Here is a 72,089-nt window from a genome sequence, read left to right as displayed (position 1 = left end):
AAGAAATCACTTGTGGGAGTGGCGTACAGACCGCCAAACATTAACCACACAGTAGGACAGGATATAAAGGAGGAAATAGTGGAAGCTTTTCAGAAAGATACAACCATAATCATGGGGGTTTTAACCCACATATAGACTGGAAAAATCAGATGGGCAGAGGTAGCCCAGATGAGGAGCACATAGAATATTTTCCGGATAATTTCTTGGAACAGTCCATTCCAGAACCAACCAGAGAGCAAACTATACTGGACTTTGTAGTTTGCAACAAGATAGGATGAATTCATGACCTCATAGTTAAGGCGCCCCTAGGTATCAGCAATTATGATATGATTGAATTTTATTCAGTTTGAGGGAGAGAAGAGCTGGTCCAAGACTAGTATTTTAAACTTCAATAAGGACAATGTGATTGCATGAAAGCAGACCTAGCAAAAGTGAATGGCAAATTAGGTTAAGGGATAGGTCAATAGAGATGAAGTGGCAGACGTTTCAGTGAAAATACCAGAATAGACATGATAGATACATTCCAACGAGAACGAAAATATCCAAGAGGAGGGCCCGCCATCCGTGGTTCACATAAAAAGGTAAAGATAGTATAAAACTTAAGAGGAAAAAGAGCATATATTTATGCAAAGATGGGTGGTCGGTCAACAGGATGGACAGAACATGAAAAAGCAAACAATGACTAAAAGATTGATAAGGAAGGACAAAAAATCGAGTACATTGAGAAAGCTAGCTAGAAATATAACGACAGATATCAAGAGTTTCTATAGATACTTCCGAAAAAAGAAAATGTAAAGGTTAACCAAGTGAACGTTGGTTCTCTAGAAAGTGGGTCTGGGGAATTCATAATAGATAATAAGCAGATGGCAAATGAATTAAACAAGCATTTTGCATCCTTCTTAACTCTAGATGATACAAGTACCATTCCCGAATTAGCTGTCAGTCAGAAAATGGAAAGGAGGGAGGGAGGAAAACACCAAATCATCAAATTACAATCACCAGGGAAGTGGTACTGAACAAATTGTTGGAGCTGCGGGCTGACACGCTCCGTGTTCTGCTAGACTTCATCCTCGGGTCTTAAAATAAGTGGCCAGTGAGATGGTTGATGTAATGTTATTAATTTTTCAAAATTCCCTGAATTCGGGGAAGTTTCCATTAGATTGGAAAATAGCGATTGTAACTCCTTTAGTCAAAAAGGGAGGGAGACAGAAAGCAGGAAAGTCCTGGCCAGTTAGCTTAACATCTGTGTTGGGGACAATGGTGGAAGCTATTATTAAAGACGTTCTCGCAGGGCGCCTGGAATAAATTAAGGAAATCAGGCACAGTCAACATTGTTTTGTGAAAGGGAACCTAAATCCAGCGCCTTAGACCACTCGGCCATGCTACCACGAAGAAATGCGTTTTACGAGGTGGCTGACAGTTTAAAATAATGGGACCGCGTATCTATTGACCTCGGCACGCATTGTTTTGAATTACACCCTCATCGTTACTGTATTGCAGGATCGCTGCGTTTTACATTTTTCCAACACGTGAAAGAATCTTGCATCCGAGTCCTATTATTCTGCAAACCAGAATGGGAGCGGGGTGGTGGGCTGTACTTGGGTATTGGTTACATTGCTGTCTTACTCTGTTTGCTCAAAGCAGCAAAGTCCTCATAATTGGATGTGCCACAGTTTTGTAGCCCCTCACTCCAAGGCTCATCCGGAACTTGGCCTCAGAGCACAGTTTAACAGTGGAGCTGAGCCACTGCGGCCTGTTGTGCCTCCACAGGCAGATCGCAGATCGCTTGCGCTCTAGGATCAGATACAGGTCCTTTGATGGAAATTGCAAGGAAAGGGAAAGGGCACCAGTGAGGTTCAGCTGGGAGAGGAGCAATTTCCTTCACTGCTTCAGTGGACCCTTTAAAGACCCAGTGTTCATAAATAGAATGAAAAAGTCTGGGTTCACACAGTGCAATCTCCCAGTTTCTCAGACATTTGCCGAAGGGTCACTGAAACTGAACAAGAAACTTGCGGACACCCTCCAGCCCCAGATATTGTGTGACATATTCGGGGCCTATACATTGGCGCCGATCCTCGAGCTGAGGCACTGCTTCACAATCTCGTGACCCATAAATCTTCATCACATCCTCGGAGCCAAGGCGCAGTGCCACATCATCGGTGACCGACATTAGTTTACATTCCTGTCTTCCAGAAACCAGTTCACCCATCAGGGTCCAGACGCTACTTCACATCCCCGGTGCTCATAAATTGCTTCATATCCTCGGGACAGGGGCACCCTGATAGATTCAGCCCGCTTTATGAGGGTTAAAACAAGGATAACCTTCCAAGCAACCCTGATGCTGTTGTACAAATCACTTCTGCTGATTATCAACGCTCACAAAGAACCAGGAACTGGGATCAGAGCTATCCTTTCAAATATGATTGTCTTCTCCAAAACATCCGCTTGCCATCCCTCTTGTTGGAGAGAAAGGCTCCGTCTGCACCATATCGTTCGACCCCCGGACTCCTCTGACACTGCTATACCAGGTGCGGAATATTCACCCCACCACAGCTCACAACCCGCGCCCCCCAATCCCCCCCGCCACCACTCGCAGGCAGTGAAAGGAGCCCCGGCTCGTATAATTCCTCCAATAACACCCCTCTCAGCTCCTCTCTCTGCCCCACGACCTGCTCCAGCATTCGAAAGAAAGAGCAATAACGTTTCAGAATTCTTTAATTGAGAACCGTAGGATGCCACTCCATTCAAATAGCTTCGTTATTGGCACAGAACTAACTGGGTGGTAGTGTGGGGGAGGGGGTTGGAGGTGGGGGTGCGGCTTGTTGCAGCAGAGGTGCTGTTCAGATATTAAAAAGAACTTGAACAAGGTGTGTTGCATGGAGAGCGAGCCAGTTTTATGCATAGGAAGCTCCCATGAGCTCATCGTTCAGCTTTCTTTTTTGCTGACGGTGTTTTTTTTTCCTGACAGTGGAATGGGGATTTTCTTTTTGAATCATCTGTTCTGCGGTTGTGTCGACATCGCTAGCAAGGCGTAGCAATTATTGTTCTTCTCTAATTGCCAATGAGAAAATGTTGGTGAGCCGCCTTCCTGAACCGTTGCAGTCCACGCATGTTAGGTCCACCCACAGTGCTGTTAGGGAGGGAGTTCCAGTATTTTCACCCAGTGTACTAGTTATTCCATTCACCAGGTTACTGGTCCGAGCTCAGTTTAAGTGGAGCCCGTCCCAGTGGAACAGCTTCCTCTTTCCTCAGTACTGGTGCAATTGGCCCAGGAAGTAAAACCCCTGCCTCGCACGCCATTGTTTCACAGCCACATTTAACCTTGTAGTCTGCTTCTTCCTGTGCAATTTGGCGGACTGGTGAGGCTGGGGCTGAGCTAAAAATGTCCAAACTGCCCGAGTTTGATAGATTTTTATTCAACATAGGGATTAAGAGGGATCAATAATCAGGAATCTTAGATAAACAACTGAAATCAGGTTCCAGTCACATGTGAATTTTTGACCTCTGCTGTCTAAGTCCAGTGATCTAACCTGCAAGCTATGAAACCACCTGCCCTGCAAAATCCTATTTTAATGTTTAATGTTTTTAAGAAGAAGCTGCGGTCCAAACACACCTTCACAATCCTTCATCACCAAGCAATCCAAGAATAATACATTACAAAAGGAGGCCATTCAGTCCATCAACTCTGCCCTGGCTCTGTGGAAGACCTATCAAATTTCTCCCAGTAGCCCCTTTGCTCTTTCCCCACAGACTTGCAAATGTTTCCTTTTCACGATTTATCCACTTCCCTTGAGAAATTTGCTGTTCTTTTGGGCCTCCTTATCTCGAGAGACAATGGATACGCGCCTGGAGGTGGTCAGTGGTTTGTGAAGCAGCGCCTGGAGTGGCTATAAAGGCCAATTCTGGAGTGACAGGCTCTTCCACAGGTGCTGCAGAGAAATTTGTTTGTTGGGGCTGTTGCACAGTTGGCTCTCCCCTTGCGCCTCTGTCTTTTTTCCTGCCAGCTACTAAGTCTCTTCGACTCGCCACAATTTAGCCCTGTCTTTATGGCTGCCCGCCAGCTCTGGCGAATGCTGGCAACTGACTCCCACGACTTGTGATCAATGTCACACGATTTCATGTCGCGTTTGCAGACGTCTTTATAACGGAGACATGGACGGCCGGTGGGTCTGATACCAGTGGCGAGCTCGCTGTACAATGTGTCTTTGGGGATCCTGCCATCTTCCATGCGGCTCACATGGCCAAGCCATCTCAAGCGCCGCTGACTCAGTAGTGTGTATAAGCTGGGGGTGTTGGCCGCTTCAAGGACTTCTGTGTTGGAGATATAGTCCTGCCACCTGATGCCAAGTATTCTCCGAAGGCAGCGAAGATGGAATGAATCAGCAATTCAGGAGAAGGTGCTTTCCCAAGAGATTGCTGAGAATGTGTAACTCACTAACACAGGGAGTGGTTGAGGTGAATAGTACCGATACTGGATAAACAAAAGAGGGGTAAGGGAATAGACGAATATGTTGATGGGGTGAGATGGAGAGTCGCTCGTTTGGGGCATTAACACCAGCACGGACCAGCTAGGCCGAATGGCCTGTTTTTGCATAATTCCATTGAACCTGCTTCCACCAGCTATTCAGGCAGCACCTTCCAGATCAGAACAACTCGCACTGTTTATTCATTTGTTTAGAGATACAGCACTGAAGCAGTCCATTCGGCCCACCGAGTCTGTGCCGACCATCAATCACCCATTTATACTAATCCTACATTAATTCCACATCCCCCAAATTCCCCTACCACCGACCGATACTAGGAGCAGCTTATATTGACGAAAACCCACGCTGTCCGGGTCCCTGGAGCTGTGACGCTGCGGTGCGAAGTGGGCGGGTCTGCTCTTAAAGTACCTCCATAATGAGGGTCACTGAGTGGGTCTGTTATTATAGTATCTCCACGGTGAGACTGACTGTATGGGCCTGTTCTCAGAGCATCTCCACGGTGAGATTCACCAACGGGGTCAGTTTTTATAGCATATTCACAGAGAGAGTCACCGAGTGGGTCTGTTATGATAGTATATTCACAGGGCCAGTGACTGAGTGAGTCTGTTATTACTGGGTCTCCGCAGAGAGAGTCACTGCGTGGTTCGTTTATTATATTATCTCCAGAAGGAGAGTCACTGAGTCAGTCTGTTACTTTAGTATCTGCACTGCGAGGGTGACTGAGTGGGTGTATTATTACAGTAACCCCTCGGGGAGAGTCACTGGGTGGGTCTGTTATTATATTATCTCCACAGGAATATGGACTGAGAGGGTCTCTTATCATGGGATCTCCACGGGGAGACTCACCGGGTGCATCTTATTATAGTATCTCCACAGTGAGACTTAATGTGTGGTTCTGTTATTACAGGTTCTTCACAGGGAGCTTGACTGAATGGCTCTGTTAGTAGCTCGACAATGAGAGCGAGTGAGTGGATCTGTTATTATAATATCTCGACTAGGAAAGCCACTGAGTGAGTCTGTAATTATAATATCTGCACGTGAAGAGTCACCGATTGGGTATGTTATAATAATACCAGTACAGTGAGAGTCGCTGACTGTGTCTGTTATCAGAGCATCTCCACAGGGCGAGTCACTGAGGGAGTCTGTAATTACATTATTTCCCATGGGAGTGTGACTATGTGGCTCTGTTATTATAGCATTTTCACGGTGAGAGTGACTGAGAGGGGCTGTTATTATAGTAGCCCTGCGGTGAAAGTTATGAGTGGGTCTGTTTTTATCGTATCTCAATAGGGAGAGTCACTGAGTGTCCCTGTTATTATAGTACCTGCACAGGGAGAATGACTGAGTGGGTCTGTTATTATTGTTTCTCCTTCGGGAAATTCTCTCAATGGGTCTGTTATTTTAGTATCTACACAGGGAGAATGACTGAGTGGGTCTGTTATTATTGTTTCTCCTTCGGGAAATTCTCTGAATGGGTCTGTTATTTTAGTATCTACACAGGAAGAGTGACTGGGTGGGTCTGTTATTCTTGTATTTCCACAATGCCCTGCCTTAGAGTGTGGTGGAGGCAGGTTCGATTGAGGCAATGAAGAGGTAATTTGATTGTTTTGTGAAATGGAAGAAGGTGCAGTGTTATGGGGAGACGTTGGGGCACTGGCACTAATTTCATTTGCCGTTTGGAGTGCCAGCAAAGACACGATGGGTAGAATGGCCTCATTCAGTGCAGCAAAAATTCCTGATTCTGTGGTAAACTTTGCTTAACTGACATGCACCTGATTTTTCAAACATGCAGCACTAACTGGGGAATGTCCAGTACTCGGGCGCAGGTGGCTCCATAACTCAGGGTTTAGAGCTGGCCTTGTAAATCAGTGGCTGTGAGTTCAAATCACAACTTGGACTTGAAAGCATTTTGTTCAGGTTTTAAGTTCACCTTCAAAAAGCAAATCATTCCCTTTTCTTTTCTAAATAGCTCCAAGGCGAACCCGGGAGAAAGAGGCCCTCTGCCTCTCATTTTCTCTATCCGTCACTATCTGCTCTCTGTCTCACCTTCCCCCTCTCTCTGTAACTAGAGGACGAAGATTGAATATAGAAATGTACAAACATTTTTGCATAGTAGGGGGCCATTCAGCCCATCATGTCCGTACTGGATGAAACATTTTATTTCTTCTCAATTTACAGCTCTTGGCAATAATTGGCCAAAGAGACAGTGAGAAAGGAGCTGAGGGTTTTTTTTTTAACTGGGGCGGCGCAGTGACGCAGTGGTTAGTACCTCAGCTTCATAGTTTCAGAAACCTGAGTTCGATTCTGGGTACTTCCTGTGTGGAGTTTGGAAGTTCTCCCTGTGACCGCGTGGGTTTTCGTCGGATGCTCCGGTTTACTCCAACAGCTAGAGACTTGCACGTTGTCAGGTAATCTAGCCATTGTAAATTGCCCCTAGTGTGGGTATGTGGTCGAGAAAATGGGATTACTGCAGGGTTAGTATAAATGGGTGGTTGTTGGTCGGCACAGGCTCGGTGGGCCGAAGGGCCTGATTCAGTGCTGTGTCTCTAAATAAATAAAAATAATAAATAAATAAATAGATACTAAAATAATAGACCCAAACAGTGGCTCTCCCTTTGGAGCTACGACAATATCAGACACACTCTACCGGTGGAGGTATTATCATAACAGACTCACTCAGTCACTCTCCCTGTGGAGATACTAAAATAACAGTCCCATTCAGTGACACTCAGTGTGGAGATAGTATATTAATGACGCAACCAATCACTCGCCCTTTCGGGATAATACAATAACAGACCCACTCACTCCCACCTCCTGTGGAGAACCAATAATAACAGAACCACAAAGTCAGTCTCCCTGTGGAAAAACTATAACACCAGACCCACTCAGTGACACGCTCTGTGGAGGTACTATCATAACATACCCGCTCAGTCCGTCTCCTTGTGGAAATATTACAATAACAGACCCAGTAAGTCACGATCCCTGTGGAGTTGCTGTAATAATTGGCCCAGTCTAACTATCCCTTTGGAGATACTATAATAAGAGACCCACTCTGTCCATAGCCAATTGGAGATTTTACAATAGCAGACACATGCAGTCGCTACCCCTGTGGAGATACTATAACAATAGATCTACTCAGCGACTCTCCCTGTGGAGATACTATAATAACAGACCCTCTCAATCTTCCTCCATTTAGAAATACTGCAAAAAACGGACACACTCAGTCACTATCGTTGTGGAGATACAATAATAACAGACCCACTCAGTGATTATCCCTGTGGAGATACGATAATAATAGAGCCGCTCAGTCACTCCCAGTGACGATATTGTAATAATAGACGTAATCCGTCACTCTCAAGTGGATTTCCTATAACAACAGAGCCACTCCGTCACTCTCCCTGTGGAGCTGCTCCAATAAAAGAACCACTCAGTCAGTCTCCCCATGCAAATGCTTCAATAACAGAGCCACTCAGTCGGTTTACCTGCAGAGATACTGGCAAAACTGTCCCACTTAGTGACACTACTGGTGGAGATACTATAATAACAAACCCAATCAGTGACTCTCCCTATGGGGAAACTATGAAAGCAGACCCACGCAGTCACTTTCCCTGTGCAGATACGATAATAGCAGAGTCATTCAGTTACTCTACCTGGGGAGCTCCGACAATAACAGACCCACTCAGTGATTCTCCCGGTGGAGACACAATAATAACGAACCCAGTCAGTGTGTCTACCACTAGAAATAATGTAATAACAGACCCAATCAGGCACTATCACTGTGGAGATAATACAATAACAGATCCATTTAGTCATTCTCTCCGCGGAATCTTATCAAAACAGACCCACTAAGTGACTCTCTCTGTGGAGATACTATAATAACAGACCCACTAGGTGACTCTCCCTTTGGAGACATAATAACAGACCCACTCAGTGACTCTCCCTGTGGAGATAATGCAAGAACAGTCCCAGTCAGTGTGTCTTCCAGTGGAGATAATATAATAACATACCCACTCCGTCACTATCTCTGTGGAGAGCTATTATAATAACAGACTCACTCAGTCACTCTTCCTGTAGAGATACTGTAGTAACAGACCCACTCAGTGATTCTCTCGGTGGAGATATCATAACAATAGACCCGGTCAGTATGTCTTCCAGTAGAGACAATATAATAACAGGCCCACTCAGGCACGATCTCTGAGGATATAATGTAATAATAGACCCACTCTGTCTCTATCGCTGTGGAGATAATGTAATAACAGAGCCACTCTGTCCACATCCCTGTGGAGATACTATAATAACAGACCCACAGTCAGTCTCTCCCGATGGAGAGACGATAATAACAGTCCCACTCAGTTATTCTCCCTGTGGAGATGCTATCATAACAGATTCACTCAGCCACTCTCCCTGTGGAGATACTATAACAACAGACCCACTCTGTTATTATACAAGAATATTGGCCCCAGTCAGAGCCACTCAGTCACTCTCCCTGTCAGAGACTAAAATAACAGAGCCACACGGGGACTCTCCCTCTGGAGATACTATAAAACATAGACCCACTCAGTCAGTCTACTTGTGGACATACTATCATAACAGAACCACTCACTTCCACTCCCTGTGGAGATACTATAATCACCTCCCCAATCTGTCATTATTGCTGTGGAGGTACTATAATAACAGACATTCGCTGTCACTCTCCGTGTGGAGATAATGTACTAACAGACCCAATTAGTCACTCTCTCTGTGGAGATACTATAATAAAATGCCCACTCAGTCTGTCTCTCTGTGGATATACTATAATAAATGGTTCACTCAGTGACTCTCCCTGTGGAGATACCATAATAACAGACCCACTCAGTGATTGTTCCTGTGAACATCATAATAACAGACACACTCAGTTAGTTTCCCTGTGGTGATTCCACAACAACCGTCCAACTCAGTGCCTCGCCATATGTTGGTACTATAACAACAGACCCACTCAAGCACTCTCAATGTAGCGGTACTGCAATAACAGACCCATGAAGTGACTCTCCCTGTGGAGATACTATCATAACAGGCCCACTAAGTGACTCTCACTGCGAGATACTATAATACATGGACCCACCCACTCAGTCCGACTTCCTGTGGACATACTGTAATTAAAGACCCACTCACTGGCATTCCCGCTGGAGATATTGCAATGCCAGAACGACTCAGTGTCTCTGCCTGCGGAGATGCTATACGAACAGACCCTCTCGCTTAATTGAAGTATTTTACATACCGACATTGATACCGCTCTCCTTGGTTTGTACCAGTAATCTGAAATGTTCCAACGTTATCCTTTGTGATGATTTGATTGGTGGACAGCTGTTGATAACCTCTGTAAAAGTAGAAGGATTTATCGTGACTATCCCCATTCACGGTGCAGGTAATTGTGACTGTCTCTCCAACAGCATACACCCCAGGCAGTTGATCAAGGGATATCACTGGTGTTGTTAGTGGATCTGTAGTAAAACAAATGGAGAGCACAATGAGAAACTGACTAGCGGAATTTCATGTGCAGTGGCAGATTGATAACTCAATACTGATTGCTCTGTGTTGAAGGGAAGTGTTACCCTCTGGGACACAGATCACAGAAAAAAGATATTTCGGAACTTGATTAAAAAAATTAAACTAAAATTTACATTTCCATACCGCCTTTCAGTAACTCAGGATATGCCAAAACGTATCACAACTAATGACATAGATCTGCTGCAATTTAGGAAATAAAGATGCTTTGCAGATTGTAAGAGCAAAGACATTGATAGACCTGCCGGAAGAAATAATTTTAAAATGCAGTGCAAATATCCACACTAAATGAAAAGGGAGAATGTAATATTGCATTGAAATTTAATGAGGCTGGCATAGAAAGGTGTTGAAGTTATGCTCTCGTTTTATGTGGCTGTATTCAGACCACAGTCAATGCTGGGCACAACAGCTCAGGAATGATATATTGTCCATTTATCAGGTGCAGCACAGATTCACCAGAATGATACACTGGCTAAATTAGGAGAACATACAGAAGAGCCATGCATGATCTAATTGAGATGTTGCGAGAAATGAAATATTTTATTTGCATTCTTTCAGGGTGTGGCGTGGCTGGCAAGGCCAGCATTTGTTGCTCATCCCTAAATGCACTTGAATTGAATGACTTGCTAAGCCATTGCAGAGGGCAGATAATGGTCAACCACATTGAGTCATCTGGAGGCCTTCCGGGTAAGGGTGGCAGATATCATTTGCGAGAGGGCACTAGAAACCAGATAGGCTTTTACAGCAATCGAAGACAGTTTCCTAGCATTATTACAGACACTAGATTCTAATTCTCGATTTATTTTAATTAATTCGTTTTAAATTCCACCAACTGTCTTGGTGGAGTGTGAACGCGTCACCCCAGGGCATTAGCATTGATCTCTGGATTACTAGCTCCGGGGATTAACACTATGCCTAACTCTCCCCTCCCATCTCGGTAGACAGAAACTGTCTCGTCTGGTGTCAGACTCCAAAAGAAAGGGGCGGTAATCTCAATATTCGAGCTTGGCCGTTCAGGAGTGATAGAACATAGAACAGTACAGCACAGTACAGGCCCTTCAGCCCACGATGTTGTGCCGAACCTTTAACCTACTCTAAGTCTTCACAGGGGAATTAGTTTAAATCTTGCACACCGTCCTTCAAAACACTTTCCAGACTACGTAAATTGAAATTCTAAGTTTTGAGATTGATACCTTGTTGTTAGGCTAGGCGACTAAAGCAAAGGAAGCAACACAAGTAAATAGAGAGAGGTAAACATCAGTCATGTTGAACATGAATGGGTGAACCAGGATGAGGTGTTGGATGATCTCCTCTTAAATTCCGATGCCACATTTTAGGAATTGGGTGGCGAACTGAGATAAATCGAGAAGTAATGATAATATTCAACAGATTATTGTCCTGGGACCACCTGGAGTCATGTGTTCTGTACTGTAAACTTCAAGAGAGAAAGGCAATGGATGAAATGTCAGAAAGTAATCACATTTCCTCTCGTGCCTACCCAATGGCAGCTGCTGAGATGCAAACCTGTATCACCGCTAGCAATGTCATAACACAATTAGACACAGATACAGAAATTAAATGTTATAAAAAGAAACTAAATAATTTAATTGTTTAGGACCTTAGCAACTCCTTGTCAATATTTTAGCGAGACATAGTGACCCTAACCTTGAGAAGCACTCCACCGAATGCACCACCAAAAAAAACTAAAAAGGGAAATGCTGAGGTTATTGAAGAAACATTACTTTTCATCGGATCATAAAATGATATATCACAGAATAAAGGTTGTTCGGCCCATCGTGCTGGCGCTGCCTCTTCGGTAGAGCTGTGTAATCAACCTCATTCCACTGATCTTTCTCCATAGCCCTGTATTTACCCATTCACATTCTTATCTAATTATATATTTGTTGGAGAAATCCAGATTATGCCAAATTGTTGAAAAAATTCTCCGGACTCAGACGTTGAGAAGAAACACTTTATTGCATGATATCATGGGGTGTACACCTTACCTAAAGGCGGTCCAGTGCTACTCCAAAGAGCTACAGATCGCAGTGGACTTATATAGTATAACAGAGGCAGAGCAGACAGTTTCTCAATCAGACATAAAACCACAAGATAACCACAGGACTGCCTACGTGACTATACACCATGCACAGTCCGAGGTCAGCTTCGCATAAGGCTGCAAGTCAATGCACACTCCAGGTACCACGTCCGCCCGTCGCTAACGTCTGTCTGGGTTGCACAAGCAATTTGCAAAGCAGAAGGTTCAGCTGAATATTCTTTGCCCACATCCCCACATCCGCCATGATCTCTGTCTCTACCTTGTAACTGTTGATTGTGGTTAGCTGCTCTGTCTACCTTTTATGACCATTGGTTAAATTAGCTACAAGCTGTGTCCTGTTTTTCTGCTTCTACAAAGTTGCATGACAATTAGCAAAGTTCAGCAAAACCTCTCCCACAATCCCTCCTTTTATCATACCATGATAACAAAACATTATCTTCTGTAGAGGGGAGAGGTCGGGGCTTAAAGTAATCATTGAAGCATAATATGTTTTTCTGCCATCGCGCTGTACCAGTCGCAAGGCCAAGCTAGCAATACATGATTGATTAATCTCAGCTTAAAATGTCCCCATAAAATTCTGTTCTTAAAATTCTAAAATTCCGTTCTCACAGTCCCCCCTTTGATTCTTCAAAACCCTTTTAAGAATCCTTCCCTTGATCCCACCTAGGTGCCTTTAATGGTCACTATTTGTGTAGAAACAGCCTTCAACATCCGGAGGGGTCGCACTCAATACGTTGCTTGCTTATTTCACAACGGGGCAGCGGGAACTCTGTAAAGGCATAAGTTTTGCAGGGGCTTCAAAGACTTGCTTACAAAATAAAAGGTGGTACACTTGTACATTTACCATCTCATTTAAGTATCACTGTTACATAATCGATGGTACAAACATAATACAATTTCATAAAGTACATTGATCATTCATTTGCTCACTTTAAGTATATATGAAAATGTTATACAATTACCCTTTTATGGCATAACTAATTGTCCCTCCTTTTACAGAGCAAGTTCGAACACTAATTGCTTTTCGGGTAGCTGTCCAACCTGTGTTCATACATCCTCTTGCATTGCCTAATTAATTTCTTAAATTGCCAAATTAAGTATGTCAGATCTAACACCAGGATACCCAAAACCACTATCAGGACATGGGAGACAATTCTAAACCAGGGGTGTATCTGCATGTCTGACCCCCAGTTCCATAAGTTCTCCTGCCAGGAAGAATCATTTATCTCGTCAATCTCATCTTGTAGCATCTTCGACTGTTATTCCAAATTGCAATAGCTTCTAGCTGCTATCTCTTTTTACCCAAGCGTGTGGGCAATGGCTGAATAGTATATTCATAGTCCCGAAGGTAATTTGTCAAATCCTCCTTAATACTTTGTCACAGTTATCGTTTCTGTCTTTTGTTCATGTATCTCTAACAACTCCGTCTTCTCTACTCGGGTTGGTATTTGTGGGTTGAACCAAAATATACTGTTGCTCACCAGACAAGTCTGTTTACGTCCATACTGGTATTCCTTCGTTGTGGTGGTTAAGCAATACTTCCCCTTTCCCATATAGGCCACATGGGTTAGTCCTGACAATGCCTTCCTAGTTTCCATGGTGCAATTTACAGTGGTATTAAATCCACATTATGATTCTGCCAATTTATCTATAGGATGAGGACATATGATCACCTGGTTTTCCAGACTACACTCAGACAATGGACAATGTTGTTCCAATTACCTCTTTTCCAATTTCCACAACATAGGGTAAAATATCATTGTATTTTATGTAATCTTTTCCCCTTATCATTTTCTCATTACCAAATTCCTGTCTCAACAATTGTTACAGTAATACCTTGTACAACTCTCGGGTCTTCTCAGGGCACCAGTCAGGTATCTAGATATCTGAGATATTCAATATTACCGGTACCAACTCAAGCTTTATATTATCATATACAATTTTATTAGGTTTTATTATTGCAAGTCTATTTTCTAGTCCTGTAGTCAAGACCGGGCAAGGGAGACCAGTCACTTGCGGCTGTTGGGTCGTAACCGTACTCGTCGGTAATTAGAACGTGGGGTTAACTGTGGTGATTGGAGCTTGTTGTCCGTTTAATAACTTTTGAGTGCTGGTTTGATTGCTGACTCCTTCTCTTGTACAACCCCCAATTATTTTGACACAAAAGGTCCCTGGAGGGCTTTTGCTGTCAAAATCTGACACAGCTGGTAGATTAAATTGTCCACTTATATCTGTCAATTTAGAAATGTAAAATTTAACAATGACCAATATGAATAAATTTGTTTCTCAGCAATGCAAAAAGCTGCAGCGGGTGAAGTTCTTTGTTTGTCTCCAAGGGGGCGGAGCAGAACATTCTCAGCTGCGTCACTTGACGAAATCTTTCTTTTCTGACCAAAAAGAACTATCCATTTTAAAATTTTTTCAATCCTTTTGGTATCCTTAGGGTTTAAAAACAACAAAATCATGTGTAACATTTTCAAACTTCAAAGGAAAGCATCTCCATCAGGAAAGACAGCATTTTAGATTAAACTCCAATTGTTTCCAAATTCCAATTCACTGCAATAAATATTTAAATCAAAACTGCCGATGTTATATGAGTGAGTCCTCTGTCCGGAACTTAAGACTCCTCCATAACTTGACATCATAAACTTGAAAGTTCATTGTGGCAACAAATGAAATTTCCAGTTCTTCAACTTAAACAGGTCAATTAACCTTAACAGTATTAATTCAATTCAGACTTATTAACTTATAATACTTATTAACTACACACAACATAATGGCACGTGCTTATTTTAAAAGGTAGGTAAATTACGTCATTTTTCTTGCTCTTTCTTCAGGCACCCTTTTCAAACGACTGTAATAAAACCAAAACTAAAGAAAAAGTTATTTAACATTCTTACAACAGAAGACTTAACACCAGGTCCTGACACAAACTTTAATCTTTCCCATTATCTCCTTTTGTATCCTTTCTTTTCCTTAAAACAATATAACTGTCAGTAAAACATGTCTTCAAATTTAGACTGTAAAATAAAACAAAGCAGAGTTTCCAATTAAAACAATGTTCCAAACCCCAAATTAGATTTCTGCCAGACATCTTCAGACCTTTAAGGCTGAAGCTTATCTCTTAGAAATTTGTTCATTGCCTTTTCACAGTTGCAAAACCAACTAAAATTAAAACTTTAACTTAAAATATAATTCAATTTTATATCCCATACCTGGGTGCACAACACTAAATAGAAATGAACACACTCAACAATCACTTTTCACACTCCTTCAATTCCAAACAACTTTTCAACATTAAAGACAGACAACAAAGAGTTACCGACAGTCAGTTCTACAGAACACAATCGGTACAGAACACAAGTTGTGCATCCCAGACATTCAATTCATTTGTGGAAGCTTCCGACAATCACACATTCGAATCAAAGACACAGTAACTTGTTTTACTCTGAAACACAATTATCTTTAAAACACGTGGCGCTTCTGCGACGCCTTCGAGGGGGCAAACGGATGTGGGTCGCCTTTCTCCAGGGGACATGGGTTACCTGTCCCTGGGGGCAACCCTTCCTTCTTAGAAGCCGTTGAGCCCATTCTTACTTCTACTTTCTCAAACCTCTTGACACTCGACAAGTGTTCTCTTCTATGAAGTGAACGAAATTAACACAAACAAAACCGAACCGCACACAAAGTGACGAACAGGCGCTGCTAAAGTTAAATTCTCAAGATAACCTGGCCGGCTGTGTCTGGCTCACCCCTGTCTCTCAGGCCAACGGTCTTTCGTCCTCCTTCCGTCCCACAGGGTCTCTTTCTCTAGGGCCTGATCAACCCATGAACTCGGGAGCAACGATCACGTGCCTGTCGGGTCAATTTTATATTAAATGCAGTTACAGCCCCAGTCGTTCCTGTCCTAACCCTTTTGTCTCACGGCCTCCCTACTCCGCCCGGCGGAGGAAGAACTCGTGCAGACTCAAGTCCAGACCACTACTACGCCAAATTGTTTCTAAAATTTTCTGCATTTTCTACTTTTGGTTCCTAATCCCCGTTAGGTTCATTCAGGATCCCGTACAAAAGGGATCCTGCTGACTACACCAAATTGTTGGAGAAATCCAGATTATGCCAAATTGTTGAACAAATTCTCCGGGCTCAGACGTTGAGAAGAAACACTTTATTGCATGATATCATGGGGTGTACACCTTACCTAAAGGCGGTCCAGTGCTACTCCAAAGAGCTACAGTTTCAGTGCTGTATCTCTAAACTAAGATCGCCGTGGACTTATATAGTATAACAGAGGCAGAGCAGACAGTTTCTCAATCAGACATAAAACCACAAGATAACCACAGGACTGCCTACGTGACTATACACCATGCACAGTCCGAGGTCAGCTTCGCATAAGGCTGCAAGTCAATGCACACTCCAGGTACCACATCCGCCCATTGCTAACGTCTGTCTGGGTTGCACAAGCAATTTGCAAAGCAGAAGGTTCAGCTGAATATTCTTTGCCCACTTCACCACATCCGCCATGATCTCAGTCTCTACCTTGTAACTGTTGATTGTGGTTAGCTGCTCTGTCTACATTTTATGACCATTGGTTAAATTAGCTACAAGCTGTGTCCTGTTCTTCTGCTTCTACAAAGTTGCATGACAATTAGCAAAGTTCAGCAAAACTTCTCCCACAATATTGAATGCTAAAATTGAATCTGCTTCTACCTCGATTTCAAGAAGTACATTCCAGATCACAACAACACGATGCATGAAAAAAAATGTCATCATGCCGTTTCTTGTTCCTTTGCCAGTCAAGTTAAATCTGTGTCCTCTGGTTACTAGCTCTTCGGCCATTGGGAACTACTTCCTTACCCACGCCATCAACAACTTGAATGATTTTGAACACCTCTATCAAATTTCCTCTGAGATTTCTTTGTCTTAAGGAGATCAAGCCCAGCTTCTCCAGTCACTCCGTATAATTGAGGGGAAGGACTCGGAATATAGTCAACATTTAGAACCAGGTCTTTCAGGAGAGAAGTGGAGAAATACTACTACATGAACAGGGTGTTAGAATTTTAAAACTCTCTTCTGCAAACAGAAATTGATGAAAGATTAATTGCAAATTTTAAATCTGACGTTGATAGCTTTTTGTGAACCAAATATATTTAGGGATCAGAGGCAAAAATGGAGATGTTTTGTTACAGCAGAAATCAGCCATAATCTCATTCAATGATAAAACAAGCTTGAAGGATCAAATGGCCTCTTCCTGTCCCTACGTTCCTATGACTGGATGTAGGAGAGTGACTATCGATCTTTATATCTAGAGGACTAGAATACAAGGAGGTAGAAGTAATGCTTCAGTTGTTGAAAGCCCTCGTCAGACCACACCTGGAGTTGGAGTCATAGTCATAGTCATAGAGTTATACAGCACAGAAGCAGGCCCTTCGGCCCATCGTGTCTGTGCCGGCCATACAGCACCCAACTATTCTAGTCCCATATTCCTGCACTTGGCCCGTAGCCCCGTATGCTATGGCGTTTCAAGTGTTCATCAAAATACTTCTTAAATGTTGTGAGAGTTCCTGCCTCCACCACCTCTTCAGGTACTGCGTTCCAGATTCCATCCTCTGGGTGAAAAAAAAATGTTTCTTGAAATCTATTCTAAACCTGCTGCCTCTTACCCTAAATCTCTGCCCCCTGGCTCTTGACCCTTCCGCTGAGGGAAAACGTTTCCTCCTATCTAACCTATCAATGCCCCTCATAATCTTGTACACCTCAATCATGTCACCCCACAGCCTTCTCTGCTCCAAGAAAAACAACCCTCGCCTCTTCATAGTTGAAATGCTCCAGTCCAGGCAACATCCTGGTGAATCACCTCTGCACCCTCTCCAGTGCAATCACTTCCTTCCTATCGTGTGGTGACCAGAACGGTACATGGTACTCCAGCTGTGGTTAACTAGCGTTTTATATAGCTCCGTTATAACCTCCCTGCTGTTATATTCTATGCCTCCGCTAATAAAGGCAACTATTCCAAATGCCTTCCTAACCAGCTTAAATACCTGTGCTGCTGCCTTTAGTGATCTATGAACAAGTACACCAGGGTCCCTCGGGCCTTCTGCACTTCCTAGGGTCCTGCCATCTATTGTGTATTCCATTGCCTTGTTAGTCCTCTCAAAATGCATTACCTCACACTGTTCGTGATTAAATTCCATTTGCCACTGCTCCGCCCATCTTACCAGCCCATCTATTTCTCCCTGTAACCTAAGGATTTCCTCCTCACTATTTGCAACACACCAATTGTCGTGTCATCTGCTAACTTCCTGATCATACCGTCTATATTCACGTGTAAATCATTAATGTACACTACAAACAGCAGGGGTCCCAGAACCGATCCCTGTGGTACACCACTGGTCACAGGCTTCCAATTTCAAAAACAGCCCTCGACCATTACCGTCTGACCCCTGCCACTGAGCAAATTTTGGATCCAATTTGGCATATTGCTCTGGATCCCATGGGGTCTCACCTTCTTCACAAATCTCCCGTGCGGGACCTTATCTAAAGCCTTACTGAAATCCATGTATACTACATCTACTGCGTTACCCTCATCGACACATCTAGTGACCTCCTCGAAAAATGCAATCAGGTTAGTTAGACACGATCTCGCCCTGACAAAGCCATGCTGATTATCTCTGATTAATCCCTTCCTCTCCAAGTGGCGATTAATCCTGTCCCTTAGATTTATTTCCAATATATTCCCAACAACTGATGTTAGACTCCCCGGCATGTAATTACCTGGTTTATCCCTACTACGCTTCGTGAACAATCGTACCACATTCGCTGTCTTCCAGTCCTCTGGTACCTCTCCTGTGGCCAGAGAGGATTTGAAAATTTGTGTCAAAGCCCCTGCTAACTCCTCCCCTGCCTCATATAACAGCCTGGGAAACATCTCATCTGGGCTTGAGGATTTATCCACTTTTAAAACTGCTAAAAACAGCTAATATTTCCTCCCTTTCAATGCTAATATGTTCAAGTATATCACAATCCTCCTCCCTGATCTCCATATCTACATCGTTCTTCTCCATAGTGAACACCAATGAAAAGTAATCATTTAAAACCTCACCTATGTCCTCTGGCCCCACACAAAGATTGCCACGTTGGGCCCTAATGGGCCCTACTCCTATCCTCTTACCCTTGATATACTTATAAAACGCCTTGGGATTTTCTTTTATCTTGTCCACCACTGTTTTTGCATGCCCCCTCTTCACTCACAGAATTACTTTTTTAAGTGCCACCCTACACTTTGTACTCTCCTCTAGTGCCTCCACGGTTTTCGGCACTTGGGATCTAACGCAAACCTCCTTTTTTTTCATGACCCAATGCTCTATAACCCTTGACATCCAGGGTTCCCTGGGACCCTTCACCTTAACGGGTGCATGTTGGCTCTAGACTATCACTAATTCCTCTTTGAATGACTCACACTGATGTGATGTAAACTTTCCTACAAGTAGCTGCTCCCAGGCTACTTTGGACAAATCCTGTTTTATCACATTGAAATCGACCTTGCCCCAATTCAGTACATTTATTTCTGGTCCATCTGTGTATTTTTCCATAGCTACATTGAATCTTACAGAGTTATGGTCACAATCCCCGAAATGCTCCCCCACTGACACTTCTACCACTTGACCGGCTTAATTCCCTAGGATTAGGTCCAGTACTATCCCTTCCCTTGTCGGATTTTCTACATACTGGCTAAAAAAGCTCTCCTGTCTGAATTATAAGCCTTTTGCACGAAGACCAACCCAGTTAATATTGGGGAAGTTGAAATCCCCCACTATTATAAGCCTATTATTTTCACACCTCTCAGAGATTTGCCTACATATCTGCTCCTCTATCTCTTCCTGACTGTTTGGAGGCCCGTAGCACACACAGCCAAGTGATTGCCCCCTTTTCGTAAAGTTCCACCCAAATGGCCTCATTTGAGGAACCTTCTGAGATGTCATTCCTTCTTATTGCATTAATTGACCCCTTGATCAACAGTGCAATGCCACCTCCTCTTTTATCCCCTGCCCTGTCGCGTCTGAAGATTCTATGCTCTGGCATAATGAGCTGCCAGTCCTGTCCCTCCCTCAACCATGTCTCTGTGACAGCAATAATATCATAATCCCATGTTCTAATCAACGTTCTCAAATCATTTGCCTTACTAGTAAGACACTTTGCATTGAAACAGATGCAATCCAACCTTTCAACTTTCCCTTGTGCCTCACCAGGTCTAGATTTGCTCTGCCTTCCAGGCAGAATCACTTTCTGCTCTTTTACACCTTACTGTACCTTCAATCTGTACCCCATTCCCCTGCCAAATTAGTTCAACTCCGCCCCCCCGACCCCCCAACAGAACTAGCAAATCTCCCAGAAAGGATGCTTGGCCCATTCCAGTTCAGGTGCAACCCGTCCAACCTGTACAGGTCCCACGTTTGCCAGAAACAGACCCAGTGATCCAGAAAACTAAATCCCTCCCTCCTGTACCATCTCCTCAGCTTCTCATTCATCTGCTTTATCCTCCTATTGAAAACTCACTAGCACGTGGCACCGCGAGTAATCCAGAGATTACAACCTTAGAAGTCATGCTTTTTACACTGCCAACTAGAACCCTAAATTCTTGTTGCAGGACCTCATCCCATTTTCTATCGATGGCATTGGTACCAATGTGTACTACGGCCTTTGGTAGCTCAACCTCCCCCTTCAAAATGTCCTGCAGCCGCTCTGTGACATCCTTGACCCTAGCACCAGGGAGGCAACAGACCATCCTGGAATCACGTTTGTGGCCACAAAAACGCCTATCTGTACCCCTTATGATATAACCCCTATCACGATAGCTCTTCCACTCCTTTTTCTCCCCTGCTGTGCAGCAGAGCCATCCTTGGTGCCACGGACCTGGCTGTTGCTGGGAGTTCATTCCCCACCAACCCCCACCCCCTAACAGTATCCAAAGCAATATATCGGTTTGAGAGGTGGATGGCCACAGGGGACTCCTGTACTACCTGCCTGTGCCAACTACCCCGCCTGGTGGTCACCCATAGCTTTTCTGCCTGTGCTGCCATTACCTGTGTGATCACCTCACCAAACGTGCTATCCACGACGTCCTCAGCATCACTGATGCTCCACAGTGTATCCACCCGCAGCTCTAGCTCCGTATTGTGGGTAGCCAGTAGCTGCGAATGGATACACTTCCTGCACACATGGTTGTCAGGGAAACTGGAAGCATTCCTGATTTCCCACATCGTGCAGGAGGAGCACACAACGGGGCTGAGCACTCCTGCCATGACTTACCTTTAAATTAATTTAGTTACTCCCTTTAAAATATACTAATTACACTCGGGGTCTTGTTCTACTCAAGAAACTAACTACTACAATCTAAAGTCCTTAATACATTACTCTAATTTAAGTAGTACTGCACACCTTATCACTTGAGGTTTTTTTTTAAAGTTCTCAATTTGTAAGCAATTTAAATGCGGTAACAGCTGTTACTTACCCATCCAATCACCTTACAGAGACACAGGGAGTAAGAGAGAGCCTGCCGCCACTCCACAACAGCTTCCTTGCAGATTGCCAGTCGCCATTCCGCTCTGCTCCCAGATTACTGTCTTTCACTTCATCCTCTCTCCGTTTCTCCATTTGTGCTCATTTCTCTCTCTCCTCTGTCCTTCAGCTCCATCCACATTATACATAGAGAGGATGTTCGCTCCACTTTATAAATACAGAGGGACCCCCCTCCACTTTATACAAAGATGGGGAGCTCCCACTAATTTATACAGCTGTCATGGTGTAATTTGAATTCATGTCCCCAGGCCATTTGGTTGGGCCCCTGGATTTCCTGACCAGTGATATTATCACTCTGCGAGTGCCTCCCCAATGGAGGTGGAGAGTGTTGGTCCCCTAATATCAACCACAGCAGTTTCTAGGCTGTACCCTCAACATGATCCCATTTCAGATCCTCAAAGTTCGCATTTTAACGAGAAAAGACAGCAACAGAGTAAAATGGGATTGTTTTTGTTCCTGGATTCAGTGTCCACTGCAGACAGATCAGTTATGTTTACAATAGAAACGACAGTAGTGAACAAGGTCAATGCAATGAAATGGAAAATGTAAACGATGCCACTCATCATTGGAGCATCCGTCCAGTATGAGTACAGATTTCAAGTTTTTTGCAAAGAGGGGTTTTCCTATGAAAAAGCAATTGACATTGAAATGATTGTGTTTGATCCACCACATTATTTACATTCGAGTCAAAGCTGCTGATGTAATGCGTTTGTTCAGGTGAGTGCAACTAATGTCAATGATCAGGGGTATAACCGTGTCAGTGGAGGCTTATCCCCTGTATAAATCAGGACCCGTTGGAATGGATCAGCTCTGAGTACGTGCTGCAGCTGTGGATTCCAAGCTAACAGAAGTATTTGCTTCTCACAGAAATGGGATATCCAGTAATCATTCAAATCTTATGCATTTACTGTCCTGTACTTGCAGCAATTGGAGTTAATGGGAAACCAGTTTCTCAGCTATTAATGGTGCAAATTTGTGTTAACGGTGCTGCTGTACGTGGTATTATTTCGCACTGTGTGTGTTGTGCAGCCGCCTGTTCTTTTCCAGCAACTTGCAGTTGCAATATCCTCATTGTCTGCTCTTTCAGTCTTGCAGGACCTGTATAATATCCTGAATGGTGTTGATATAAGTAACCGAGGAAATGTTACTGCAGTGTGCTGTGTATTGAATGTATTCAAACCCGGCATCTCGATTAGGATTAAGAGTCAGACCATCAGTAGCTTTCAACAGTTTCATGATGTGGTTCTAACAGGTCCTGGAATATTTTTAGGAATTGTTTTTTCACTGATGGATAATAAGATATCTCACGGCCTCGGTGTTACAAGGGGACAGTACAATGTCCTCCCACCGCAATAACATGGCTCAGTTTAACTGGGATTTCAATGAATTTATTGTTTATCACTGTTGTCAAATATTATGTCATTCTGTCTGTGTCCGATGCTGCTTCAGAGATATGACAACTGAATTGAGTTTGCTGCTGACATTTCCATCGCTGTTTCATTGTGGAGCCTTCACTGTCACGGGGCTGCATTGCAAAATAGAAAGTATTGACGTGATGTTTTATTGGTTTACACCCTATCAGTTGGAATCAAGAGTCTCCCATTTATCTGTAGATAATCAGCTGCAGCGCTGATGTTGGTGCTTTATAAATTAATATATCCCACATTCTAACTGTTTACTTTATAATTCCAGGAGAAGGAATTTCAGTGATTGTGAGGTTTGTCTGGAAGAGGCTTTCGATCCTGTTTATTCCATGCATTGTAGATGAAGCGAAGATTGGAGGTGAACAGGTGGAGACTTGGACGTTCTGTCGATACATGAAATTATTCACAAACGTTTCACCACTGAACAAACTGACTCTGAGAATAGAATTATTAAACATGGGGCTGGTGAAAAGTACACAAGCGCCGAATGTTAGGAATAAACCATATGTGAAAAGTAGCATTAAGTAAGAGCTTACAGAGATAGGGAAGGAGGAAAGGAGCAGGGAGAAAAAGCAACTAAATATAACAAAAGCAAGAAATGCTGGAATCACTCAGCAGGTCTGGCAGCATCTGTGGAAAGACAAGCAGAGTTAAAGTTTCGGGTCAGTGACCCTTCTTCGGAAGATGCTGCCAGACCTGCTGAATGATTCCAGCATTTCTTGTTTTTGTTTCAGATTTGCAGCATCCGCAGTATTTTGCTTTTAAGCAACTAAATATATTGGCTATATTGAATAAACAATGAACTGTTCTCCAACACCAATAACCGCAGGGATTATTGTTTGAATGTGTTAATTGAGTTGTATTACTGGGATCTTTCGATTAGATTTCCGGTAACACTCTGCTGCAGTCTCTCCCTGTGAATCTGAGCCTCTCCTTTCACTGTATTGAATCCTCTGTCTCCTCCTCGATTGCTTCAGTTTATCCACTTTCCCAAACCATTTGCTCCTGTCTCCCCTCCAGCTGCAACAGATCCCTCTCCTTCTCTCCCTTCCATCTCATTCAGTGGCTGCACCTTCAGCTGCCTCGTCCAACCTGTTAGAAATGCAGGAACATTGGAGTAGAAGGAAACCATTCACCCCTTCAAGCCTGCTCCGCCATTCTAGATCATTGCCAAAACGAGAACTCAAACTCAGCGCCGTAGTTTGCAGCCTTTTCCCAATTGGTAATAGTCCCTGTCGGTTCCCTAAACCCAGAGCAAAAGAACAGCTACATATCTAGCTCTCCCCAACCCGTTACAACCAACATTCTGGAGACAAATTCCCAATTAACCCATTGGATTCCATCTCTGTAAACCCCTTTCTCATGTCCCTACTAGCACTGCATCCTCACTCAGTATTTCCAGTGGATCCAGTACTGACTTTCTTCACTTTATGTATCAATTTCCCAATACATTATTCATAATTATGTTTTCAAACATTTCACTGTGGCAAAGCACTGCCCAGGTCAATGAATCCGTTTTCACTGTTCTATGCAACAACAAAACTGGAAACTTCGACCCAGATCCTGTCATCTGCTGCTTTGTCTCCAGGTCTGATCAGTAATTTCTCTTCTGCCTTTTCTCTCTCTTCCAGTTAACTTGGTGGCGATTGTGATCTTGTCCCGAGGAAAGTGCGGTCTCTCCAAATGTATCACTGTCTACCTGATGGGAATGGCAGTGGCTGATCTCCAGGTGGTTGTCACTGGTCCCATATTGATTTGGATAGTTGCAATTTATTTCACAGCTTCATTCCTGAGAATTACTCCCGTGTGTTCTCTAACTTTCGTTCTGCTTAATACAGCCACAGTTGTTTCTGTCTGGCTCACAGTCGCTTTCACCTTTGATCGATCTGTGGCCATTTGTTGTGAGAAGCTGAAAACAAAATATTGCAGCGAGAAAACGGCGGCTGTGGGTGTGGGAACAGTGAGTGTGCTGGGCTGTTTGGAGTCTGTCCCCTGGTACTTTACACACGAACAACATTACATTACTGATAATGTTCCCATGGGTTGTTCCACGAAACCGAGCTTCTTTACCTCTCCCACATGGGGGGCATTTGAATTGTTTCATTATATTTTAACCCTACACTGTAACACAGACAAAATTCAGACAGGAGCTGAAGAAGGCGGTGAAGTACCCTCTCAAACTCATTGTTAAATTAGTGATATCATAGAAAAAGCTGAAGGTTCCCAAACAATTAAACAAAATGCATTTTCATATTCCATTCCCTACACTCCCTCAGGACAGAAAGTGAAATTTATATTCACGGCATTGAGCACTGAAATGATTGTAAATCTGATTCTGAAATTATATTTTGTTCATATTCTGACCTATTGAGGCGGGACTCGCTCTGCAGAATATTCATGAATTGTTTCTCAAAAAGGGCGAAATAGCAAAGCTCAGATTGATATCAAATAAACCCACCCTGGACCCACAGCAAAATAGATAAAGCTGTAAATCACAGTGACAGTGAATTGGTGAGAGGGGCATTAACTGCAGTCAGAGAGGGACACCAGCAGATGGAGGTGGTGAGAGCGGGACTGCAACTGCAGTGAGACAGGGACACCAGCAGATGGAGACTGTGAGAGGGGAGTAACTGCAGTAAGGCAGGGACACCAGCAGATGGAGATGGTGAGCGTGGGGACAATAACTGCAGTCAGACAGGGACACCAGCAGATGGCAATGGTGAGAGGGGGACAGTAACTGAAGTGAGACAGGAACACAAGCAGCTGTTGATGGTGAGAGGGACTGTAACTGCAGTGAGACAGGGAGAGCCACAGATGGAAATGGTGAAAGTTTCAGTAACTGCAGTCAGACAGGGACACCAGCACATCGACATGGTGAGAGGAACAGTAACTGCAGTGAGACAGAGAAACTGGCAGATGGAGATGTTGAGAGGGTATGTAACCGCAGTGGGAAAGGGACACCAGCAGATAGAGCAGGTGAAAGGGGTTTGTAACTGCAGCGAGACAGGGACAACAGCAAATGGAGATGGTGAGAGGTGGCCAGTAAATGTCTTGTGACAGGGAGACCAACAGATTGAAATGGTGAGCGGTGGCAGTAACTGCAGTGAGACAGGGACACCGGCAGCTGGAAATGGTGAGAGGTGGTAGTAACTGCAATGAGACACCTGAGCAAGCACGTGACAGAATGCTGCAACATGAGTTGAGGGGATGATGTGAGTGGTGGTGGGATGTGAGTGGTGGTGGCATCACGCCGAAGGTGGCGCGAATGCAGACGATGATCTGTTGAAAATGGCGGCTGGTGGGGTGCCAGGTGATGAAAATGGGAGTCATATTGCGCTTCTGGGAGGGAGGGGAAGGGGTGAGTGCGGAAGTGAGTGAAATAATTCAGACACAGTGGAGGGTCCTGCCGAGCACAGTGTGGGGTAATCCTCGGTGATGAGAAAGGAAGACTTATCAGAAGTGCTAGTATGGAAGGCTGGATCATCAGAACAAATGCGATGGAGATGGAGAAAGTGGGAGAATGGAATGGAATCCTTGCAGTAAGTGTAGTTGATGAAGTGTATTCCCTGTAGCTGTGAGTGGCCATTGGCTGACAACGAACACTGGTTGATAGGATTTCCCCAGAAATGGAGCGAGAGAATTCGAGGAAGGGAAGGGACGGACATGGACCATGTGAGTGTGAGAGAAGGGTGGAAATAGGAGACAAATTGACTGAAATTTTCCAGCTCAGGACGAGACAGGGAGAGGCACCGGGACAGTCATCAATGTACCTGAAGAAGGGGTGAGAAAAGAGGTCTGAGCCAGACTCAGCAAGGAATGTTCCACACATCCCATAGCAAGGAAGGCATAGTGAGGACCCTTGCGGGTACCCATAGCAACACCGATAACTTGGAGCTCCCAGAAAATGCTGGGGAGGGCTATGCTCCTGATCTGGACACTGGGTTTCTCTCTTTCTACAGTTGCTGCCAGAGTTGATGAGCAATTCCCACCAATTTCTATATTCATTTTGGTTGGGTAACTGGGAATTGATGTCACCGTGCATTGTCTTTAATTACCCAATGGGATTCAACTTTTGCCACCATTCACTAACATCCTCTGTGTAATCAGCAAGTGCAACTCCCAAAGACTCAGTGCAGCAGCGATTTCCACTGAAATAGTGACTCACTGGGTGAAGATGCACCGGGAAAGTCAGTGGTCTGTCGATGAGACTGTTCCCTTCTCCTCAGGGCATTAGCTCACAGTAATTACCCTGATATGTGATCTATTTCCATTCCTACTGATAATTATCAGTTACCACTATTAGATTGGATCAGAGACGGAATTAAACAGATACAGTGAAACACATTGATTTTCTGAAATCATTTTTCCTCTCTGTTGATGCATGTTCCTGATCTAAATGTCGATTCCCTCCCAGGTCTTGCTGGATTTTTTCCCTCCTTATTCAGCTCCTCTCAAGCCTCCTTCCAAGCCCCATCAGGTGCTGCTTCAATAGCCCTGGCCTGTGCTCTGAAATGGCTCTTGAGGGGCCGATGATTTAGGACATTCTCCATTGAGCAGGATAAATTCAATGGCAGAGTTTCCATCCCGTACTGAACAGAGGCACTTCATGGGCCAGCTGAGAACAGTCAGATGCTAAATACATGCGACCAGTCAGTCAGTGTCTCTGGAGAATGTAGGATGTTCTCTCCACTCATGTGCAGTTTTGATCTTGTAATCATAGCCACTATCTGTAATTAATGAAACATTTCCCTGGTCCCAGGTACTAAGTCAATATCCAATGAAACAATTGATGAATGATTGAAGCAATTAGGAATTTACGATGAACATGTATAAAACACTGGTTCAGCCACAACTGGAGTATTGTGTTCAATTCTGGGCACTGCACAATAGGGACGATGTGAAGGCTTGAGGGAGGGTGCAGGTACATAGAGAATCTGGCGTTGTCTCCTTCGGGAAGAGAAGGTTGAGGGCTAATTTGCTGCAGATATACAAAACCATGAAGGCTCTGGAGTGAGGAGATGGAGAGAAACGCTTTCCATTAGCGGAAGTGTCGAGAACCGTAGAGGCAGAACACCTCAACTCATTTAAAAGGAGTCTGGATATGCACCTCAAGTGCAGTAACCTGCAGGATTACTGCCCAAATGCTGGAAGGTGGGATTAGACTGGGTTAATGCTCTTATTGCCTATGTTCTTATGATCTAAGCAACATAGGCAGCAGGGCAGACATACTGTTAGAGGGTGGTAGCAAATAGATAAGAATAGTGGTGCACGAGCAGAACTGCCTAAGGAGGTTCCTTCCTCCCTAAACAGTTTAATCTCAGGCATTACGGACAGTCTTTAATCTACAATGGACGAATTGCCTTAACAATTCAATGCTTCGCTAGACTTAAGGGAATTTCCTTCCCCGCTCTAAGCAAGTAACCAGCACTGCAGTGTGCAGACCTGATACAACTGAAGATGAAGTGAGCAAACCCCAGGCCTCGCCAGTCAGATTAACGAGAAATGAGATTTAAGAAGGAACTTTGGGCTAGTCCCATTCCCCCCTGTTTACTGCCAGTCTCCTTAGGTGAATATTCCCATGTGACTGCTTTTTAACATCGGAGTCTGCTGTCCTAATTCAATGTTGCATCAGGTAGCATCTGGAATCTGGAAACTTTCAATTCCTTGGCTTTTTTTTATCCTAAAACCAGATTTAAGTTTATTGTTCACACGTTAAAATGGTTACCATCTTGCCCACGTCACAGCCACTAAATCCCGTCCTCCAAGATGTAATGTAATGATTTGACTTCACCTTGGAAAGCCATTTCGCTTTATTTGCCTCAATATAATCCAAGTAACTTCGTCTGTGGATCTTAGTACAGAATGCATCAGAACATACAGTGTAGCATGTTCAAATGCAACCTTCCCTGCTCGAAGGAGAACAATCCCAGCTTCTCCAGTCTCTCCACATTAACTGAAGGTCTTCATCGCTGGGACTATTCTGGTCCATTTCCCTTTTAACATTCTCTGCTCCAAGGAGACCAAATTCCCCCCTTCCCAGTCTCTCCACATGAACTGAGGTCCCTCATCCATGGGACCATTCTGGTCAATCTCCCTCTTAACCTTTTCTGCTGCAAGGAGAACAATCCCAGCTTTTCCAGTCTATCCACATTAACTGAATTCCTTCAGCCCTGGGACCATTCTGGTCAATCCCCCTCTTAACTTTCTTTGCTGTAAGGAGAACAATCCCAGCTTCTCAAATAGCAAAAATGATAAATACATGTTTGCTCCTCTTTCTTTTAAACCTTTAAAGGACTTCCTCTTTTTTAAGTTATCATAGACTCTGCTTCTGTCATTCTGTCTGGCAGGACATTTCAGTTCCCCAACAACCATTTAATAGCTTTCAACATGCAAACAAACATACGAACATACGAAATATTAGCATAAGGAGGCCACTCGGCCCCATTCCTTCTCCCCCCGCTCTGTCTCTCCCTGGCTGGAATAAAGTTATAGTTAATTGATGAACTGAATATCAGGAATACATAGGGTAATATACTGAACAACTTGTTAAATGGAGCAGGAGAATCACCCCCTCATCCCGATTATCACCCTGTCTGGCGATGGGGTTTAGTGTGAGTGTTTTAGGGTTGAGTGTTGGATCAGTGTTTGATATTTTCGAACTGCAGTGACATTCCAAAAAAGGGCAAGAATTACAGGTGCAAAATTAAACAAGAAATGGCTCAAAGCATGCTGTCCAGGGACAGAGGGAGGGAGAGAGATGAAAAGAGCGTGACAGACACACAGCGTGAGACAGAGGGTTAGTCAGAGTGAGAGTCAGATGGAGACAGAGTAAGATCTAGGGAGAGATAGAGGGAGAGTTAGAGGGAGAGGCAGAGTGAGAGGCAGAGGGAGACAGAGAGAGAGACAGAGGGAGAGTCAAAGAGAGATATGGGGAGAGATAGAGACAGACGGAGAGACAGACAAAGAGAAAGGGAGATAGGGAGGGAGAAACTGAAAGAGGGAGAGATAGAGCCTCCACCACATTCTGAGGCAGAGAATTCTAAAGTCGCACAACCCTCTGAGACAAGGAATCTCTCCTCACTACCTAGAATTGGCTGTCTCCCGTATTGTCACTGGGGCAAGTTTCTGACCAAGAAAGGATGCAACAGGTTTGTAAGTGTGTGAATCTGGCCCGTGTCTCACACAGTACACACAGTGACTCTCTAAAGGGTCACTGTTCTTCTCCAATTCCCTGAATACGTGCTTGTTTGCAAATGGGTTATGTTACTGGGCTGAGAGACCGTTGACATCATGGAAAAGGTACGGCACAGAAATAAGCCATTCATCCAGTCATGTCTGTGCCAGCTGAAAAAAAAATAGCCGCCCATTCGAATCCCACCTTCCATCACCTGGTCTGTAGCCTAGCTGATTGGATACCAGGTACCTTTTAAATGAGCTGCGGGTTTCTGCCTCCACTACCATTCCTGGCAGTGAATTCCAGACACCCACCACCATCTTGGTGAAAAAGATTTTCATCATGCCCCCTCTAATCCTTCTACCAATTCATCTTAAATCTGTGCCCGCGATAATTGACATCACTGCTAGGGGAAACAGGTCCTTCCAGTTTACTCTATCGAGGCACCTCATCATTTTGTACACCTCAATTAAGTCACACCTCAGCCTTCTCTGATCTAAGGAAATCGACACTAGCCTATCCAATCAACTTTCAGACCCTGGCAACATTCTTGTAAATGTCCTCTGTGCTCTCTCCAGAGCAATTATGTCCTTCCTGTAATGTTGTGACCAGAACTGTATACAAGGCTCCAGCTGTGGACTAACGAGCATTTGATGCAGGTCCAGTATGAATTCCCTGTTTTTGTACGATGTATCTCGGCCAATAAAGGAAAGCATTCCATATGCTTTCTTCACCACTCTGTCTACCTATCCCGACACCGTCAGGGACCTGTGGACATGCAGTCCAAAGTCTCTCACTTCTTCTACCCTTCCCAATATACTCCCGTTTATTGTGTATTCCCTTGCATTGCTTGTCCTCCCCAAATGCATTACCTCACACCTTTCTGGATTGAATTCCATTTGCCACTTTTCTGCCTAATTAACCAAACCATTTATATCATTCTGTAGTCTATGGCTATCCTCTTCACGATCAACTGCATGGCCAACTTTTGTGTCATTTGCAAAGTTTCCATTAATGCTTCCCAAACTTAAGTCAAAATCATTAATATATACCACAAATTGCAAGGTACCCAACACTGAGACCTCTGTAATGCCACTGGAAAGCACCTTCCATTCACAAAAATAAACATTTATTTCCAGTCCCTGAACCAATTTTGGATCCAATTCGCCACATTCCCCTGTATCCCATGGGCTTTTACTTTTCTGACCAATCTGCCATGTGGGACCTTATGAAATGCCTTACTAAAATCTATTAGGCAACATCCACTACACTACCCTGATCAAGCCTCCTTGAGGCTTCCACAAAAAAACGCAATTAAGTTAGTAAGACACGATCTTCACTTAACAAATCCATACTGACTATCCATGATTAATCTATGCCTTTTCAAGACAGTTATGCTATCTCTCAGAATTGATTCTGATACTTTTCCTAGCATTGAGGTCAGACTGACAGGCCTATAGATATTTCAGCTATCCCTTGCATCCTTTTTAAGCAATCGTTCAATGTTTGCAGACCTCCACCCTCTGGCCCCTCGCCTCTATATAGTGAGGATTTTAAAATGATCCTCAGAACATCCGTTATTCCCTCCCTGGCATCCATTAACAACCTGGGATACCTTCCATCCAGTCCTGATAATTTATCCACTTTTAAGAATGTCAGACCCTCTCGTACTTCCTCTCTCATTGTGCTTTGCATATTTAATATTTCACACATCTCCTCGTTAACAACAATGTCTGCATCATCCCTCCCCTTTGTGAAGACAGAGTAAAAAGTACTCATTAAGAACCTTGCCCACATCTTCTGCATCCACTCATAATTTACCTTGCACATCTCTGATCGGCCCGACCCTATCCCTTGTTATCCTCTTGCTCTTAATGTACTGATAAAACACCTTATGGTTTTCCTTGATTTTACGTGCCAATATTTTTCATGTACTCTGTTTACTTTCCTAATTTCCTTTCTACTTAACCCCTACACTTCCTATACTCCTTTCAGCTTTCTGAAGTATCAAGTTTAAAGTGACTGTCATAAAATTTAATTTTCTGCTTTGTCATAGGAACATTGGAACATATCTTACACCGTATGATTCTAGATAACCAGGGAGCTCCATATTTAGCAGTACCACCCTTTTTCTTTGTGGGGATATGTCTATATTGTGCCCATAGAATCTTGCATTGAATGCCTCCCACTGCGTTGCTACTGATTTTCCATTAAGTAATTGTATCCATTTCAACTCTAAACTTCGTAAAATTTGCCTTCCCCCAATATTGAACTTTTACTCTCTCTGCCTCTGTCATTCTCTTTTCATCTCTCTCCTTTCCTCTATCCCTGGACTGTAATGTTTTGAGCCATTTCTTGGTTAATTTTGAACCTTTCACTGCAGGGAATGTCACTGCAGTTTGAATATATCAAACACTGATCCATCAGTTACCCCTAAAACCCTCACACTAAAAGAATCTGCCGAGTGTACGGGAGGGAAGGATGGAGTGGAAGAGCCTCTGTATTTCTCCAGTACTGAACTGCAGTGGGTTGGATGTTTAATCAGTCTCTAACTGTGCCTGTTGGGTGAGTAGGCGACAGAAACGAGAGTAGTTCGCATCCCTGTGTGACTGTCACTCCTTCTGTTGTGTGTGTTCAGAGTTAAACCCTGAGACCCTCTATCCAGGTCTGGCTGTGATATCTGGAAAGTTCCTGAATTTCTCAGTAGTTGGTCTGCTCAAATCTAGTTCAAGACCTGAGTAGTGAACAGAATTTCACATTAATTGTTTTAATAATGCTATGATTGAACAGCAAATTATGATCAACTAGGCCAAAGGCTGAAATAAATCCTGTCCATCAATCATTCAACAGGGAGTGCGAGAAATCATTGCAGCTTTCTCTCGTCAAACCGTAATGAATGTTCCTGGTTCAGATCCAGATTCTCACTGTTCATTGTTATTGGACAGTCAACAGCAGAAACAAATGGCTGCAGTATAATAATAACCTGACTACATGTGTCCAAAGGTGATTTTACACTACAGTGCACTATGGATGCAAAACGTATGATGTCTACTGGAGAATGTTTCGTAGTGGAAAGTCCTGTACTGGAAAATATAAATCTTCCATTTGGAAACATTTCAATGTTGTTGTTTTCCGCAATAATAAAAGTTCAAGTGGATTTGTACAATGCAAATCTTGCAAACTTCTACTAAAATATCACAGCAATCAGACGGGAAATTCATATTTGACGTGACGCCCTGTAAAAGGATGTACTGAACCACAGCAGGGCCAAGTCAGTCGTATTTAACTTAGTTTGCACAGGCAGGGAGGAATAAAATGTACCCGCTCACAAAAAATCAGAAATTACAGACACATATGTGAGTCTCTGTTGCAAGGATATTTGATCTTTCAAAACTGTCTCTGGTGTAGTGGATGTTGAGCGAGCACAAGAGCTTATCAATGTGGATGCTACATACGGTCGAGAATCGGTATCATGTGTGTTAGGAAATCCAAGTACAGTTTCAAGAAGGTGTCGTGATGTGGCGGAAGTAAAGAGAAAAGAACTAATTTCTCATGTTACTGACATACTGAAGGATGTGAATGTGGGAATGACATGTGGACGGGCGACTTCATTAAACCCTTTGACAAGGTCCCTCATGGCAGACTGGTACAAAAGGTGAATTCACACGGGATTAGAGGTGAGCTGGCAAGATGGATACAGAACTGCCTCAGTCATAGAAGACAGAGGGCAGCAGTAGTAGGGTGCTTTTCTGAATGGAGCGATGTGACTAGTGGTGTTTTGCAGGGATCAGTGCGGGGACCTTTGCTCTTTGTAGTACATATAAATGATTTGGAGGAAAATGTAGCTGGTCAGATTAGTAAGTTTGCGGATGACACAAAGGTTGGTGGAGTTGTGGATAGTGATGAGGATTGTCAGAGGATACAGCAGGATATAGATCGGTTGGAGACTTGGGCGCAGAAATGGCAGATGGAATTTAATCCGGACAAATGTGAGGTAATGCATTTTGGAAGGTCTAAAGCAGATGGGAAGTATACAGCAAATGGCAGAACCCTTAGGAATATTGACAGGCAGAGAGCTCTGGGCGTACAGGTCCACAGGTCACTGAAAGTGACAACGCAGGTGGATAAGGTAGTCAAGAAGGCATACGGCATGCTTGCCTTCATCGGTCGGGGCATAGAGTATAAGAATTGGCTGCAGCTGTCCAGAACTTTAGTTAGGCCACATTTAGAATATTGCGTGCAATTCTGGTCGCCACACTACCAAAAGGACGTGGAGGTTTTGGAGAGGGTACAGAAGAGGGTTACCAGGATGTTGCCTGGTTTGGAGGGCATTAGCTATGAGGGGAGGTTGGATAAACTCGGATTGTTTTCAGTGGAACGACGGAGATGGAGGGGCGACATGATAGAGGTTTACAAAGTTATGAGCGGCATGGACTGAGTGGATAGTCAGAAGCTTTTTCCCAGGTTGGAAGAGTCAGTTACTGGGGGACAGAGGTTTAAGGTGCGAGAGGCAAACTTTACACGGGATGTGCAAGGCAAGTTCTTTACACAGAGGGTGGTGAGTGCCTGGAAACTGCTGCCGGGGGTGGTGCTGGAAGCAGGTACGATAGCGACGTTTCAGAGGCGTCTTGACAAATACATGAATAGGATGGGAATCGAGGGATAATGGCCTGTTCCTGTGCAGTACTGTTCTTTGGTCTTTGTTATTTGTAAAGTAAAATCGATTGCATGTTGATAACTTTGCATTGCATCACAGTAGATTTTAAACAGTGCCAAAGTTTTAACACCAGCAATGTTTCCACTGGAGAACGCCAGAACTGGTGAAAACATCAGGCATGACATTTTAAAGCTGCTTGTGCATACATTTGAATTCGACCCATCAAATATAAATATATTATTCTGGGTGACAGATCAAAGCGCTAACATAGTGCTTGCTATTATACTGTATTGACGTCCTGATTGTCAGGACCATGTATATTACACGCTGTTTCGGCATTCACCTGATCCAAAGGAATGAGCTTGCGAAGCTCCAGATGTTGTACAAACTATACCCTGGTGACACATGTTAAACAGTCTGGTCTTGCTGTACAGTTGTCTAAAACTGTAAATCCAATGGAGTAAACGAGGTACAGTACTGTTTACCTGACACTGAATTCAATTTAGGACATGTATCATGAGCTGCACGAGAAACTGGAACAGTGTGGGGAAAACTACAAGCTAGAAATCATCGCCCCCAATGTATTGCATTTTTTGGTTGATTTCCTCCGACCAATTTCTGAAGCTCAGAGGGAACACGAGGGAGACCAGTATCCTACATCGAACCTGGTAATTCCATGGTTTGAAAAGCTTAAACGACACTGTATGCCACTTTCTTCAGATGCTCCAATGCAAGCAGTTGTCAGGCAACGGCACAGAGAGTGGCTTTTGACGAAATTTGATCTAAATGACATGCACAAGATAGCAACATTTCTCTGGCCTAAATATAATCATCTGCGGAGTTTGTTCAGCCATGACAGAGAAGTAATTTGTTCTGACTTGGGTGGCGCAGTGGTTAGCACTGCAGCCTCACAGCTCCAGCGACCTGGGTTCAGTTCTGGGCATTGCCTGTGTGGATTTTGCAAGTTCTCCCTGTGACTGCGTGGGTTTCCGCTGTTTCCTCCGGTTTCCGTCTACAGCTGCAGACTTGCAGGTTGATAGGTAAATTGGCCATTGTAAATTGCCCCTAGTGTTAGGAGAATGGTGGGGATGTGGTGGGGAATGTAGGATTAGTATAAATGGGTGGTGGTTGGTCGGCACAGACTCGGTGGGCCGAAGGGCCTGTTTCAGTGCTGTATGGCTAAATAAATAAATGAAGTGCACAGACGTACCAACAACATTAAAACAGAAGGCACTGTGAAGAAAACGACAGTGCTTGCTGATGAACAGACAGCTACCAAAAAAAGCACTGACCGAATTTATTGAATGGGAGAATGTTCATGAAGAAGTGGACACAAATGAGGAAGTGCAGCAATACACAACACAGAGACCTGTCGTGTTGGCGATGGAAAGCGAGCATGATCTGTTGGGCTGGTGGAAGGAACACAGTGTTACATACCCTAAATTGGTCAGGCTGGCTCGAAGTATACTTTGCATTCCGGCGAGCAGTGGCAGCAGTGAGAGGAACATTGGCATAGCCTAACGGACATTCGACCAGCGGAGGACTGTCCTTAAGCCTTCCACTGTTGACTCTATTAACTTTTACATGACTATTTATGACACCTTTTGTTCTTTTCCTTCTTTGCTATGTCTGTAACTGAGACTACTTACTTGCTAAGAAATCAAATGTTCATCTAACTGTTGATTGGCTGCTTCATTGGAGTAAGCTATTTGTTTTCTTTTTAATCTGCGGTTTGACACTATTTCTTTCTGTTTTATCTGGTTATTGTCACAGTGATGTTTGTGGGAGCTTGCTGTGAGCAATGGCTGCTGTGTTTCCTGCTTTATAACAGTGACCACAATTCACAAAGACATTCATTGTGCGGAAAGTGGTTTGGGATGTCCTTAGGTTGTGAAAGGTGATAGAGAAGAGCAAGTCTTTCTTTGTAGAGATAAAAATGAATAATCTCATGAGAACACTACTTAAAATTCATGAGGGAGTCAAGCCGTTGTTTGAAATTCTCAGAAGGGACAGGATGATATTTCTGACAGAAAAAGAGAAACGCTCTGTGCATTTGAAAGTTATCTACAAAAAGTTAGTTCGGCTACTCGAGTTGGGATCTTTAATTTTATGTACTGAAGGAGTTGGAAGAAAGATGTTCAACAAATGCATAACGTTTTTGCTCGCTTTTTGATTATTTGATTTGCATTTTAATACTTCACATCAGGGCTTCTGGGATGCTTTGTCTTTTCTATGACTGAATTGTAATCTTATAGAGGAACAAGACAGTCCAGTGTGTAAAAGCAATTAACAAGCAGCACTTGCTGATTGTTTATCTGGCAGTGCTACAAAAACTTAAAAAGATCTCAAAGGATCGATGGACAATCTGAAATATTTGGAGGACTGAGAGTCACTCGTGACATCAAATAATCTAGGCCATTTATGCATTTTTTGAGTAATACGAACCTTTATGTAAAATTGTTTAAAATGTCAATGCAAGAAATTGTTCAACATACTTTGTCAACAATATTTTTTTTGCGTTGCATTCTATTCGAGCTGCTAGCCATTATGTGTATTCTGATCAACCAGAAGATGTCAATCAAACGCAGTATTGTTGACTGATGATCAGACAATACGGGAAGTCTGCAGTACGGTGCATTAACAATCAAACAGCACTGGGAAAGCCTGCTATCTGATCTGCCATTTCTCCAATCAATCAATCTTTCCTTTCATTGAAATTTACCTTCCAGTCCTATCTCACTGAAGTGAATTCATTGAGTTTAGAAATAGCAGTAAGAAAATGATCATTGGCCTGTGTGTTGCTCATGTTCAAATCTTCATGGCCTTGCACACCCGTCCCCTCCACCCTCCCCCTCCCCACCCCGCACCTCCGCCAAGAACTCCAAATCTGTACAGACCTACAACTATCCGAAAACTGTGTTGACTAAATAAGGGAGTGGGTAAGGAAATAGCGAGGTTACTACCCCTGATCACTGCCTAATAAGCTCGGCCACAAAGTGATCGTGTGCGAATGTTAGGGATTGGGGCGTTGGTTCCTGGTGACAGAATCAGGGTCAGATTGCCCACAACTCCATCTGCAGGAATTGCCTGGGTCATACTGCCAGAACAGATCAACCGGATCACAACATTTGGACAAGGTAGATCACAATAACCTATTTGATATCAGTAACTTTATGCCTGCAGTCTGGTCGGGCCGGGTTAGGTCTGGTCGTGTTGGACGCAAAAACTAAATGGCTCGGATCTGTGTCGGGTTCGGGTTGGATGTGATCAGGCCGGGCCTGGGTCGGGTTTCAATTATACACCCGAGAAGGCTTTTACCCTGGACCAGATGAACTACCTCCCAGAGTTTTGAAGGAGATGGCTATGGCGATAGCGAATAAATTGGCAGTTATCTTTCAAAATTCAGTAGATTCTGGAAAGGTTCCAGAGACTGGAAAGTAGCAAGTTAACCATACTACTGAAGAAATAAAGGAGAGAGAACATGGGGAACTACAAACCTGTTAGTTTGAGGTCAGTTGTAAGGCAAGTGTCAGAAATTATTGTAAAGAATGTGATAGCTTGACGCTGAGAAAATTTTGTTGTGTTTGTTCGAGTCAACATGGATTGTGGAAGGGAAATCGCATTTGACAATCCTGCTGGAGTGCTTTGAGGATGTTCTGTGTAGCATAGACAAAGGAGAACGAGTGGGTGTGATGCACTTGGATTTTCAAAAAGCTTTTGATAAGGTTCCATGCAGGAGGTTAGGAAAAACTATTAGAGCTTATGGGATATGGGGTCATACAGTAGTATGCAGTGATAATTGGTTAACAGACATAAAAGAGATATTAGGAATAAGGTGTCATTCTCAGGATTGCAGCCTGTTACTATTGGGGTACCGAAAGGATCCGTTTTGGGGCCACAGCTGTTCACAATCTATATAAATGATTTGGATATCGAGACTGAATGTAATATTTCCAAATTTTTTGATGACACAAAACTAGTTGGAAGTATCGGTTGTGAGGAGGATGCAAGGAGGCTTTGGGGTCCTGGACAGGCTAAGAGAATGTGCCACAACATGGCAGATGGAATATAGTGTGAGTAAGTGTGAAGTTATCCACGTTGGTACAAAAAACAGAAATACATGGTATTTCTTAAATGATAGAAGGTTGGGAAGTGTTGATGTCGAAAGGACATGTCTGCACTTGTTCGCGAGACACTAGAATCGAGCAGGCACATGCAGCAAACAATTAGGAAGACAAATGGCGTTTAGGCCATCATCACAAGTGGTTTTCAGTATAGGAGGAAATAAGTCTTGCTGCAATTGTACGGAGCCTTTGTGAGACCGCATCTGGAATATTGTGTACAGTTTTGGTCTCCTCATCTAAGAAGAATATACTTGCTGAAGAGGGAGTGCAACAGTGGTTCATCAGAATGATCCGTGGGATGGTGGGATTGTGCGATGGAAAGTGATTGAGGAAACTGGGCCTGTATTATCTAGCGTTTCGAAGAATGACAGATGATCTCATTGACACTTGGAAAATTCTTACAGGGCGTGAGAGGGTGGATGTAGATAGGATGTCTGCCCTGGGCGCTGAGTCTAAATCCAGTATACACAGTCACAGAAGAAGTTGCATTCCATTTCGGACTGAGATGAGGAGGAATGTCTTCACGCAGAGGGTGGGGAAACTTTGGAATTCTCTACGCAGGAGGGCTGTGGAAGATCAATCATTGAGCATGTTCAAAACAGAAAGCAAAAGCTATCTGCAGCATCTTTTTCGGGAGCAGAGAGTGTGAGCAAGTGAGCAGCTGGGAAGGTCAGTTTCAGTTTAAAATTAATTCCCTTTTGTTTTCGGCGGACCAAGGGGCTGCTGGGTAAGTGGAACCCTGTATATTTGGGCCTTTTCTGAACCCGAGAAACTACAAGGCTAATGTCTCCCACCCGCCCTCCTCCTCTAACCAAAAAAAGGACAAGGTGGTGTGTTGATAAGGTAAGGCTTTTTCTACTTCTTTTTAATCGTGTGATTGGTAAAAACATTTCGTTCCTTTTTAATTTTTTCTAAGTTTCAGACTAAGTTAAGTTTAAGATTAAAAATGGCAGGAGATCCCGTGTTATGCTTCTCTTGCTCAATGTGGGAGCTCAGGGACATGGCTGATGTCCCTGACTCTTCACGTGCAGGAAGTGTGTCCAGCTGCAGCTCTTGTTAGACCGCATGATGGCTCTGGAGCTGCGGATGGACTCACTTTGGAGCATCCGCGATGCTGAGGAGGTCGTGGATAGCACGTTAAGCGAATTGGTCACAACGCAGATTAGGATTGCGGAGGGAGAAAGGGAATGGGTGACCAAAAGGCAGAGAAAGAGCAGGAAGGCAGCGCAGGTCTCCCCTGCGGTCATCTCCCTCCACAACAGGTATACCGTTTTGGATACTGTTGAGGGAGATGGCACACCAGGGGGAGGCAGCAGTAGCCAGGTTCATGGCACCGTGGCTGGCTCTGCTGTTCAGAAGGGCGGCAAAAAGAGTGGAAGGGCTCTAGTCATAGGGTATTCGATTGTAAGGGGAGTACATAGGCGGTTCTGTGGTGGAAAACGAGACTCCCGAATGGTATGTTGCCTCCCAGGAGCACGGGTCAGGGATGTCTCAGATCGGCTGCAGAACATTCTGAAGGGGGAGGGTGAACAGCCAGTTGTTGTTGTGCACATAGGCACCAATGATCTAGGTCAAAAACGGGATGAGGTCCTACAAGCAGCATTTAGGGAGTTAGCAGCCAAGTTAAAAAGGAGGACCTCAGAGGCAGTAATCTCAGGATTGCTACCAGTGCCACGTGGTAGTCAGCGTAGAAATGAAAGAATAGACAGGATGAATACGTGGCTTGAGAGATGGTGCAGGAGGGAGGGGTTCAGATTTTTGGGACATTGGGACCGGTTCTGGGGTAGGTGAGGCTATTACAAATTGGACGGTCTACACCTGGGCCGGACTGGAACCAATGTCCTTGGGGGTGCTATTGCTAATGCTCTTGGGGAGGGTTTAAACTAATGTGGCAGCAGGTTGGGAACCAAATGAGGAGGTCAGTGGAGAGTAAGGGAGTAGTAACTAAAGCCTGTTAGGAACTAGATAATGAAGTCAGCATGACTAAGGGAAAGAGTACGCAGGGAGCAGATGATGAAAGCAAAGGGACTGGTGGTCTGAGGTGCATTTGTTTTAATGCAAGAAGTGTAGTAGGTAAGGCAGATGAACTTAGGGCTTGGATTAGTACCTGGGAGTATGATGTTATTGCTATTACTGAGACTTGGTTAAGGGAAGGGCATGATTGGCAACTAAATATCCCAGGATATCGATGCTTCAGGCGGGATACATAGGGAGGTAAAAGGGGTGGAGGAGTTGCATTACTGGTCAAAGAGGATATCACAGCTGTGCTGAAGGAAGGCACTATGGAGGACTCGAGCTGTGAGGCAATATGGGCAGAACTCAGAAATAGGAAGGGTGAGGTAACAATGTAGGGGCTGTACTACAGGCCTCCTAACAGCGAGCGTGAGGTAGAGGTACAAATATGTAAACAGATTATGGAAAGATGTAGGAGCAACAGGGTGGTGATGATAGGAGATTTTAATTTTCCCAACATTGACTGGGATTCACTTCGTGTTAGAGGTCTACATGGAGCAGAATTTGTAAGGAGCATCCAGGAGGGTTTTCTAGAGCAGTATGTAAATAGTTCAACTTTGGAAGGGACCATACTGGACCTGGAGTTGGGGGATGAGCCCGACCAGGTGGTTGAAGTTTCAGTAGGGGACTACTTTGGGAATAGTGATCACAATTCCGTAAGTTTTAGAATACCGATGGACAAAGACAAGAGTGGTCCTCAAGGAAGAGTGCTAAATTTGGGGATGGGCAACTATACCAAAATTCGGAAGGAGCTGGGGAATGTAGATTGGGAGCAGCTGTTTGAAGTTAAATCCACATTTGATATGTGGGAGGCTTTTAATGAGAGGTTGATTAGCGTGCAGGAGAGACATGTTCCTGTGAAAATGAGGGATAGAAATGGCAAGATTAGGGAACCATGGATGACAGGTGAAATTGTGAGACTAGCTAAGGGGAAAATGGAGGCATACATAAGGTCGAGGCGGCTGAAGAAAGACGAAGCTTTGGAAGAATATCGGGAATGTAGGACCAATATGAAACGAGGAATTAAGAGGACTCAAAGGGGTCATGAAATATCTTTAGCAAACAGGGTTAAGGAAAATCCCAAAGCCTTTGATTCATATGTAAGGGGCAAGAAGGTAACTAGAGAAAGGATTGGCCCACTCAAGGACAAAGGAGGAAAGTTATGCGTGGTGTCAGAGAAAATGGGTGAGATTCTAAACGAGTACTTTGCATCGGTAACCACCGAGGAGAGGGACATGACGGATGTTGAGGTTAGGGACAGATGTTTGATTACTCTAGGTCAAGTCGGCATAAGGAGGGAGGAAGAGTTGGGTATTCTAAAAGGCATTAAGGTGGACATGTCCCCAGGTCCGGATGGGATCTATCCCAGGTTACTGAGGGAAGCGAGAGAGGAAATAGCTGGGGCCTTAACAGATATCTTTGCAGCATCCTTAAACACGGGTGAGGTCCCGGAGGACTGGAGAATTGCTAATTTTGTCCCCTTGTTTAAGAAGGGTTGCAAGGATAATCCAGGTAATTATAGACCGGTGAGCCTGACGTCAGTGGTAGGGAAGCTGCTGGAGAAGATACTGAGGGATAGGATCTATTCCCATTTGGAAGAAAATGGGCTTATCAGTGATTGGCAACATGGTTTCGTGCAGGGTAGGTCATATCTTACCAACTTAATAGAATTCTTTGAGAAAGTGACAAAGTTGATTGATGAGGGAAGGGCTGTCGATGTCATATACATGGACTTCAGTAAGGCGTTTGATAAGGTTCCCCATGGTAGACTGATGGAGAAAGTGAAGTCGCATGGGATCCAGGGAGTACTAGCTAGATGGAGAAAGAACTGGCTGGGCAACAGGAGACAGAGAGTAGCAGTGGAAGGGAGTTTCTCAAAATGGAGACGTGTGACCAGTGGTGTTCCACAGGGATCCGTGCTGGGACCACTGTTGTTTGTGATATACATAAATGATTTGGAGGAAAGTATAAGTGGTCTGATTAGCAAGTTTGCAGACGACACTTAGATTGGTGGAGTAGCAGATAGTGAAGGGGACTGTCAGAGAATACAGCAGAATATAGATAGATTGGAGAGTTGGGCAGAGAAATGGCAGATGGCAGGGGAAATGGAAGGAAGATGGAATCAATTAAGTTTCCAAAAGTAAAACAAACAATAATAATCTATTAACAATGGAAGATTTCCAGCCTCTGAAGCATTTAGCATTTGTTAGTCCAAGTGTTGCTTTCTGAGCAGACACTGAGAATCTAACCTCTCACGAAAATTATTTGGCTGCTGTTACCTCTACTGTCCTGCGGTCTGATGCTCCACCTGCCCCAACCCGTTCCATCCGGTTCGACAAAAGTTACTTCTTGTGTGCCATCGCACTGCTCTTTGGCATGTCTGACTGCAAAGCAAGCACCCCACACCAACCCACCTCCCCAAACACGCCAACTCCTTGTGTCATTCATGTATTTCGTGTAATTGTTTTTTTTGTTAGAGATACAGTACAGTACTGAAACAGGCCTTTCGGCCCACCGAGTCTGTGCCGACCAACAACCACCCATTTATACCACCCTGACAGTAATCCTATATTCCCTATCACCACCCTACACTCGGAGCAATTGACAATGGCCAATTTATCTATCACCTGCAAGTGGGAGGAAACCGGAGCACCCGGCGAAAACTCACGCAGACACAGGGAGTACTTGCAAACTCCACACAGGCAGTACCCAGAATCGAACCCGGGTCCCTGGAGCTGTGAGGCTGCGGTGCTAACCACTGCGCCACTGTGCCGCCCAGTGTCTAGCTGGCCGTCATCTCTTTCTCTCTCGGGGTAAATATTACATTCATTGATGAAATCACAGGGATCTGCCTCTGGACTCCTGTCAGTTTTGATCTTTCATTAATTGAATGATTAATGTAACCGGATATTTCACCACATTCTTCACCTGCTCTCTGAACATGGACTGAGTAGCCCCATAAATAAATGTGTTTGTGCAGCAACTTAAAATCAGCAGCATCCATCCGACTTGTAGAACTATATATTCAGAATCGTTGTCAACCCCAGGATCTCTTCCTGTCATGTTATAATATAAGAAATCTATGAGATTTACCAACCACAGAAGTATGAAGTTGCCAGATATGGTGAAGAGTAAGATCACAGACTTCCTTCTGCTCTCCATTTCTGGGTCACTGCGATTCTCTCCCTTGCTCTGACCCCTCAGTCCCTTACGGACTCGACTGGCCACTAAAATGTGCCTGACCGTCAGGACATTGAGTAACAGAATTAAAGCAAATGGGAGCAATGGGCTTAAAACCTTATCAAACCAGTCAAATCCCACCCATCCAGGCTCACTAAAATAGCTTGGCTTTATATAACAGCCCCATGGTACATTGTCTGTTAACTCTCCAGATTCATATGCAAAATAGAAGGGGATGTTTTTGAAACAGAGTAGAATGCAGGTTGTTGCTAAAACCATAGCTGCAGTTTTCTCAGTGCAATATTTTGCTTTCAGCTTCTGAGAACAGATGACCACAAATCGATCAATAGTGAAAGCAACTGTGAACCAGACAGAACAGTCCAAAGCTACACGACTCAGGAAAGCGATAACAGGACATACAGAAGGGATGTTTAGGTAAGGTGGTGGGAAATAATAATAACCAATAGTCCACAGTATCACCGCAGTGATAATGAACAGTAGATCCGCTGTTGCCATCGTCACCAGGTAGCGAGTGGTGCAGGTGGAGAGGCCGCACTTTCCCCAGGACAGGATCACAATCGCCAGTAAATTAGCTGTAAGAGAAAGAAAGAAAAATGGTCCTTGAAATAACTGATCAAACAAGCTGCGAATCTGACCGAGACAGTGAAGGCATGATTTTCGAACCAAAAACAAGTTTATTGTGTGCCGGTCAGAGGATAAAGAATCTCAACCAGGGATCTCACCCCCCCCTCGAAGAGCCCTACTTCCAGCTTTAACAGAGGCAGGACAAGGAGCAAACAACCGAGTGCTTTCAGCAGAAAGGTCAGCATATTAAATATATAAGTGAAGGCACCAGACTCAAATTTAATGTGATGCACCGGTTATTCTGAATGCCCAGCTTTCCCCATTAAATCCGGACCCCGACACAAATTCAACTGGGATGCATTGGTCTCCCTCCAGCCTGAATGGGATTGGAAATCCCCCACAATCTGAACCACCACCGTATTTGGGATTGGGCTCCGTTCACCTGTCTGGGTTTGGATATTCCCCGCAATCTAAACCACCAGAGTATCAGGAATTGGTCTCTCTGCAGAATGTCTGCGATTGGATAATCCCTGCAATCTACACTACAGTATCAGGCATTGGTCTCCCTCCAGCCTGTCTGGGATTGGATATTCCACACAATCTGAAGCACCACAGTATCGGAGATTGGTCTCCCTCCAGCCTGTCTGGGATTGGATATTCCCTGCAATCTAAAGCACCACAGTATCGGGGACTGGTCTCCCTCCAGCCTGTCTGGGATTGGATATTCCCTGCAATCTAAAATACCAGAGAATCGGGGATTAGTCTCCCTCCACCCTGTATGGGATTGGACATTCCTCGCAATCTGAACCACCAGAATATCGAGGAATTGACTCCCTCCAGCCTGTCTGGGATTGTACATTCCCCCCAATCTAAACCAGCAGAGTATCGGGGATTGGTCTGCCTACAGCCTTTCTGGTATTGGACATTCCCCACAAGATAAACCACCAGAGTTTGGTCTTCCTTCAGCCTGTCTGGGATTAGACATTCCCCACAATCTGAACAACCACACTCTCGAGGATTGGACTCCCTCCACCCTGCCCATGGTTGGGCAATTCCCACAATCTGATCCACCACAGTATCGGAGATTGGACTCCCTCAACACTGTGTGGAATTCGCCATTCCCTGCAATCTGACCCACTGCAGTGTTGGGGTTTGGACTCCCTTCACCCTGCCTGAGATTGGACATTCCGCATTATCACACCTGCTGCAGTTTTTGGGATTGGACACCTCCACCCTGTCCTGTATTAGAAACCTCACACAATCAAAATGACCGCAGAGTGAGGGATTGAACACCCTCCTTCCTAACCTGGAGTGGGCACCCCCCACAATCTGAAACACTGCAGTGTCATGGATTGGACTCCGTCCACCTTGCCCAGCATTGCTCACAACCCACAATCTGAACAACCACAGTGTTTGGGATAAGACCCCCTACACCCAAACTGAGATTGGACACTTCCCACAATCTGACCCACTGTAGTGTTGCTAACTGACACATTCCACCCTATCCGGGATTGGACACTCCTGCACAATCTGAAACAGAGCAGTGGAAGGGACTGAACGCCTTCCAGACTGTCTCGCAACTCCTCCGATGATGAAGAAATCTTTATGCAGCAAAACGTGGTCAACCTCGAGGCTTTGACTGACAAATGGCGTGTATCATTGACGCCACATAAGTACCAGGCAATGGCGGACTCCAAGATGAGGGAATCTAACCATTTTCTCTTGATCTGTGTCGCATTAAGTTCGATTAATCCCCAATTATCAACATGCTGAGTGTTACCATTGACCAGAAACTGAACTGGAGCAGCCATATAAAAGCTGCGGTTTAAAGAGCAGATCAGAGATTGTGAATTACTGGCCGACTAACCCACCTCCTGACTCCCAGAATTGTGTGCCAAAAACCACAAGGGACCAGTCAGTAGTGTGATGCAAGTCTCTCACTTGCCTGGATGGGTGCAGCTCCAAAAACTCCCAGGAAACATAATCCAGGGCAAGCAGCCCTTTTGATCAGCACCCCATCAACCGCCTTAAACATTTACTCCCTCCACCACAGATGCACTGTGTCAGCAGTGTGTACCATATACACGATGCACTGCAACAACTCACCAACCCTCCTTCGATGGCCTTTCCAGACTGCAAATTTTATCACCTAGAAGGCCAAATGCAACAGAAGAATGATAACACCACCACCTGAAAGTTCCCCTCCAAGTGACACATCATCCTGACATGGAAATATATCGCTATTCCTTCACCATTGCTGGATGAAAGTCCTGGATCACCATTCCTTTCAGCATAGACAGTGTATTTGGACTGGAGGGCTGCAGCAATTCAAGAAGGCAACTCACCACCACCTTCTCAAGTGCAATTAAGGATTGGCAACAAATACTTTCCAGAGATGCCTACATTCTATGAAAGGAATAAAGAACCCTGCTTCACAAAGTTAGAACTCGGACAACAGACTGCCCAGGATTTGGAGCAGTCCTCACGACACTCCAGTTCGAATTTGGGAATTGTCATCCCTGTGCTTTGGATACTCCTCCCGGGCCTGTCAAGAGCAAAATGCGCACTCAGTGCTGCTAAAAGTACACAGCAAGTCAGGAAAGCAGGACGTCCGCCTTTGCTGACAGCAATTCTGGTCCCAACTGTAACTCACCCCTCTTAGCATGCAAAACATTGAGCCTGAGGAATATCTGAGTTCATTTAAAGAACAAAGTGAATTTTGCAAACACTCAGGATCTGTGCAGAGAGAAACAGAGTTAATGTTTCCGACCAATAGGCTTCTATCAGAAATGAAAGATGTTCAACAGTTTTTTTAAGCAATGATAGAGCCACAGACAAGTGGGTCATAGTGGGAGGAAAGATAGAGAAAGTCTGAGGGGTGACCTAACAGAGGCTTTTAGAACCATTAAGGAGTATGATTGGGGAAACGTGGAAAATATGTTTCCACTTCTGAGGGAGACACGAATATAGGATATTCTCTAATAAATCAAAGAAGGAATTTAAGAGGGACTTCTGTGCTCAGGGGTTGTTGAAAATCTGTAACTGTTATTACGTGGAGTTGAGGTGAATAGCATTTAAGGGAAAGCCGGATAAGTGCATGGAGAAATGAATAGTAGGGTACATTGATAGTGATTTGAAAGTGATTATTTTTGTTAAAAAAAAGGAATTTATGGTTCAGCTGAAGACATTTTGAACCTGTTTTTTTCCGGAAGCCTTCAAGAGGATTGAGGGAACCGGATTGGCAACAACGTTGCTTGTCGTCACATGGCTTTGGTTAGGTTTAGAGCGGAAACCCAGCAAACAGGGGCTGAAAAATGACAAGTGCTCCTTTGACAGGATAAGGCCAGCATTAACAGATAACATCTGGGATGAGCAGAAAAAAATGACGAGCTTTCTGTTTGTGTGGTTGTGTGTGTGGTTTAATCCTTTGAAGCCAATAGAGTCAAGCACTGCTGAAGTGTCAGAAAAGGACAGATGACCAGAACCCAGCTTGCTTGCCAGAAATTCCATAAAGGACCATAAAAACTCCATTGTGTCGATTCATCTCGTTTGCTGTATTTGAAGAAAGCCTGCTAAAATAATTCTCAATGCTGCCTGAAGAAATCTGTCCCAAGGGGAATTGGACTGTGTGCCAATTTTGTGCAGCATGTCTCATCTTTTTTTTCAGGTGTGGGCAAGTGATCGGTCAGGGTCTTTTTTGTGTCTGTAATAATGTACTGATCTAAAAAATCTTTTTTTTGTATTTTTCTTTTCAACGAAATGAATGTGCATGTGTGAGTGCGCAGGGAATAACATAAAGGGGGACTTTAAGATTTGGGTAAGGTAGAAAGGGGACTTAAAAAAATAATTTTGGATTTAAAAAATTACTTTTTCATGATATTTCTTTACTTCATTACCAGTTAAAACTTGTTTTTATAATAATCTTTTAATTTTGTTGCTCAAAAAAGAAACATGCTCTATTCTGGGGACAAATAGTGCATCTGATTGACTGTCTTCGGAAGTAGGAGAATTTTAAAAATATATTGTGACCTGGAGAGAAGTGGGACTGAATTGACAGTGCACTCCTCCCACCTTGGTCATGACATATTGAATTTGGGGCACTCTTTCTGGAAAAAAAGTCAACGATGGACAATTGTAATTGGAGAAGAGAAAACAAAAAGCACCAGGTTCATTGTGCAATAGAGTGACATTTACACCACTGGAATGTCGTTAACAATTGCTTTTACTTTTCTAGGGAAGGACGATGTTTCGCTCAGTGATTTGAAATAATTAACCAAAGTTAAACTAAAGGATTTGGCAGACCCGTTGATGTTAAAATTGCAATAAAGGCAAAGAAAGCAGACATAGTTGTAGTCATAGGACAACTTTTGGCATTGGAAGAAGGAAGAGGCAAATAAGAGGATAGTTGAATTAGCAAAAATGTGGTTACAGATGAGGCAGCTTGAACTTGACAAGAAAAACGAAAAATAACTTGAATTGGAAAACCTAAGCTTCAACAGAAAAAAAATAGAAATAAGAAAACTTGAGCTTGAGGAAAAAAATGACTATAAAAATAAACTTGAACTAGAATTGCAAAGAGAAAGAGAGAGAGAGAAGAAAGTAACGTTGAAATTAGAAAGATGGAAATAAGACAAAAGAGCGGTCTTGAAGCCAATGCCAGTGTAGATTCTGACAAGGAAGAATTTGAGTCCAGCCCAGGACCGAGTGAAAAGCTGGTTACATTTATGCAAGCTCTCACCAAGTTAAGGAAAGGGATGCGGAGACTTATCTTCATTTCATTTGAAAAGATACCCAAATAAATTAAATGGCCAAAGGAACGCTGGACACTGCTTATGCAAAGCAGGTTTGTGGGCACAGCTCATGAAGTTTATGCCATTCTTTCTGAGGCGGCTTCTGCAGATTACCAGATGGCAAAAAATGGCTATTCTCGCTGCGTATGAGTTAGTCCTTGAAGTTCACTGACAGAAATTTTAAAATTCTCAGGAGACTGACGGGGAGGACTTAAATAGAAATTGAGAGGGTAAAACAGGTTAATTTTGATCATTGGGTACGAGCACGAACGATGGAACCCGATAATATAGTATTTCAGAAAGCAAAACAAATTAATTTTGATCGGACAGGAAAGATGGAAGCCACATATGAGGACCTTAAAGAATTACTTCTCCTGGAAGAATTTAAAATTTTACTTCATCCAGCAGTGAAAACTCATTTGGCGAATCAGAAGGTATCAACGGCCAGACATGCAGCAGAAATTGCTGATGATTATGAACTTGTGCATATGCCCAAACCCTTTGTTTAGCATCCCCACAAGCCCGAGAAGGAGAGGTGGGAGATTGAAAGGAGGAAAGTTACCAATGACAAGAAGGGATAGCTGGGGACGCCACATGATCTCCCCCTCTGTCCATAAAGGAATGTGCTGAGGGTGGAATTGAGGTCCACAAGTCTAAATGCTACAATTGGCACAATGTGGGACATCTTCATGCACAATGCTGGAAGCTGCAGGGTTTAATGTGGTGCATGAAGCCAATGCAGTGGAAGGAGCCATGACTGAGAGCAGCGGATATCAGGATGTATCTCTGATTTGCAGATCTCAGGCCAAGTACAAAAACACTGTGAGTATAGGGGCTGTGAATAAGATGCCTGAGAGTTATAAACAATTCTTGTCAAAAGGAAAAGTAACTCCTTATCACTCAAATGAGGAAGGCAAAGCTATAGTTATACGTGGGGATACAGGATCGACCCAAATTCTCTTGCTGGGGAAAGACATAACATTTCCACCAGAGAGAACACTGAACGTTGAGGTTTTAGGGAATGGTATTGGCGGGGAGTACACTCACATCCTTTGTATCGGGCGCACCAAGACTGTGATCTAATGTCTCGAATGGTATCTGTAGTAGCTGTCCATAGATTGCCAGAAGACACAGTTGACGTACTCCTGGGGAATAATGATGCCAGAGCGAAAGATGTAGCTTCGCCAATAGTCACAAAATAAACAAGTAGAGTTAAAGAGACAGAACAGTTGCAGGAAAACGTTCCAGGATTTTTTCTTTCATGTGTAGTAACCCGAGCAATGGCTAAACAAATTCCATTGCCAGAGGTAAAACTGGTGCCGAATGTCTGAAACTTTCTTTGGGCATTTGGATAATCCAAAGGAATTAATTAGTAACTCTTCTTTGATCATAGCTCAGCAAGCTGATCCAGAGTTCTCGAAGGTGGCACCATCAGCTCGAATAGAAGCTGAGGCAAAAGGAGTTCCAGAAGGCGATTAGATTGATAATGGGGTTCTGATGAGGCAGCGGAAACCTCCTCACAGACCTGTTGCCGACGAGAGCTGGTTTTTCGTTGGTTAGTGGTATCACCAAAGTTTCACCGGGAACTATTAATGTTCATGCATGGGATTCCTCTTTTGGATAATATCGGAATATAGAAGACCAAAACACGGATAAGTCTACAATTTTTACTTTCCAAGGACGTGGTGCGGTTTTGTAAAAAGTGCTTTGCATGCCAGATTGCGGGGAAACTGCAATGCAACCTGCAAAAAACCGGCACCTCTGATCCCATGCCAGTTACTGGGGAACAATTTAGTCAGGAATTGGGAGACTGTGTAAGAGCCTTACCGAAAACACGGGTGCACACTAATATATACTAACTATCATGGATATGGCTACGCGATTCCAAAGATCATTCCCTTGAGAGCAAGTTGTGTTCGGATGGTACAGAAGTGAGCCCAGTTCTTCACGAGATATGGATAACCGATTGAGGTTCAGTTGGATCAAGGTTCCAATTTCATGTCCATTTTTTCTCAGGAATTTATGAGTATCTTAGGTATAACAGAGTTAACATCTTCAGCATATCGCCCACAGATGCAGCGTGCTTCAGAAAATTACCATCAGACCCTGAAAATAATGAATCGGGCATGATTGGGATAAAGGGCCAGAATTAGTTTTGTTTTCCACTGTGGATTATCGTATTTAATCCACAGGTTTTAGTCCTTTGGAATTAGTTTATGGACATGAGATTAAATGTCCTCTGAAACTAATTGAAGAAAGATTTTTGGAACATTGGGATGAATCTTCTATGCTAAATTATGCATCTGTGTTCCAGGTACATCTCCCAAGCGCCAGTAAAGTGGTTCACAATACCTTAATGCTTCCTGAATAACGACGAAGCAATGGGCAGACAAGCATGCTGAGACCCGAACATTTCGGCCAGGAGGTGAAGTGTTGGTATTGATGCATTCACAGGGTGAACCATTAAAAGCACGTTCAGTGGTTAATACAAAGTGGTCAAGAGAAGTAAATTATTTGACTGGCACCCCAGATTGCCGGAAAATATTCAACTGTGTAATATCAATATATTAAGACAATATTATTGCTGGCAGGAGGATAAGCAAGCACAGGTATCACAGGTGATAGGGATTGTGAAGGATGAAAGGGATATTGAGGATGAGGCAGATGGAGGCCGATACAATTCGCAAATTGAACCTCCTACTATTCGGTTAGTTAATAGTGAATTTCTAGGGAGATTGGACTCTATGCTTTCATATTCAGACGCACACCAACGAGTAGACCTAAAAAAGGCTACTCACAGCGTTAAAAGAGTCTGTAGAGTTAAGCCAGGATCTACAACGTTCGCCACATATTATATGGATATTGGCAAATCCGTTCCTATGGAACAATATCCTTACCCCCACTTATGTCCAGAGAAATAGGCCCAGCTGTAAGCAGAAATCCAAAACATGCTGGAGAAACACCTAATAGAACCCGGTCAAAGCAGCTGGAGTTCACCAGTAGTATTAATGCCTAAACTTGAAGGTTCAATCCGACTTTGCATAGACAACAGAAACAAATGAAGGCTCCAACTCTATTCCTCACTTGGAAGACTGAAATGACAGAGTGGGCATTGTCATGTTTCTAGCTAAAATTGATTTGTTAAAGGAAAACTGGAAATTTGTATTCATGCCTAAACTTGAAGGTTCAATCCGACTTTGCATCGACAACAGAAACAAACGAAGGCTCCAACTCTATTCTTCACTTGGAAGACTGTAATGACAGAGTGGGCATTGTCATGTTTCTAGCAAAAATCGATTTGTTAAAGGAAAACTGGAAATTTCGTTTAACACCCCGAACTAAGGAAATATCAGCATTTGCAACGCCAGTCCAACTTTTCCAGTTCCTGGTGATGCTATTTGGGCTAAAAGAAAATGCCCCAGCGGCCTTGCAGAGAGTGATGAAACCCAAGTGGTAGCCAGTGTTCCGAACAATAATGTTTACGTTGATGATGTGATGGTCTCTAATGACACATGGATGGACCACTTAGAACAAATAGAAACTATTCAAAAATTTACAATTGGTGAATTTCATATCAAACCTTGCTCAAAAGCGAAATCACAAAAGCGAGAGTGAGCTGCCTCGGGAATGTAGTCGGGCAAGGACAAGTGTTACTTAGAACTGCAAAAGTACAAGCATTGATGGAGTTCCCTAACCCTCAGACTCAGCGAGAAATCCTGAGGTTCTTGGGGATATGTGGTTTCTACCAAAACCTTGCAGCAAATTTCAGCACGGTAGCTGCTCCACTGACAGATTTACGGCAGAAAAAGCACATTTATTTAGTGAGTTTAGCGGGAGTGCTAAGCATTTTTTGAAAAGTTGAGAACCATTTGATTAATGAACCAATGTTAGCTTCTTCAAATTCCACTAAGCCGTTCAAGGTAGTAATAGATGCCAGTGACCTGGGAGCCCGTTCCGTCCTGTTAGAAAATGTTGAAATGGGCGCAGAGAGGTCAGCGGGATACTTTTGCAAAAAGCTAAATCGACGTCAAAGACATTCCATCGTTGAAAGGAAACCTTCTGTCTCCTGATTTCCTGGATAATTGGGGCTCTTTCTGGGGTAGGTGGGACCTCTACAAACAGGATGGTATTCACCTGAACCAGAGGGGTACCAATATCCTGGGGGGGAGATTTGTTAGTGCTCTTCGGGGGGGTTTAAACTAAATCAGCAGGGGACTGGGAACCTAAATTGTAGTTCCAGTGTACAGGCTGTTGAGAGTAGTGAGGTAGGGGATAAGGTTACAGGGACGCAAGAGGGCACTGGCAAGCAAGAACTTGGTTTAAAGTGTGTCTACTTCAACGCCAGGAGCATCCGGAATAAGGTGGGTGAGCTTGCAGCATGGGTTGGTACCTGGGATCCTGATGTTGTGGCCATTTCAGAGACATGGGTAGAGCAGGGGCAGGAATGGATGTTGCAGGTTCCGGGATTTAGATGTTTCAGAAAGAACAGAGAAGAGGGTAAAAGAGGAGGGGGTGTGGCATTGTTAATCAAGGAAAGTATTACAGCGGCAGAAAGGACGTTTGAGGACTCGTCTACTGAGGTAGTATGGGCCGAGGTTAGAAACAGGAGAGGAGAGGTCACCCTGTTGGGAGTTATCTATAGACCTCCGAATAGTTCCAGAGATGTAGAGGAAAGGATAGCGAAGATGATTCTCGACAGGAGCGAGAGTAACAGGGTAGTGGTTATGGGGGACTTTAACTTTCCAAATATTGACTGGAAATACTATAGTTCGAGTACTTTAGATGGGTCTGTTTTTGTCCAGTGTGTGCAGGAGGGTTTTCTGACACAGTATGTGGACAGGCCAACCAGGGGCGATGCCACATTGGATTTGGTACTGGGTAATGAACCCGGCCAGGTGTTCGATTTAGATGTAGGTGAGCACTTTGGCGATAGTGATCACAATTCGGTTAGGTTTACCTTAGCGATGGGCAGGGACAGGTATATACCGCAGGGCAAGAATTATAGCTGGGGGAAAGGAAATTATGACGCGATTAGGCAAGATTTAGGATGTGTAGGATGGGGAAGGAAACTGCAGGGGATGGGCACAAAGGAAATGTGGAGCTTATTCAAGGAGCAGCTAATGCGAGTCCTTGATAAGTATGTACCTGTCAGGCAGGGAGGAAGTTGTCGAGCGAGGGAGCCGTGGTTTACTCAAGAAGTTGAAGCGCTTGTCAAGAGGAAGAGGGCGGCTTATGTTAGGATGAGACGTGAAGGCTCAGTTAGGGCGCTTGAGAGTTACAAGCTAGCCAGGAAGGATCTAAAGGGAGGGCTAAGAAGAGCAAGGAGAGGACACGAGAAGTCATTGGCGGATAGGATCAAAGAAAACCCTAAGGCTTTCTATAGGTATATCAGGAATAAACGAATGATAAGAGTTAGAACAGGGCCAATCAAGGATAGTAGTGGGAAGTTGTGTGCGGAATCAGAGGAGATAGGGGAAGCGTTAAATGAATATTTTTCGTCAGTATTTACAGTAGAAAAAGAAAATGTTGCCGAGGAGATTACTGAGATACAGCCTACTAGGCTAGATGGGATTGAGATTCACAAGGAGGAGGTGTTAGCAATTTTGGAAAGAGTGAAAATAGATAAGTCCCCTGGGCCAGATGGGATTTATCCTAGGATTCTCTGAGAAGCCAGGGAGGAGATTGCAGAGCCGTTGTTGTTGATCTTTAAGTCGTCATTGTCGACAGGAGTAGTGCCGGAGGACTGGAGGATAGCAAATGTTGTCCCCTTGTTCAAGAAGGGGAGTAGAGACAGCCCTGGTAATTATAGACCTGTGAGCCTTACTTCGGTTGTGGGTAAAATGTTGGAAAAGGTTATAAGAGACAGGATTTATAATCATCTTGAAAAGAATAAGTTCATTTGCGATAGTCAGCACGGTTTTGTGAAGGGTAGGTCGTGCCTCACAAACCTTATTGAGTTTTTCGAGAAGGTGACCAAACAGGTGGATGAGGGTAAAGCCGTGGATGTGGTGTATACGGATTTCAGTAAGGCGTTTGATAAGGTTCCCCACGGTAGGCTATTGCAGAAAATACGGAAGTATGGGGTTGAAGGTGATTTAGAGCTTTGGATCAGAAATTGGCTAGCTGAAAGAAGACAGAGGGTGGTGGTTGATGGCAAATGTTCATCCTGGAGTTTAGTTACTAGTGGTGTACCGCAAGGTTCTGTTTTGGGGCCACTGCTGTTTGTCATTTTTATAAACGACCTGGATGAGGGTGTAGAAGGGTGGGTTAGTAAATTTGCGGATGACACGAAGGTCGGTGGAGTTGTGGATAGTGTAGAAGGGTGTTGTAGGGTACAGAGGGACATAGATAGGCTGCAGAGCTGGGCTGAGAGATGGCAAATGGAGTTTAATGCGGAGAAGTGTGAGGTGATTCACTTTGGAAGGAGTAACAGCAATGCAGAGTACTGGGCTAATGGGAAGATTCTTGGTAGTGTAGATGAGCAGAGAGATCTTGGTATCCAGGTACATAAATCCCTGAAAGTTGCTACCCAGGTTAATAGGGCTGTTAAGAAGGCATATGGTGTGTTAGCCTTTATTAGTAGGGGGATCGAGTTTCGGAGCTACGGGGTCATGATGCAGCTGTACAAAACTCTGGTGAGGCCGCACCTGGAGTATTGCGTGCAATTCTGGTCACCGCATTATAGGAAGGATGTCGAAGCTTTGGAAAGGGTGCAGAGGAGATTTACTAGGATGTTGCCTGGTATGGAAGGAAGGTCTTACGAGGAAAGGCTGAGGGACTTGGGGTTGTTTTCGTTAGAGAGAAGGAGGAGGAGAGGTGACTTAATAGAGACATACAAGATAATCAGAGGGTTAGATAGGGTGGATAGTGAGAGTCTTTTTCCTCGGATGAGGATGGCAAACACGAGGGGACATAGCTTTAAGTTGAGGGGTGAAAGATATAGGACAGATGTCAGAGGTAGTTTCTTTACGCAGAGAGTAGTAGGGGCGTGGAACGCCCTGCCTGCAACAGTAGTAGACTCGCCAACTTTAAGGGCATTTAAGTGGTCATTGGATAGACATATGGATGTAAATGGAATAGTGTAGGTCAGATGATCGGCGCAACATCGAGGGCCGAAGGGCCTGTACTGCGCTGTAATATTCTAAAAAAAAAAAAAAAAAAAATTCTATTGGCTGTTAAAAAATTTGAACTCTCTGTCCACCACAATTACAGAGAGACACTGGTATAAACTGATCATAACCTGTGAACCTTTATGGAAAACGTTAAACGTCAGAATGCCAGACTATTCCAATGGAGTTTACTGTTAAAACCTTATCACTTAAGGATTATCCACATTGTGGACAAAAATAATGTTATTGCAGAAGCTTTATCGAGAATCTAACTTTGTTCAAGTTATTTGAAAAAAAGGTTTGAATAAGAATGAGTATGAAAATGTGTTTTCTATTTTTCCCACACTTTGCAATGAAACACATTTAAAATGATGTTTCGTCCTGCGAGGGTGAAGGTGTTATGAAAATGATTCTTTTTAGTTAAAATATTTTTCAAAGCTATTTATGGTTAAGCTGAATAAATGTTTGAACACATTGTTTTCAAGGAAGCCATCAAGGGGATTTTGGGAGCCGGATTGGCAACAACGTTTCTGGTTTTCACATGGCTCGGGATAGGCATACAGCAGAAACCCTGGTAACAGGGGCGGCACAGTGGCGCAGTGGTTAGCACTGCAGCCTCACAGCTCCAGCGACCCGGGTTCAATTCTGGGTACTGCCTGTGTGGAGTTTGCAAGTTCTCTCTGTGTCTGCGTGGGTTTCCTCCGGGTGCTCCGGTTTCCTCCCACATGCCAAAGACTTGCAGGTTGTTAGGTAAATTGGCCATTATAAATTGCCCCTAGTATAGGTAGGTGGTAGGGAAATATAGGGACAGGTGGGGATGTGGTAGGAATATGGAATGAGTGTAGGATTAGTATAAATGGGTGGTTGATGGTCAGCACAGACTCGGTGGGCCGAAGGGCCTGTTTCAGTGCTGTCTCTCACAATAAAATAAAAAAAAAATAAAACAGGGCAGACATATGACCAGCTCTCCTTTGACTGGACAAGCCCAGTAGCAACAGATAACACCTGGGATGGGCAGAATAAACGAGAAACTTCCTGTTTGTGTGTCTTTGTGTGTGTGTTACCTTCTGGAAGCAGATAAAGTCAAGTGCTGCTGAAGTGTCAAAAACTGACAGAAGACATCAACCCAGCTCGCTTCCTATTAATTCCATTCAAGATCCTGTGAAGTCCACTGTGTCGATTCATTTTATTTCCTGCATTGAAAAAACAGGTCTGGTAAAAATTAATTAACAGTGCCCCCTGAAGAGAACTGTTCTTTGGGCATCTTAGTGACCTGTGTGCATGTGCTCCGTGGTTCGACAGTGTGACAATTTTGTGCAGCTTGTGTCATCTGTTTTTCTTCAAGGGTGATCAAGTTATTGGCCCGGGTGTGCTTTGTTTTGTCTGTACTAGAGCTCTGATCGAAAAATGCTTTTTTTTTGGTTAACTGTTATATATGTGCGTGTGTGAATGCAAAGCGACTAAGGTAAAACGAGACTTTAAAACGATGGTTACGGTAGAAAGGGGGCTTTGAAAAATGTAATGTTGGATTAAAACAAAATCTGTATGATATTGTTTTACTTCATTACTATTTAAGTCTTGTTTTATAATAAACTGTAAATGTTGTTGTTAAGTAAAGAAATCTGGTCAATGTGCTCTATTCTGAGGAAACATAATGCATCTGATTGCCTGTTTCAGTAAGTGGGAGACATTGTTTTAAAATATGTTATGATCTGTGGAGAGGTGAGACTCAATCACCAGTGCACTCCTCTGCCTTGGTCGTACGAATAGGTCTAGATGGTCAGGCATGTGGAGAGGTTCATGCAGAGCATAGAGACAGATGTAAAAAAACGTTGCTGTGCTGAAACTTCTATAAAATTCTCTGGAATGTGATTATTAATCAGAGTCAGCAGTTATGTCACAACATTGCAGATTTTGATGTGCGTTATCTACTGAAGCAGTGAACTATTTATTTTAGTATTAACTGTGTATTAATATTGTAATTTAATGCCCTGGACTGATCTCTGCATGATCAAAAGCCGCTAAGCATGTTCCTCAGTTGCAGACGTGTCGCTCTTCACAGTGGAACTCCTCCCTAAGCTAAGGGCAGAGATCGCTGCAGATGACATGTGTAGAGTCTCTGAGCTACAGATAAGAAATCGATCACCAGACTATAATCAGTTACAGAAGTGGAATACTCAATAACTGTAGCCCACCGTTCAACCGGCATAATAGCAAGAGAACAAAATTCAGCATTTATGACCCACAAATTCTCAGGACCGTGATGGGCGAAGGAGATTAATTAACACTAAAATAACTAAGGTTATTCCAGTAACTATACTCAGAACAAGAATAAGTCATTATACAGAGGATCTGAATATGGTAACAGCGGTATCCTGCTGCTTACCTATCAGTAAGCAGTGGCTATCCGTTTCAGTTTGAGCAGTTAAGTAGGGAACAGAGCAATATCAAACAACCAAACAACTTCAAGCAACAGCACTTTTGCAATCGATTGTTTTCGTAAATCATGAAGGCAGCTCCATGGAGTGAGGATTTAAAGTGGAACCAGCTTGTTCCACTCTGGTTATTCTCCCATAGTCAGTACAGTTCTACAGTGACCAATACTACCAGTAATTCATACTCACTGGGATTAGGTGTTCCTCTCTGGTTATTAATGCACAGTCAGTACAATCCTACACTGACAGGGACTCCAAGTAATACATCACCACTGGGAATAGCTGTTGCACTCTGGTCAGTGATCCACACTCAGTAACACTCTGCAGTGACAGAAACCCACAGTAAAACAAGGCAACTGGAATCAGCTGTTGCTCTCTGGTAAGTAACCCACAGTCAGTACAAGTCTGCAGTAGCAGATACTCCCAGTCGTACATGATCACTGGGATCAGGAGTTCTACTTTGGTTAGTGACCCATGGCTGCTATGATTTTACACTGATTGATATTTCTACTCATACTTTCACGCAGAGTGCTGCCTTCACTGAGGTCTCGTTTATGATATTCCACTCAACTCGTTAATTCTAAGAGTCTGTGAGTTACAAACACATGTTTTTGTTATAATTCGGTAATGAAATAAAATCACAGAGATAATGGAGTACATTTGACTGTACGAACTTATACCGTGTAGCACGGTCGGCAGAGTGGCGCAGTGGTTAGCACCACAGCCTCACACCTCCCGGAACCTGGGTACAATTCTGGATACTGCCTGTGCGGAGTTTGCAAGTTCTCGTTGTGACCGTGTGGGTTTTCGCTGGGTGCTCCAGTTTCCTCCCACTGCCAAGGACTTGCAGGTGATAAGTAAATTGGCCATTGTAAATTGCCCCGAATGTAGGTACGTCATAGGAATATGGGATTACTGTAGGATTAGTATAAATGGGTGGTTGATGGTCAGCACAGACTCGGTGGGCCGAAGGGCCTGTTTCAGTGCTGTATCTATAAAAATAAAATAAATGACTTGTCTTCATAATGTTGACTATTGTGTCAGCATGTGTTATTATCAGTCACGGATTAAAACCAGAAACCAGCTCTCCAAATATTTACATCATTTGATTGGCTAACATAACTTACCAGGAACACCAAAGATGGCAAGGATCAGGTAATATATTTTCTCGATACTGTTTAATGTTTCATACATTTTCTTTGTGAAGTGATCTGCTCTTTTGTGCTGCTCCTAATCTGTCTGCATTAAACTCCAAGGTGATACATTCTCAGAGCCAGTAATTTGTACCCTGTGGGATCTCCACTGGGAAATTGAGGTTGCCACATCATTCAAACTGTTTCTTCATGGCACAGATTATGACATCGAGTTCAGTCCGTATTTTGCTCCAGTATATTTGGTTCTAAGACTGGATTCAAAACCTCCATACATCGGAGTTTTATCACAGAGATAGGACTGTACGAACATATACCATGTAGCACGGTCGGCAGAGTGGTGCAGTGGTTAGCACCACAGCCTCACACCTCCCGGAACCTGGGTACAATTCTGGATACTGCCTGTGCGGAGTTTGCAAGTTCTCGTTGTGACCGTGTGGGTTTTCGCTGGGTGCTCCAGATTCCTCCCACTGCCAAGGACTGATGGTATTTGAACGAACAACTTCATTGCTGGTGGAATGCAGATTCTAACTTTCATTAGTTAATTCATGTGGAATGCGTTGTCCGATGTATGTGTTTTTGTAGCTATGCATTTGCGAATTCAACAAATACAGAATCTGCAGCCAAAGCAACACCACAAGTGATACAACATCACAATCGAATAAAACAGATAAAACTAATAAAGTCCTTTACATAAATTGTGCACCTCAAGTGATGCATCAATTCCAACTCATGCCTGCTCTCTCTGTGAAACAACCCTCCAACCAATTGAGATATTCAAACTGATGCAGCATCTCTTAATAATACAATAACTGAAATAATCAGTCACCTGGATCAAAAGCAGTCTAAAAACTAGTAATTCACCTTGACTTAGTCAGCATCTCACACAATAAAGCAATTCAAACTTAAATAGCATGTGAAACTAATGTATTACTTTCAATTAATAATGTATCTCAACGATACAGCTCAAACTAGAGCAATAACACAACGCAACACATCTCCTCAAACTAATATAGTGCACAAAATATTAAATAGGATAGAATTACAGAACCATTGAAATGTATGGTACAGAAAGAGGCTATTCGGCCCATCGTGCCTGTGCCAAACAAAAAATGAACTATTTAACCTCATACATTTTTCCAGCTCCTTGATTGCATTCCTGTAGGTTACAGCCCTTCAAGTGAATCACCACTTTATTTAAAAAAGCAATGCAGGTGCCGACAGCTACTAGCATCTCAGCCAATGGATTCTGTAACCGCTCCGCCGCCATCTTCCCTCTAATCCTACTGCCAATTACTTTAAATCAATCCCCCTGATTACTGGTCTCTTTGATACGGATAATAAGCATGTCATCTCTATTCTATTTAGTGGCCTCATAATCATCGACAGCTGGATTAAATCACCCCTCATCCTCCTTTGTTCCAAAGAGAATAGTCCTGTCTATCTTGTCTTTCCCCATTGCTAAAAATTCTCCAGTCCCTGCAACATCTTCTGTAAATCTCATCTGTACCCTCTCTAATTCGACCACAAGCCTCATGCAATGCAGTGCTCAGACCTGTACACAGTTCTTTGGTTCTGGTCGATACTGTCCAGAACAGATTGGTGATAAATGGAATGCATCACAAACAGAATGTAAAGATTGAGTTATTTTTGCGTGGGTCGTCAGTGCTGTGGAAAATGTTTTTTTGTCTTCAAAATTGCAGTGGTTCATGTTACAGGTAAAGGTTTAATTTAATCTACCTATGAATTAAACGTGGTGAAATAATTAGTTTTAAAAATAATGTGTCGTCATTTTCCCCCTTAATATTATAGACTGGCCTAAAGGCACAAGCAGTGAGATAAACAAAAAGCCTTGCAATTCTGCAGCGCCTCACCCATCACAGTGGTCATCCCAAAGTACTTTACAACCAATGCAATACTTTTTGAATTGCAGCCACAGGTGTAATTTCAGGTGGATAATACAATAAGAACCAGGCAGAATACTGAAGGTTTCGAGTGAAAATGAAAAAAAAACAAGAGAAGCAAAATTATTTAAAGAGAGTGACAGCAAATATAAAAGTTAATTGAAAAGTCTTCTTTCGATCATAAAATATTAACATGGTGGTAAAAGATGGAGTAGGACCGATTATGGACCAAAAAGGGGATTTATGCATTGATGCAGGGTGGAGAGCTGAGGTATTAAATGAACAATTTTCATCTGTCCTTACCAACGAAGAAGATGCTGCGCAGGTCTTAGTGAGAGAGGATGTAATTCAGACATCTGAAGTGATTAAATTTGATAAGGATGATGGATTAGATATGCGAGCTGCACTTAAAGTTAATAAGACGCCAGGACCTGATGAGATGCATCCAAAGATACTGAGGGAAGTATAGCGGAAATTCAGGAGGCACTGACCATAATTTTCCAGTCTTCCGTAACCTCAGGGGTGGTGCCAGAGGACTGGAGAATTGTCAATGTTACACCCATGTTCAAAAAAGCGTGTAAAGATAATCCCAACAATAGCAAGCCAGTCAGTGTAAATTCGGTGGTGCAGAAGTTTCTAGAAATAATTTTGGGGACAAAATTAACGGTAACTTCTGCAAATGCGGGAAAGCCAGCACGTGTTTTTGAAGGAAACTCATTTTGTAACAGTCAGCTGTATTTTTCTTCTGGATGCGTTAACAGAGATGGATTATAAGGTTGATGCTGTTGATGTGGTGTACCTCCACTTCCAAAAAAAAAACATTTGATACAATGCCGCACAACAGATTTGTGAGCAAAGTTGTAACTCATGGAACAAAATGGACAGTAATGATATTTGATACAATTTTGGTTGAGTGACAGGAAACAGAGAGTTAATGGATTTTGGTTTTCTACTGGGGTAAGGTTTGTAGTTGAGTTCCACAAGGGTCGATTTGGAACAGCCCCGCTGTTCCTGAAATGTATTAATCACCTGGACCTGAACATTCAGGCACAATTTCAAAATTGGCAATATAAAATAAAGGGCGCAGTTCTCAAGGGGATGCAGGAACAGAGAGACATGACTGTTTATGTGCATAAATCATGGAAGGTGGCATGTTAGGTTGAGAGAGAGGATAATAGAGCACACCGTATGCTCGTCTTCATTAATAGGGGCATAGAGTACAAGAGCAAGGCAGTTATGTTAACCTTGTACAGAACACGGTTACAGCCAAAACTGGAGTTGTGAAGGTGTGAAAGCATGAGAGAGAGTGCAGTAAATACTGACTGGAATGGTTCCAGTTATTAGGAATTTCAATCACATGGTTAGTTTGGAGAACTTGAGGTTGTTTTCCACTGGAGATGAGTACGTACGAAAATAAAATGTTCCCATTGGTGGACGGGTCGACAACAAGAAGGCACAGTTTTAAGGCAATTGACAAAAAGAAGCAATGACAACATAACAAGAAACAGTTTCCATGCAGTAAGTGTTGAGGATCTGGAAAGCACAACCTCAGACGATGGTGGAGGCTGGTTCAATGGAGACATCCAAGGGTGAATTGGATTGTTATCTGAAAATAAATAATGTTCAGGGATATGGGGAGAAGAAGGGGAAGTGGAACAAGGTATTTTTTTTGCAGATCTGGCATAACACAGTTGTTTTTCTGATGTTACAATTTTACGATTCCCCTGTTTACTGGTTATCAGGTGCAACATAACAATTCAGCGTAACATCATTCTCTTGTGGACTGATTATCAAACTAAATATAACAATTCACAGTAAAATCCTTCCGCTATGTATTGGTTATCAAACCCAATAAAACAATAAACTGCAACATCATATCCCCGAGCACTGGTTTAAAACACCATACAACAATTATCTGTAACATCATTCCACTGTGTACTATGAAGCCCAGATTAACCATAAACTGCAGTATCATTACCCTGTGTACTGCTTATAAAGATCAATATTACAATTAATAGTTACAGCATTCATTTTTGTTCTGTAAATAAACTCAATATAACAATTAATTATAACTATTGGTTATTAAAACCAATATATCAACTGAACATAACAGTATTGCCCTTGATACTTGTTAACAGGCTAAGTATAACAATTTACCATGACATCATTCCGCTGCATATAGTTTATCGAATTCAATATTATAATTTACTGTGACATCATTCCTCTGTGTAGTTGACATCAAGACCCATGTTACAATTAACTGTAACATTATTCTCCTATGTGCTGGCTATCAAATCCAGTGTTAGAATCAAGGGTAATATCAGTATCCTGTGTACTGGGCTTCAAGCCTAATATATCAGTTTACTGGGACATGAGTCCCGTTTGTACTGGTTATAAAACCCATGTATATCAATTAAGTTCAAAATCAGTCACCTGTGTAGTGGTTATCATAATCAAATGAACTTTGAATTTAAGCTTAATAACAGTGTGCATTGGTTATCAAGACCAATTTTAAAGTGATATACCCTGTGGAATTGTTATCAAGTCCAAACTAACAGTTAATAATATCTTTAACTCGCTATACAGGGGCTATTGAATTAGTTTTAATCATTAACTGTAACATTCTAATTCCATGTATCCTGTAAAATTGTACAGAGAGAGAGAGAGAGTTCAAAGTCAGGATAATGTGTGACTTGGAGATGAACTTGCAGATGGGGGTGTTCCCATGTATTTGCTGCCCTTGTCCTTCTAGTTGGTAGAGGTCGCAGGTTTGGAAGGTGCTGTCTAAGGAGACTTGGTGTGTTGCTGCGATGCATTTTGTAGATGGAACACACTGCTACCATTGTGCGTCGATGGTGAAGGGAGTGAATGTTTGTGGATGGGGTGCCAATCAAATGGACGGCTTTGCCCTGGATGACGTCGAGCTTCTTCAGTGTTGTTGGAGCTGCACCCATCCAGGCAAGTGGAGAGCATTCTGCAACACTCCTGACTTGTGCTATGTAGATGGTGGACAGGCTGCAGAGTAAACCTCCATCTCCATTGTCCCTTCAACGTCTCTGAGGGCACGTAGAGCATGGGCTTGATGCAGAGTAAAGATTCTACTTCACTGGCCCATCAAAGACCCCCAGGACAGGTACAGCACGGGGTTAGACACAGAGCAAATCCGCGGTGTACAAATTCCCATCCATCACTCCCATGGCAGGGATAATCACGGCATTATGTACAGAGTAACGCTCGCTCCACACAGTCGCATCAGTCAATCACAGGGCAGGGACAGCACTGATAGATGCAGCGAAATGTTACTGCAGCACTGTCGAAATATCTACGCCCAGGGCCGATTCAACACAGTTCAAATAGAGTGTATAGCTCCCTCTGAACAATACAATATAACAGTCCCAGGCCAGGTACTGCACAGGGTTCGATACAGAGTAAAGCTCCCTCTATACTGTCACCATCTAGTGCCCCCAGGACTATGAGTGCTGGGGAATTTGGACCATTTTCTGCCTGCAATCAGGGGAAACAGCTGCCCATGTAGCGGTCTGTGGGAGCAGCAACTGCAGTGGAGAGAGCAGAAATGATAGAGAATAGGGACATTTGCAGGTATGAAGGAGATTGCACTTGCTGGGGAGGCAAGGGGGCACGGGAGAAAATTTCTGGGGCCTTGACAGAAATCTTTGTATCCTCATTGGCTACAGGTGAGGTCCCAGAGAACTGGAGAATAGCCAATGTTGTTGCTTTGTTTAAGAAAGGTAGCAAGGATAATCCAGGAAATTATAGGCCGGTGAGCCTTCCGTCAGTGGTAGAGAAATTATTGGAGAGGATTCTTGGAGTTATTCCCATTTGGAAACAAACAACCTTATTAGCGAGAGGCAGCATGGTTTTGTGAAGGGGAGCTCGTGTTCTCGCGAATTTGAGTGAGTTTTTGCGGAAGTGACGAAGATGATTGATGAAGGAAAGGCAGTGGATGTTGTCTACATGGACTTTAGTAAAGCCTTTGACAAGGTGCCACATGGCAGACTGGTAGAAAAAGTGAAGTCACACAGGATCAGAGGTCAGCTGGCAAGATGGATACAGAACTGGCTTGGTCATAGAAGACAGAGGGTAGCAGTGGAAGGGTGCTTTTCTGAAAGATTGGGCTGTGAATAGTGGTGCTCCGCAGGGATCAGTGCTGGGACCTTTGCTCTTTGTTGCATAGATAAATGATTTGGAGGGAAATGTAGCTGATCTGATTGGTAAGTTTGCAGACGGCAAAAAGGTTGGTGGAGTTGTGGTTAGTGATGAGGATTGTCAGAGGATGCAGCAGGATATAGATCAGTTGGAGACTTGGGCGGAGAAATGGCAGATGGAGTTTAATCCGGACAAATGTGAGATAATGCATTTTGGAAGATCTAATACAGGTGGGAAGTAGACAGTAAATGGCAGAACCCTTAGGAGTATTGACAGGCAGAGAGATCTGGGCGTGCAGGTCCACAGGTCACTGAAAGTGGATAAGTTAGTCAAGAAGGCATACGTCATGCTTGCCTTCATCGTTAGGGGCGTAGAGTATAAAATTCGCAAGTCATGCTGCATCTGTTAGATCGGCCGCACTTGGAATATTTCATGCAATTCTGATCGCCACACTACCAGAAGGATGTGGAGACTTTGGAGAGGGTACAGAAGAGGTTTACCAGTATGTTGCCTGGTCTTGAGTGTATTAGCTATGAGTAGAGGTTGGATAAACTCGGATTTTTTTTCACTGGAACGACGGAGGTGGAGGAGCGGCCTGATAGAGGTTTACAGAGTTATGAGTGGAATGGACAGAGTGGATAGTCAGAAGTATTTTTTTTCCCAGGGTGGAAGAATCAGCTACTTGGGGACATAGGTTTAAGGTGACTGTGCAAAGGTTAGAGGGGATTTGTGAGGCAAGTTTTTCTTACACAGAGGGTGGTGAGAGCTTGGACTTGCTGCCGGGGTAGTTTGTGGAAGCAGGTACCAGAGCGACGTTTCAGAGGCATCTTGACAAATACGTGAATAGGATGGGAATCGAGGGATACAGACCAGGTAGTACAGAAAGTTTTACACAGGCATCAAGATCGGCACAGGCTTCGAGGGCCGAATGGCCTGTTCTTGTGCTGTACTGTTCTTTATTCTTTGCTCTTTGCAACAATTCTGTTTGGAAAGGTGGGTTTGGAGCTCCGGAATGACAATTTTATATGGACTGTTGGGAGTGTGAGCAGAGGATGGAAAACCCAAGAGTGGGGCTGTGAAAATCTAAAGCGTGTATCAGTGTTCTTTTTTCCCATGTTGCACTAAGGGATCTGCTGCCCCTCGCCAATTGCCTGCCTCAGGAAAACTGGTGCTCTCCTCCTGAAGAAAGCCCTCGTGTAAAACCTAGTGTCACATCGCAAGAAGAGAGTACCAGACAGCGCCAGCTGATCCTGGCGAAGATTCCTCCAACAGCTGGAAGGCAAGAGGAAGTTTAAACTTTGGAATAACTGTCTTAAGCTGCTCCAACCAACTGTTGAAGAGATCAGGCCTCACAGCCTTTCTGTCCCTTCCACCATCCACGTGTTAAGCTATGAAACAACGTCAAGACCAATCATAAAGTGAATATGCGGCTGTAGGATTTTTCGTTGATCAAATATGTTTCGCTAAGGTACATGAAGAAAGGAAAACTCCCCTCGTTAACCAGGCTTTCCTGTATGTTATTCCATTCCCACTGCAAAGTGATTCATTCTTAATTGCATTCGAATGACGCCTTCGAAGCCAAATGTTGTCATATCTCTACAAAGGTAGCAAGAATACAATTGTATGGACAATGCTTCTGCGATGTAGGCATAAAATAGGGCACTAAAGTGCAACTTACCTCTTCCCCAACAACACTGCTCACCAACATTTTTAACTGCAGTTTTAATGGCTACAAACCATAGTCTACATTCAGGGGATCAGTCTCAGATTCTCGTCAAGCAATAGTCATACATAGTGATGGAATCATAGAATAGTTGCAGCATAAAGGAGACTTTTGACCCTTCGTGTCCACGCCAAATTTCTGCAAGTGCAACTCAGCTAGTCACAGCCTGTGGCACATAGTCCAGCATTTCTTCTCTTCAAATTATAGCCAATTCCATGTTGAAATACACGATTTTCTCTGCTTCCACCACAATCTCAGGCAGTGCATTCCAGATTCTCACACCTTGCTTCATAGAAAAGTTTTTACTTATGTTTTCTTTGTCTGTTTTGCCATTTGCCTTAAATTGGTGTCATTTGGTTCTCCACTATTCCGCTAACGTGAACTGTTTTTCTCGACTCAATTTGTCTATACCTCTCATGATTTTGAACATCGCTATGAACTCTTCTCTCAACCTTGTCTTTTCTAAGCAGAACAGCAATGCTCCTCCAATGTAACCACATAACTGAAGACCCTCCATACTGGAACTGTTGCCATGAAAATGTTTTATCCTCTCGCTAATTTCTTCCCATCCCTCCTAATTTGTGGTACACCCGACAATATTAAACTAAAGTAAAATCAGCTCATACCCCAACTCATGCAGCCCAACACTCAGCGTATTAAGTACAGCATTGATCCCTGCCTGCCTCATTTACAACTCAACCAGCCAAGCGTCTATCTCACACAAAGATGCATATTGAAAATGCAGTCTAAAATCTAACATGGCCAAACTTCCCAAACCCAACGGCCCTCCTACCCTACGGAGCTTTCGGGCACCACAGTGCCGCAGTGGTGAGCACTGCAGCCTCACAGATCCAGCAATTTGCGTTCAATTCTGGGTACTGCCTGTGCACATTTTGCAAGTTCTCCTTGTGAAAATGGCAACGCAGGTGGATAAGGTAGTCAGGAAGGCATACGGCATGCTTGCTTTCATCGGTCATGGCAGAAAGTATAAAAATTGGCAAGTCATGCTGCAGCTGTACAGGATCTTAGTTAGGCCGCACTTGGAATATTGTGTGCAATTCTGGTCGCCAGACTACCTGGAAGATGTGGAGGCTTTGGAGAGAGTACAGAAGCGGTTTGCCAGGATGTTGCCTGGTCTGGAGGGTATTAGGTATGAGGAGAGGTTGGATAAACTCGGATTGTTTTCACTGGAACGACGGAGGTGGAGGGGCGACATGATAGAGGTTTACAAAGTTATGAGTGGCATGGACAGAGTGGATAGTCAGAAGCTTTTTCCCAGGGTGGAAGAGTCAGTTACTAGGGAACACAGGTTTAAGGTTCGAGGGGTAAAGATTAGAGGGGATGTGTGAGGCAAGATTTTTTTTGAAACAGACGGTGGTGAGTGCCTGGAACTTGCTGCCGGGGGTGTTGATGGAAGCAGGTACGATAGCTACGTTTAAGAGGCACCTAGACAAATACATAAATTGGATGGGAATAGAGAGATACGGACCCTGGAAGTGCAGAATGTTTTGGTTTAGTTAGGCATCAAGATCGGCTCAGGTTTGGAGGGCCGAATGGCCTCTTCCTGTGCTGTACTGTTCTTTGTGCTTTGTTCTTTTTTTTCGAACTCCATATCCCTTAAGTGAGGCAGACAGACCTATCGCTATACTTAGGGATACAGGAGCAACCCAAACAGTTTTGCTGGGGCAAGATATAACATTTCCACCAGAGAACGCACTGAATGCTAAAGTTTTAGTTTATGGTATTGTAGGGGAGTATATACCCGTACCTTTGTGTCGAGTGCATCGAAAGTGTGGCCTAATGTCTGTGATGGTAACTGTAGGAGATATCCATAGTTTGTTGATAGAGGGATCTGACCTAATGCTCGGGAATGATTTAGCCAGAGCAAATGTATTAGTTTCTCCTGTAGTCACAGAGACACCAAGCAAAATTAAGGAAACGAAACAATTGCAGGAACAAGATCCAGGGTTATTTCCTGCACGTGTAGTAACTTGTGCAACGGTTAAACAATTTCAATTGTTGGCGGTAAAATTGGCACCAGAGACAAATAGTCAAGTATCTCTACCTTGCTTGGAGATTTCAATAATCCAAATAAGATGTTTAATAAATCTTCTGTAATCACAGCACAACCAGCTGATCCAGAGTTAGATAAAATAGCACAGTCATCTCTGAAAGAAGCTGAGACAAAATGCGTTCCAGAAAGCTATTATGTTGAAAACTACTATGGAAATGGAGACCGCTTCATAGACTGGCGGATGAAGACTGGATGATTACGTGATAGGTAATGGTACCAAATAAATAACACCGGGAATTATTAAGGTTAGCACATGACATTCCTGTATCAGGACATATGGTGCTGTGAAGTAAGGCAGACATGGCCAGAATGAGATGTAAACTGAACACGTTAAGCTCAGATGAGTTATTAACAAGCAATGCTGGACAAAAACAATGAGAGGCGCTGAAAAATGTATTGAGTATAACACGTATCGAATGCATAAAGCCTGTGCTGTCTCTTTGGAAGAGATACTCAACAAATCCCCATTCTCTGTTCTTTCCCCTTGGCATTGTATTTTGTTTCTTTTGAAGTATTTATATAATTATCTTTTGAGTGTTTTATGCAATCTGAAACCACCAAGCTTTCGGACAGTGCATTCAAGAGCATAATAACTCACTGTTCAACTATAGTTTCTCCATGTAGCTCCCGATTACGCTGCCAATAGTCTTAAATCTGTGTTCTTTGATTACCCTCCCTTCTGCCATGAAAGGGATTCCGCTATAAAAACGATTCTTGACCTTGAACATCTCTCCCATATCTCCTCTTGACCGACTCTGTGTAATGGTGAACATTGTTATCACCTTTTATTTTCAACATACCTGAAGTAATGCAGAACTAGTCCCATTGTCTCAAACGTCTCTGCATCCTAAAGTGTGATGCCCCGAAAGGAACAGAGAAATCCAGAGTGTATTAACCCAGAGATTAAAACAGATTCTCAAGAAAGACTCATTTTAGTCAGCACATACTCAGTTTACCGGTTTCTCACTTTATACTTTCATCGATACTTCATGTAGATCACAGCTTACAATCGCAGTTCTTCTGGGAGGCAATCATAAATTTTAGAAAGCGTGAAGAAACTATCAAGAAGTGCTCCAGCATTCCAAACGACACACTTAAACTCTCATTGGCAGCTATGTAGCACTGCACCTCATCTACAACGGTTCCATAAAGACAAATGTCAACTGCCTACTACCCAGTAAAAAAAAAACACGAGATTTTCTGTCAGCAACCCCTGCATCAGAAAATTCTCCAAGGACATTTTGTGAACAATGCGCCCATTGTCCTTCCGAAGGCCAGCGCTGCTTTCGTAGAGCTTGCCTATTGTGGAATCATTCAGAGTTAAATGTATGGACTGAGTTCAAGGTGCAAATATAAATTGATGAGAATAGAACATGTCTCCAAGCAACAGCGGTCGAATCAGAACAATCTTAATGGTGTAACATTATGAAAACGAATGGAAAGAGTAGGATCGGCTGCAGTAAAGTGTCAATGAAATAGAAACAGTCAGTATTAATACTGGACGAAAGAATAAGCTGAGAGAAGAGGTGGGTTTGAATATTGGAACATGAAGCACAGGCATGTGTAAGTGAGAGGATGCAAAAGGAGAACAGTCGAATTTCACTATCAAGATCAAATATATTTTCATGTGGTAAAGATTGGTTTCCTGTTGCATTCTATTCGCAGATTGGCAGAGGGAATTAAACAGAAAACAATGTGTGCCTAGTTTCCGATTTGAATTGGCGTTGCTGCGACCACACCGCAAAGTATTAACCATTAAATGGTCGCAACTCCAGAAAATTTGCTGTGGTCGACATACACAGACCACAGCAATACTTGTTAAAGAACAGCAAAATACCGCAGATGCTGGAATGTGGAAATAAAAACAAACAATGCTGGAAATACTCAGCAGGTCAGGCAGCATCTGCTCAGGGCTG

Source organism: Heterodontus francisci, chromosome 21 (genome assembly GCF_036365525.1).
Source record: "Heterodontus francisci isolate sHetFra1 chromosome 21, sHetFra1.hap1, whole genome shotgun sequence".
Taxonomy (NCBI): Eukaryota; Metazoa; Chordata; class Chondrichthyes; order Heterodontiformes; family Heterodontidae; genus Heterodontus; species Heterodontus francisci.
Note: the sequence above shows the minus strand (reverse complement) of the source record.